The 72,089-nt window shown below is 46.9% G+C and overlaps 1 protein-coding gene and 1 pseudogene across 1 annotated transcript; one reads left to right on the forward strand and one right to left on the reverse strand.

Annotated features, from left to right (window-relative positions):
* Window positions 1–12,990: 12,990 nt before the first annotated feature.
* Window positions 12,991–52,433, reverse strand: SPOCD1 (SPOC domain containing 1). The gene is made up of 17 exons (XM_086323461.1): window positions 52,420–52,433; window positions 44,514–44,697; window positions 42,757–43,959; window positions 24,283–24,324; window positions 23,116–23,292; window positions 22,577–22,669; window positions 22,398–22,458; window positions 21,996–22,086; window positions 21,064–21,223; window positions 20,809–20,925; window positions 19,127–19,252; window positions 16,609–16,720; window positions 16,242–16,392; window positions 15,794–15,929; window positions 15,187–15,276; window positions 14,709–14,895; window positions 12,991–13,830 (listed from the first exon to the last, which is right to left on the reverse strand). The coding sequence occupies exons 1-17, from the start codon at window positions 52,431–52,433 to the stop codon at window positions 13,163–13,165; spliced, it is 3,612 nt and encodes a 1,203-aa protein (XP_086179587.1). The 3' UTR covers window positions 12,991–13,162.
* On the forward strand, window positions 24,976–28,801 carry LOC147377586 (large ribosomal subunit protein uL13 pseudogene; annotated as a pseudogene).
* Window positions 52,434–72,089: the final 19,656 nt, after the last annotated feature.

The raw sequence follows: 72,089 nt of genomic DNA on the forward strand, positions 1-72,089 counted from the left end.
CATATCACACGATGGTGTGAGTAACAGCTCACAACACAGAAACCCTGCCAGATGGGAACAGTGCCAACATTCCCCTCTGGGACTTAACAGAAGGACACAAATGCCCTAGCAACTGAACTGGAGCTTAGGCCTGACTGCTGCCACAGCCCTTCCCAGCCCACCTGGACCCTTGGCTCTTAGCTCCCTGTCTGCCTCTGGACCAAGAGGCATTGGGACCCCATCTCGTGTCTGGGAGGGGAGAGTTGGCCACTTCCGCACATTCCTTCGTCCCTCAGCTGCCTGAACGTGAACACGAGCAGAACTCGAACAACAGCTCATATGCCTCTTCACATGCTTCTTCACATTGAAGCCTCACTCAAACCCACTTATCATACACAGAAGCTGAGGCCCAGAGAGGCGAAGTAATTTGCCCAAGTTCAATCCTCTGAGTTAAGCTTGACTCCAGGTCTGCCCAATGTCAAAGCGTAGGCTGAAGACAGTCTTCAATTAAATCCATCCAGCCCTCCGGGAATACCTCCTCGGTCCCTGCTCCCGATACAGAGAATTGGACCCAAACAGGCTCTGCCCTCAGAAGCCAAGGTTGGTGAGGGAGAGGCAGGATGTAAAAATATAATTATAGCTCAGCATGATCTGTGCATGACACAAAAGAGGAGATACAAAAGCTTTATCCTCACCAGTAATCAAAGACATGCAAATTAAAACAATACAATGCAATTTTACCTATTGAAATTAATAGTTTTTTTTTTCCAAAGATAGCATCAGTGTTGATGAGAACTGAAATCTGGATCATTCTCAGACTCCCAATGGAAGGGTGAAGGCCATTGCACTGTGGTGTCAGGAGCTTTTAAAACAGACAGACCCCTTGGCCCTCTTAATCTACTCTTAGGAACTCAATCCAAGAAATAACCAAAGATGCTGAAAAAGAACCATGCAGAAGGATGCTTATTACCATTATTTGTAGCTATAAAAAATCACAACCACCATAAATGTCTAGCAATAGAGGGCTGGTTAAATAAAATACAATATATCCATATATATAAGAATATTAGGCAAACAATAAAAGTCATGTTCTTAAAGAACTTTTAATAACCTGGGGAAAGGTTCATTATATAATGATAAGTGAAACAAAGCAGGAAAAGAATCTATACATATAGGATATTCTTAACTTTATAACAAAAATATTTAATCAATTCACTTAAAGAAGTCTGGAAGAAATTAGTGAAGTCTGAGAGGATTATCAGTGACTTTTTGTTTCAATTAATACTTTTGTGTTTCTTCTAAATCTTTTACAAGATTTTTTGGGGAAAGTCATTAGAAACATATGTAGCGTGTGTGGTGGTGGAGTTCGGGGGCTAGGCAGCTCAGGATGTCATGAGAACACAGCCTGGCCAGTCCGGGAGGGCTTCCTGCTGGAGGTGATGCCTATGCTGAGTCTCATGTGCATATGTTTATCCAAAGGATTGGTCCTAGGCTAGGAAACATTATGTACAAGGCACAGAGGCAAGAGAGATCCTGACCTCTCCTGGAAACTCTTCGTAGTTTGCGGAGCTGAGTGAAGGGGCAACAGGTAAGCCCAGTCAGTGAGCGGAGACCTTGAGTAGCTTGAGGAGCTGGCACTTTGCCCTGAGAATAAAGTGGATGTTCCTCTGCGGGGAGGTGGTGGGGAGGGGACGCGGGTGTCGTGTAACATAACAGAATCCAAGTTGTGTTTTACAAAGATCACCATCATGGCCACAGCATGGGGCGTGGGAGATACGGGGAGGCAAGATATGGAAATCTAGGAGCCCGGGAGAGCCGTTAGGAGTCTGTTGCATCATCTGGGTGAGAGAGGGGGTTGGCCTGGGCTGGGCGGTAGTGACAGAGAAGAAGAGAGGAAGGGCGGGCTGGAGCAGTGATTATGAGGAGATTTGACAGGACTCGGTGATTAATTGGAGAGGGGAGGCGGGGTAGGGGAGGGGAGGTGCTGCCTCTGACAGCGGCTCTAGCACACACGTGCATGCACTCAGATTTAGATCGCATGGCTTCAGGAGTGGCTTTCCCCCCCATTCTCCCAAAGGAGCAGATTCGGCGCTCATTCATATCTGGCTGCAAACCCTGGGAGAAGCTGACCTTGGTCCACTCACCACCTGACCTCTGGTTCACGCTGGGGCCCCCTGCATGTGTGGGCTCCCGGTCTGCTGCACCAGAAAGCGGGGGTGGGCAGGGGTACGGGGAAATCCACGTGGAGGGGAGCCGTGGGCAGGGGCAGGCACAGAAAGGCCAAGGCTAGGCCTTCCCTCCGACAGGTACACACGGCCACACGTGGACCAGGATCCACAGACAGCGCAAGTCGTCCACAGGGACTCCGAGAGTCAAGGCACAGGCAGAAGAGACGCACAGAGGCACAGCCTGACGTAGGCTGTCAGACACGGGTCCTGTCGCACACAGCCGCACACCCACACTCAGCCAGCCTCCAACACAGTCAGCCCCAGACAGGTCGCACACTCAGGCTATTGTGCTCAGCCCAAGTCCCCAGGGGCTTCTGCCCCCAGCCCCACACCCCCTCCTTCCTCCCCAGAAGGACAGGACAGAGGGGCCAGCATAGGGGACTGGCAGAGAGACCAGCAGCCAAACGGGGCAGCTGGGAGGGAGGCCTCTAAGAAGGGGTTGCCAAGGCAACAGGCTCCTGCAGAACCAACCAGGGGCTTAGATTCTCGACTCTTATTTTTAGAAGTTGGGCCTGGACCGGTTGGGCCAGCCAGCGGGCCAGGCTTCCCCAGGCAGTGCCTGAGGGTATAGACACCAGCCTCAACCCTGTCCCCGGGGGTTCAGGTGGGCATTGCTCCTGCGGAGACTTTCACACACCCCCAGCCTCTTCCCCAGGGACAGGCCCTGGGCAGGATCTTCTACTCCCTTCTGTCTTCACACAGACCCCAGGTCCTTCCACCAGCCCAGCCTCTAACCTCAGGTCCCAGGATGGAGACACAGCCTGCCCTCCTATCTCAGCCTGTTGGCATCTATGGCTTAATTTATGGCGTGCTGGGGGAAGAAAGACAGACTTCCCTGGGGCAGTAAAGAATGCGCAGGTTTGATCCCTGGGTCAGGAAGATTCCCCTGGAGGAGGGCATGGCAACCCACTCCAGTATTCTTGTCAGGAAAATCCGATGGACAGAGGAGCCTGGTGGGCTACAGTCCATGGGGTCGAAAAGAGTCGGACATGACTGAAGTGACTGAGCACAGCACAGGAGGAAGAAAGGTGGGGAGCTTGGCCAGATTTGTGTGGTGCTGCATGTGGGGCTTGTGTGTGAATAGTGTACATGTGTGTACATCTTAGGGGTGATTCTCACCCTCAACTCCACGTGTCCATGGGTATGCATGTGTGCATGAGTTCTCTCTTCTGCAGGGGCAAAGCAGAGTTCTCCCTTTCTCCCAGCCCCACTCACCACCCCAACCCTAACCTCCATCCTTGTCTGGGTCTCTTAAAAATGGGGAGAAGGCAGAGACCTCAGCAGGAATGGTGGCGGAGGGCCCGGGCCTGGTTGTCCCCTCTTGTCCAGACCCTCCCCGGGTCTGGGCAGATAGTTTCCAGCGGGGAGGGGGCGCGAAAGTGGCAGCAAGGACTGGAGGGGCCAGACACACCCAGGTGGACAGGGACAGGCTGCGGGGAGCTTGGGGACGCTCCAGGAGCCGACGTGAGGGTGACCCCTCCAGCTGCTGGGGATTTCTCTGTTAATCTGGGACTGCTCCGTTTGCATCTCATTTGCCTATATTTGCATAACAAGGACCTGGCTGGCACCAGAAATTGAAATTCCTAGCCTGGGTAATTATGTGAAAAAGTCTCTGGAGACCAGCAGGAATCCTGGGGCCAGGGAAACAGAGGCAGGAAGCTGGATGTGTCGATGTACTGGTACCCATTCAATCCCAGAGCCTCCATTCCTTCCCTAATCCCTGCAGCAGGAGGGGCGGGGATGTCAATGAGAATGGGGTGGGAGGGATAACAAGGTTAAGAATCAAGTCACCCTTGAGAGCCCCAGCACCCAGACAGAGCTGGGCACAGCCTTCACATGGTGGGAAGGGCCTGGATTTGATCAGGGCAGGGTTGGGAGTCAGGGTGGGGAAGTAGAACTCAGCAACCTCTGCCCCTCCTGTCAGCCCCCTGCCCTCCTCGGCCCCCATCAGTCTGTAAAGAGCTGACTCCAGCCAGAGAGCCTGGGATCATAGCCTGGGACTGTCGTTTACCAGCTCCCATATTTTCAGACCTTGGCAAGCGGGGCCCTTGCTCTGAACCCCCGTTTTAGATGACCCCACTTAGGCCCTCTTCTGCACAGGGTGAAGAATTCAAATGTCCACAGGCTCAGGACTTCCCTGGTGCTCCAGTGGCTAAGACTCTGGGCTCCCAATGCAGAGGGCCCAGGTTCGATCCCTGGTCAGGGAACCAGATCCCACATATCACAATTAAAGATTCCACATACTGCAACTAAAAAAAAATTCCCGTATGTGCAACTAATAAAAGTACCTCCATGCTTAATGAAGACTGAAGATCCTGCACCCCACACTAAGACCCGTGTGTGCCTGCCTGCTCGGTTGCTTCAGCTGTGTCCGACTCTTTGGGACGCTATGGATGGTAAACCTGCCAGGCTCCTCTGTCCACAGAATTCTCCTGGCAAGAATACTTGAATGGATTGCCATGCCCTCCTCCAGAGGATCCTCCTGAGCCAGGGAGATTGAACCTGAATCTTCTGCCTTGAGCCACCAGGGAAGCCCACATTAAGACCCAGCACAGTCAAATAAATAAATTCAATAAAGAAATACTAAAAAAGAAAAAAGTAAAGGTCCACAGGCTCACACAGTTGTGCCCATCTGAAGCTCCAGCCCACTTTGAGACCATACCCCAACCTCAGTTCAGTTCAGTAGCTCAGTTGTATCCGACTCTTTGTGACCCCATGAATCGCAGCATGCCAGGCCTTCCTATCCATCACCAACTCTCAGAGTTCACTCAAACTCATGTCCATTGAGTTGGTGATGCCATCCAGCCATCTCATCCTCTGTCGTCCCCTTCTCCTCTTGCCCCCAATCCCTCCCAGCATCAGAGTCTTTTCCAATGAGTCAACTCTTCGCATGAGGTGGCGAAACTTCGTATTGGAGTTTCAGCTTTAGCATCAGTCCTTCCAAAGAACACCCAGGACTGATCTCCTTTAGAATGGACTGGTTGGATCTCCTTGCAGTCCAAGGGACTCTCAAGAGTCTTCTCCAACACCACAGTTCAAAAGCATCAATTCTTCAGTGCTCAGCTTTCTTCACAGTCCAACTCTTACATCCATACATGACCACTGGGAAAACCATAGCCTGGACTAGACAGACCTTTTTTGGCAAAGTAATGTCTCTGCTTTTGAATATGCTATCCAGGTTGGTCATAACTTTCCTTCCAAGGAGTAAGCATCTTTTAATTTCATGGCTACAATCACCATCTGCAGTGATTTTGGAGCCCCCAAAAATAAAGTCTGACACTGTTTCCACTGTTTCCCCATCTATTTCCCGTGAAGTGATGGGACCAGATGCTATGATCTTAGTTTTCTGAATGTTGCGCTTTAAGCCAACTTTTTCACTTTCCTCTTTCCCCAACCTAGGGTCCTGGAACTCCTTCCCCAAACAGCCCTAAGCCAGCTGCCAGGGTGTAGTGGTCTCTTCCCACGTCCTTTCTCCTCAAGGCTGAAGGGTTTCAGAAGGGTGGCTCTTTGCCAAGACCATGGCAAGCAGGAACTCAAGTGTTGGGGCATCAACAGGCATGCACATGAAGCCCCTCATGCTGCTGCAGGGAGCAGGGTGAGAGAGAAGCGGAACCATTGGATGGCTAGATGCCTCCTTTTATACTCTGCCCTGGGCTCTCTAAATGCTTGGGGGGGCTCTGACAAGCTGTTTGACCTTGAGGAATTTACTTAACCTCCCTGTGTGCCTAAGTGGGGTTAATAATAGTAACTGCCTCATAGAGTTGTTATGAGGATGAACTGAGTTAATTCATGGAAAGCACTCAGAACAGTGCCTGGCACAGAGTAAGAGCCTGAAAGTGTTAGCTATTATTATCTATTATCCTGGGACTTGGTTTTTTCCTTCCAGCTGCAGAAGCAGCACCTTTTCTTTCACTTTGAGGGTCTGAGGAAGAAGTAGGGGATGGGGTACCCTTTCCACTCCTCCCCTTTCTCCCTCAGAGCCCTGGGTCCCCGCTTTGCTCCCTTCCCAGCTACTGTGCCCCCAGGCCAGGAAGCCAGGATGCCAGAAGGGCTGCCAGGTCATTAGCCTGAAAGTAATGATTTGTTTAACATCCTTCTTGGTTGAAAATGAATGAGTGAACACACGAACAAATGAAAAACAGAGACTGAATGAATAAAAGCCCAACAGAAGGCTGGATTGACTGACAGAAGGAGAAACTGACATGTGGATGTTTTGGCTTCGGGGGCCCTCAGATCTGTTTCCTGTCTGCTTTCATTAGATGGTGGGTGGCTGCTGGGGAGTGAGGGGTCTAGCCAGACACTCTGCAAGGTTAACCCTGGCTTTGGCGCCTGGTGAGGGGGCGCCTCTGCCAGGGTGTGGGGGTGCCAGACACTGCCTGTGCCTGGGTCCTTTGGTGTCCTGTGGAGGTGTGAGTGTGTGTGGATGGTTCCCTGTGAATCCCTGTGTCTGTGTCTCTGCTCAGAAGCTCATCCCTGCCCAACAATGAGAGGCCCTGGGCAGGCTGTATCCAGGTCTCCGGTGGAGAGGTGGGGGATGTTGGTGAGCCTCATTACCTCCTTTTTTACACTGTGCCCCCTCTGGCAAAGCCAGGCCTCAGCATTCCCGCCTGTCAGCCGGTGGGTGAGTAGTGATGGAGAACTCTCCTGGGGCCATCTAACCAGGCTAACCTTAGGAGAAGCAGGGGGGAACCTGTCTCAGGACCACCCTCTGGGCCCATGGGCTTGGCACTGAACTCATCTCAGACGGTGACAGGAGTGGGGGCATGTGGGAGTGCAGGTGTGTGTACCGACGAGTGTGTGATTTTCTGTGTGTGCCAGGAGACGGTGAGTGGGCAGCTAGGTCTGGGTGTGAACATGAATAGGATTTATGTGTTTATATTCATGACCATCTAGGTTTGTGAATCTGCATGACCATATCCTTGTAGTCTGGGAGCTTTTGTGCATGATGGAGTATGTCCCAGACTGCAGGCTAAGTGTGTGAGTCTTAGGTCTGGGGGCTTTCCATGAGAAGCTCCAAGGTGGAGGCAGGAGTGGGAAGAGCCCCTTGGGGACTGGAGCTGTGGCCTTGAGAGAAACGTTTCAGGGAAACCCTGGCTCGACTTTCAACCAGGAGAAATTACCCTTCAAGTCTATTTCTTTAGGAACTGTTCTCATTCCTCTCCTCCTACCTGGGTGAGGCCCAACGGTGCTGAGTCCCACTCCAGGGGCTGGAAGTCCCTTGGAGGAAAACCAAGGAGTTCTAGAGGATGCTGGACTGTCCTTGAACCCAAACCCCTGGAGGTAGACCACGGGATCATCAGAATTCGCAGGCTCCAAGGGAAGCATCCTAGAGACAATTCCCTCATCCGCCCCAGCACAGAGACAGGACTTACATAAAGCCACTCAGAGGAACAGTCACACAGTTACCCAGACCTGGGCACTGGCACAGCATCACACAGGAACTGGAAGCCCACGTGTGTAGTCACAGATCCGCTGGACAAGCACATACACATGTACCTGTGCACACATCATGACAGGCCAACACCCATACAGGCACTTAGATGTACAGACACATGTACGTTTACACACAGAAACATACACTGGTAAAACACACTCTTGCAAGGATATACATGCTTAGAGGTACATGCACACAGACATGCTTACATATGTGTTCACGTATGTTCGGTCCCTTCCTACCCTCACTACGGTTCTCTCAGACCAATGCCTGGCCATAGCTCTCACTCACAATGCAAGACCCTTTGCAAGGTGGACATCAAAGGCAGGCAGATGCCATATGCATCTGGGATCCTGAGAGTACTGAGTTGCGTGTCTACATGCCCAAATTGTACATGTGAGTGTCACTGTGTGTTTGGTAGTCTGTGCCGCTCTGTGCTGCTCAAGTTGCTCAGTCGTGTCTGACTCTCTGCAACCCCATGGACTGTAGCCCGCCAGGCTCCTCTGTCCATGGGGATTCTCCAGGCAAGAATACTGGAGTGGGTTGCCATGCCCTCCTCCAGGGGATCTTCCCAACCCAGGGATTGAACCCAGGTCTCCTGCACTGCAGGCAGATTCTTTACTGTCTGAGCCACCAGGGAAGCCCCTGTGTGGCTCTAGCTCTGTCTAAAACAGGGAAGTGTCTGTTTGTAACACTGTGGGTATTTTCTTGTGTGTATATTTCTGGCAGGACCAACATGTAGTTCCGTGTACCCATTTATGTGAATGTGAGTGTGGGTGACAGTAAGGAATGTGTGTGTCTGTGCATTTTATGGACTGTCTCTGTGACCATACTTGTATATGTATGTCTATGTGCACATCTGCATATATGCACACTTTCCATGATTACGTATGACTATGTGGTTCAGAATCCACAAGCTGGCTGGGCTGGCTCCCCTTCCGGCAAAGGCTGCAGCCTGGGGTGGGGCCAGGAGAGACTGGACTGAATCCCTCAGCCATTGACAGTCGTATTTACAGAGCTCCGAGTAAGACGTAATTGCTTCTATTAATCTTTCTCCGGTTGTTAATTGCTCACTTATCGGGTTGTGTATTATGCCGACTGTTGCTCTTAATTCGCCTCCATAGCTGCAGGTGTTTGCCGCCTTATTAACTGTTCATCGGCGCAGCTAGGGATGAAGACTTAATTGGCCCCCAGAGCGGGACACAAGCAGGCCAACTGGGCACTGCCAGGCTCTCAGCCTGTCCCTAGAACCCTTACCTGTGGAGCACAGGTGGCTTCTAGGGAAGGAGTTGGCCCACTGCCATCCGCCGGCAGACAGCAGTCCTGCATACAGCAGACTGACAACTGCAGGGTATGGCCCCAACATAATTCCACCTCCTCCAGGAAGCCAACCAACCAAGCAGAATCCAGCTTCTACACTCCCTCTTTATCACCAACCACCATCCGCCACCTAGGATAGGAGCCAATCTCATTTGTTTTAATTATCTGAACTTAACTGAGAACTAAGAAATCAACACAGTAGAACTGACTCTTCTCCTTTAACACCTGCTTTGCCACCTCTCTGACCCTGGCTGTTAAGGTTACATAGAGAGAGAGGAGGACAAGAGGGAGCGTCTTCCAGAGCAGAAAGGTGACACTGGACTCAGGAGGACTTTCCAGTTTTTTAAGAGGCTCTCTGGAACAATTATAGATGGAACAAAAAATGGAAACAATGACAGACTTCCATTTTTTCTCCCATCTGCAATGATGCTTTTGAACTGTGGTGCTGGAGAAACCTCTTGAGAGTCCCTTGGACTGCAAGGAGATCAAACCAGTCAACCTAAAGGAAACCAACCCTGAATATTCATTGGAAGGACTGATGCTGAAGCTGAAGCTCCAATACTTTGGCCACCTGATGCAAAGAGCCGACTCATTAGAAAAGACGCTGATGCTGGGAAAGACTGAAGGCAGGAGGAGAAGGGGACGACAGAGGATGAGATGGTTGGATGGCATCATTGACTCAATGGACATGAGTTTGAGTAAACTCTGGGAGATTGTGAAAGGCAGGGAAGCTTGGTGTGCTGCAGTCCATGGGGTCACAAAGAGTCGGACACAACTGGACAAATGAACAACTAGAACAGAGTCCAAGTTAGAACAAGAACTTCCAGATCTGTTGCTCTATCCCAGCCATGCTCCAAGGATCCCTCTCAGCTTCTGCTTTCACAGCCCAACAGGGAACTCACTTCCTGCCTGGCACTGCTACACAGCTGCAGCAGTGAGAGGGTTCTCCATACTGAGCTGACTTCTGCCTCCCTTTGCCCCAAGTCACAGCAGAGGAGTCCCAGTTGTTCATAATTGTCCCCAAATGGGGACACTAAGGACATAAAAGGCAAAGAAGTGGCCCCAGGGTCCCCCAGTCCTCTCCGGAAAAGGCTCAGCTACGTGGCTCTTCAAGCAAAGTTTCTGGCCGCAGCCTCCTGCTAGATCCTGCTCCATCCCAGACGTCACAGTCCTGGAGAATACTCGCTTGGTCCCCTTAAAAGCTCATCTGGTTCTCAAAACTCTCAACTTCGCTGCTGCTGCTTTGAGACAGAAGTGTAAGGTTTCTTGAAACAGTTGGCCACTGAGATAGAGAAGGGTGTAAGGGTGTGTGTGGTAATGGTGGTGATGGGCAGGGTGTCCATGTTCTATCAATCTGGCCTCCAGCCTCCAAGAAAGACAAAAAGGCAAACGATACTCCTCACCCTGTGCCTCAAATCCAGGCTGCTTTGACGCCTGGAAGTTCTTCCTGGTGTTTTGTTTTCATGACATGAGCTGCAAAGAAGTCAGTTTGCTTTGGTTGGGGCCTGAGAGGAGCTGGGCTCCATGCAGGGTAGGAGAGAGCTATCACGGAGGGCCTACTGTATGCCAGAAGCAGCAAGGGGTGTACCTAAAAGTGATATCTCATTGAACCCTCACATAACTGTTGAGTAGGGATTAGTATTCCCATGCACAGAGAAGGACTCTGAGCCATACAGAGGGCAACTAAACTTGCCCAAAGCCACACAGACAGGAAATGGCAGGATTGGGATTCCAACCAGGCCTGGCATTGCCTGGTGGGACTGGGTCTTTGGTCAAGGGTACTTGGACAGATTCACTCAAATAGCTCCATGAGGTGACTGAGGGACCCAGGAAGCGGTGGTCACTGTTACAGTTCACCCACCTACCCCAAACCTGGGAACGTTAATAAGCAAAACACTCACGCATGCGCAGCCCACGTGCCCGTGCGGCGAGATGAGGGAAGAGCAAATGTAACTGTCCAGGGATTGTTGCCCAAACAAGTTCCGACTCCGCCTCTATGTTAATGACATGCAGATACATATAAATTTGCACAAGCAACCGCTCAAATCTTCGGGAGCAATGGGGTGACACTGGAGCGGTTGCTATAGAAACCCAAAAGCGACCCCTCCACCCCCACCCCCGTTCCCTCTACTGCACAAGCAAACGCATAGACACGTTCACAAAGACTCAGGGTTCCTCGCTCCAGGGACCAGAGGTTCGCGGAGTCTCAGAGGGTGTGACCGGAAGGACCCTCAGAAAAGGCGTTCTGCCTGGGGGAAACAAGCCCAGAGAAAATCTCGGGAGAGCACGGCCTTCGGCCGTCCTCTGCTAAAACCGAGGAGAGCTGGGGGGCTCTTCAGGTCCGCGGCGGAGACTCCTACTCCGGCCTAGCAACGTGAGCCCCGCCCAGCGTTGCTTGGCAACCCCGAGCCCAGCAACCTCCGGCCACGCCCCCTAGTAACTGCTCGCCTAATCCGCGCTTCTGGCCATCTCTGCCAAATAAAAAGCCAGGGGCTGTGGACTTCGGCCAAAAGGTGGGTGAAGGTTATGCTGTCCAGACCTCCAGGCAGCCTGAGGATTTACGGGATCACCTATAGTCCTCTCCGCGGCGCAAGGTGCCAGAGGGCCGCATTATCACTCCCATTTACAGAAGGGAAAACTGACGCTCCGAAAGGAAGTTTCAGTCCAGAGTACGGAGCTGCTTCTTCCTTGAGTGCTTGGAAAAGCAGCAAACGCTCTCCTACCTTCCTGGGAGGAAGCCCTGGGCCTTGAGAGGGGGCGCACAGCCGTCCCCTTACTGCCTTGTGTTAAAATAATAGCCCAAGTTGCTGCCGAGTCAGCATCCAGCCGCAGGTTGCATGGTAATTTGCGTAATTTGCATACAAGACGGAGGCCCAGACAAGGCCCTCGGAACCCTGCCCCCTCCCCCGTTCATCAATCCAGTTCCCACTCTGTCCCACCCCACCCCCGCACGTGCTTCCAATCCCTACCGCGAAATTCCCACACTTCGTCCCGCCCCCAGCTGGGCCTCCAGTCCTGCCAGGCCCGACCTCCATCCCAAGGTCTAGGGCCCCCTCTGCTGTCGATCGCGAGTAGGGCAGCAGCAGAGTTCGTGGGGCAGAGAAGTGGTACACCCCCAACTACTGTCCCAGTGTTCCCAGCCCAGGGCGACGTAGGTAGACTTCGAGAACCGGTGGGAAGTGGTACAACCCTTCAAGCCGAAGCAGCGGGTGGTGGGTAAGGCTGGGGTCCTGCCGCAAGTTCTCTCCTCCAATGCTAGCCCTGCTTCTGGGCCCTGAGTTAGGCAGCCAGGAGGCAGTTAGAGCCCATGCAGCTCTCTGGAGGTGCACACACACTCAGATACCTTACAATTGCAGCTGCTGTTAAGAGCTCACCCCAGCCCCCAAACAAAGCAGCACCATCCCACCCTAACAGCAGCCTCCAAACCCACCCTGAGAGTCCACCTCCCAAGCCAAGACCCTTGGCTTGTCTCCAGTATCAGTCCCTGGGGGCTGGCAAGAGGAACAAAGAAGAGACATCAGAGACCCACAGATAGACATAGAATCAGACGCACACACATGCCCACGGCACTAGACACACAGAGACCCTCAGATATGCACAGAAACAGAGACATGGGGATTATAGTGGAAACCTCCAACTATCAAAGGGAAAAACCTTGGTAACTGAAAAATTTAAAAACCCCTGCAACTTGCTCTCCTTCTCTCCCTAACAATCTTTAAGTGTCTATGCCCTTTCAAAAAACCTCATTTCTTTCTCTCCCCACAACCTAGAGCTGCCCTCTCTCTCATCACTACTTCTTCCATCCAGTTCAAAATACTCATTAAAATGTTTCCAGAGCCCACCATGGCAACAGGTGAACCCTGGGGCACAGTGATGGCCCAGGACCTCAGATACTCAAAGCTGCCCCGCCCCTCCATCCCTAGCACTTTAGCTCTGCCATACTTGGGCACAGAATCTTCCAGATACACCCACCCCAACCCACACAGGGCCAGTCCCAGGGTCCCTCCTGTCCAGCCAGCAGATGCAGTCTCAACTTTGCCAAATTCTTTATTAAACCAAAAATCAACACCAAGCAAATAGCAGAACAGCAAATGTAAACAGCTAACTCTCCCCTTCCTATGTCCCTGTTGCTCTCCCTGGAACACTTAAGAGTTCAACACTGGTGGGGGAATTCAAACCCCTCTTCTATGAGTAATGAGGGTCAGGTCTCTCCAGGAAGGGGACTATCAGTGCCAGCTCCATCTGTAGGGCCCAAAGAGGAGTCCAGGGCTGAGCCAGGGGGCTCTGGAGCTGCAGGGGGCTGGCAGAGAAGGCCCTGAGTCCCAGGGACTGTGGGAGGCTGAACAGGTGGCTGGGAAAGTTCCTCCTGTCCTGGGGACATCAGTGAGGCTTGGAGCTGCTGGGTCATGGCCACCAGGGATTTGAGATGCTGGAGCAGGGCTTGGTTGGGACAGGAAGCCCTGTGGCGGTGTTGGTCATGGCCAACTGGTGATGCTGAATAGGGATGCCAGGACTGGCACCAGCCTGGTTTTGGAGGCCACAGCCCTCGCCCAGGACCCTGCCGGGTCTTAGGCTCTCCCCACAGACTCCCCCTGCCTCTGGGTGGTCTCTGCCAAGCACAAATTCCCCTTGGAGCCAGGCTGTCTTTGCCCTGGCTCTGCTGCATGGCACCCCCTGGGGGAGGGGAGCCCTTCAGGGCCACATGTGGTCCCTTGTCCTCTGGCTGGTAGCATCTCATCTCCACTTTTCGGTTGAAGGAGACCATTTTGCGAACCTTCCCCCTCAAGGCACCAGATCCTGCCATGGCCGGAAGCCCTGATTGCGGGAGCAGCAGAGCCAGCAACAGGCTTGAGTGAGTGGCTTCCAGGCCTGGAGAAAGATGGGGGAAAGAGACCAAAGGCTTGGACAGAGAGAACTCACAGCCCCCAGAAACTGCATTCTGTCTGTGGCCAAGAGGTCTACAGCTTAGATCCCAAGAGAGCTTTCCAGCAGTAAGATGGGGCCCATGAGGGGCTGAGAAAAGTAAGTAGGCAGCTTTAAGATGCTCTCATGGTGTGAGAACGGGTTCACTGGCTGAGAATGATGCATGGATAGTTTGATCTCCAGACTGTGATTCTACCATAGAGTCCCCAGATCAGGCAGCCCAGAAACATCAAACCCTCTGCTCAGGAATAGGCACACCCCACTCCTTGATACCACCCCACCCCCGCCCCCAACCATGCTTTCCTGGAGCCACGCCCTGGAAGCTACCCATGCACAAAAGCCAAGCCTGGCCTAGGACAGCAGTGGTAAGAACATCCCTCCTTTCTCTTTTATTTAGGCCTGGCTTTCAGCCGATTATTTCTGGTTCCTGCCTCTGCTCTGCCATGTTTGAGTCAAACGTGACTGGCCAGTGAGTTTCTCACTGGCTAACTGGTGGCTAGGAGCCCAGTTTCTGCTACTGACTGTGACTCTAGACAAGTCACTTGCTTTCTCCCTACCTCAGTTTCCTCATCTGTGAAATGAAGAAACTAACTACCATTCTGATAGAGTAATGTTGAGGACTAACTTAATATTTAAGTACGGCTTTCAGAACGCTGTCTGGCACACACTAGGCGGTATACCAGTCTGTTCTCACACGTGCCTGTCTCGGGAATTCCCTGCTGAGGCGTGCCTGCCTCCACAGAAATGGGGTGACTATGTCAGCAATGCCCGTCTGGTCACCCAGTGAGGGGAGGCGGGGTGTGGGACAGGCCTCGGGCACTCACCTGGACCTCCAAGAGGGCGCAGCCTGGAGGGCAGGGGCTGGAAGGCAGGCAGGGGCAGCAGGACCACCCTCGCCTGTTCCATGGCTGCTAAGCCGTGGCACTGCTTGTTGTTGAGGTAGGAGTAGAGCAGGTGGCAGTTCTGGGTGTCCCGAGAGCTCTGTGGGCACAGTCTGACCACGCAGATGTCCTGTGGTTGCAGGAAGGAGAGCAGGTTTAGCAACAGTCATGCTTTGCTCCTGTGAACACCCCTGGTCTCATCTGAACTTCTGAGAGCCGTGTGAGCAAGAGTGTCCCCATTTTTCAGAGGTGGGAACAGAGGGACTTGCCCAGGGTCATACAGGAGGTCTTCAGTCACTGGGGGGGAACTGGACACGGATATCTTAAACCAGGTCTCTGCTCCAGAGTTGGAGCAAAAGAAAGCTCAGGGCTGGGGGGACAGTGCTAGGAGGAGAGGTGGTTCTTACAGATGGGTGGTTACCTTGGCCTCAGCTGGACAGATGCTGGCCAGAAAGTCCCAGACAGCGTCAGGGGCGATGCAGCTTGCCGAGCGGATCACCTGGGGCAGGGCCTGCAGGCAGGTAGGACGGCCAGTCAGCCTCCCAGCTTCCCACCCATTTAGGGCAGACTCAGGACCAGCTATCTGGAAGTCATGGCCTGTGGCCAAGAGGACGGGCAGGCAGTTGATCAGGGCCCCCCATGGTTGTTGGGGCCCTAATTACTCCTGGAGGCCTACAGCCTGTCCTGGCCAATTTGCAACTTCTCAGAAACCCCTCACTCCCTCCTCGAACCCCTCATCCAATGTTTTAGCTGATCACTCGCTCACTCCTGGTTTCCTCTGAACCAGGCAACACCAGACCTTGTCCTGGGTCCTTCCTGCTTTATGCTTTGGGTTACAAGGAGTCCTTTGCCCATGCGTGAAGTGAGGCTGGCATCTCATTTGCCCCTATGCCTAGCACGGGGCCAAGCACAGAGAGGGTGCCAATGATTTAAGAATGATGAGTGTGTCAATCAATGAACGGCGGTGTGTGTAGCTGAGGGGGCTGGTTAATGTGCGAAGGAGTCCCTGAAGAGCAGGGCAGGAGCACCTGGATGAGGCGACAGCTGTGTCCCGAGACCAGCTGGGCCCTGACCCGGAACCGCTTGATGCAGAACATGTCCAAAGACCCCTCCCAGGGCAGCTGGGTGGGCAGGGCCTTTGTGGGCCCAGCAGGCATCTGGAGCCTAGGAGGGAGAGAGAGACAGGGCCAGGCAGAACAGGTCATCAGGGCTTCCCCAGAAGCTCCTTAGTTTTCAGGGAAGGTCTTGTGACTCCAGTGGGTGCTGGAACACTGGTCCAAGTAAGGCCTTACAAGGCGGAGACCAGCAGGCGGGGGTGATTAGTTCCATTGCACAGATGGGCAAAGTGAGGCCCACACAAGAGGCAAGATTTGCCTAAGGCCATATGGAAAAGCCCAGGTTTTGTCTGCAGCCCCAGTGGGTGCCTCGCCTACCCACCCTGCTGGGTTGCCCACCTCCTTGCCCACTTCCCCACACCTGTCCTTGCACGTTGCTAGAGGCTTCTCCTTGTTTTGGGGCATATCTGGAAAGGACACAGGAACTTGGCTTGTGGCTCTCTGGAAAACATGGTCCCGCATCCTCCTTGCAGCTTTGAGTGAGCTTGGCCGCTCACACGAGGGCTTCCAGTCTGCAAAGAGCAGAGGCAAGAGCTGAAATGGAGGCCAGGAGCTAGGCTGAAGCCAGCCCAGGGCATTACAAACTGGGTTTGAACAAGGTCCTTTTCGAGGTGACCTGGGACACCCTGCCACCATCGCCCCAAGTCATGAATCCGTGTCGCTGCTGAAGCCCATGCCCAGTCCAGGCCTGCCCGCCGCCCCTGCGCCCCTCCCGTGTCTCCCCCGACCCGTGCAGATGCGGCAGCTGGGGTCTAGGAAGTGGTGCTGGTGCTGCTCCATGCTGTCCCTCGATGTGGCGGGCAGGGCCCGGGGGCCGCCGTCTATGGACACCATGGGTCCCTGGGAGGCACAAGAGGAGAGAGGAGGTGGGCTGGGGAGGCGGCTGGGGAGTCAGGAGGCCTCCTGTTATATGGAGGCCTCAGCGATGTGGTTTTGTGTTTCTAAATAAACACCCCTGGTCTCATCTGAATCTCTGAGAGCCAAGTAAGGAAGAGTGTCCCCATTTTCCAGAGGTAGAAACAGAGGGACTTGCCTAGGGTCACACAGTAGTTCTGCAGTCACAGGGGGAACTGGACCCAGATACTGTAAACCAGGCCTCTGCTCCAGAGCTGGAGCAAGACAGAGCTCAGGGCTGGGGGGGGCGGTGCTAGGAGGAGGGGTGGTTCTCACGGCTAGGTGGTTACCTTGGCCTCAGCTGGGCGGATGCTAGCCAGCAAGTCCCAGACAGCGTCAGCAGAATACATTCTTCAATTACAAAAGTACCGTGAACTTATTACAAAAAATTTAGAAAACACAGAGAATTTGAAAATAAAAAAAAACAAAAAATCATTCTTTGTCTCACCACTCAGAAGCAACTGCTGATATTTTGGGTATTCCTTTATAATAGCTTATCTATACCCAGAATTTCAGGAATCCTTTTGCTAAAAGAGCTGGGGGATTTCCCTGGTGGTCCAGTGGGTAACAATCTGCCTTCCACTGCAGGGGATGTAGGTCTGATCCCTAGGCGGGGAACTAAGATCCTACATGACACAGGGCAAGTAAGCCCGCACACCGCAACTAGAGAAGCCGGCAGGCCGTAATGAAGATCCCTAGGATCTTCTAAGGGATCCTCAGACCTGACACAGCTAAATACATAAATAAATAACTTAAAAAAAAAAAAAAAAGAGCTGGGATCATATATGCAAGCTTGTCTTTTCTGTCCATGAACCACAGCAGAGGCATCTACCATGTTACACGGTCCCTACAGACAGCACTCATGGGGTGGACTGGAGTGTGCGCATCACCACTGTTGCACTGCTGAGTGACAACTGGGTCATGCCCAGGCTTTCACTAGTACAAATAACACTGAGGACATCCTTGAGCAGAAAGTATTTTCCTAAACTTTCAATTTACCTCCTTAGGATGAGTTCATAAGCAGATGACAGAATCGGGGAGAATGAACATTTTTCAAGTCCTGATGCCCGTTGCTAAATCAGCCTTCTACCTTACAATAGAACCAGCTTTAAACACAGAGCAAACATTTCTTTAGGAAGATTTGAAAAGATCTTGAAACTTACTTTTGCCTTAAAACCACCTCTAGAGCAGTGGACAAGGCTCAAGCTTAGGAGTCAGACAGCCTAGGTGCCAGTCTCCCCCACTGCCAACTAAGCGACCTTGGGTGTGAGGTGCCTCACCCATCTCACTCATTGTGAGGTCTGAATGAGGCACTACTTGTAAAAGGGGCACATAGTAGGTGTTCAACCAGAGGGACTGCTATTCTGTGTCATCTTCCCCTCCTCTACTCTCCAACCACTCTCTCGACCCATCTGTCTCTGGCTCCTCCCCCTACATTTGCATTCAACTTTCTCAGGGAATGCAGATTGGTTTGGGTTAGGGAGCAGCCACACCCGCTTAGGGCTCTTCTTTGCAACACCAGCAATTCTGGTTGTTGGCTTGGATACTGGTGCAGAAGAGTAGGGATTTCTGTTGGTCATGGCCACTGCCGTTTCCCCAGGAAACATGGCTCAAGGGACCTGCCAGACACTCCCCTATCCTGGACACACAACTGATTAGACCAGGGTGAACATCCAATCCATGGAACACCCAACCAAAGCCAAAGCAGCCTTCTCCTGGGAGTGACTGAAGTGAGCCAAGGAGGCGCTCCGATTGGCTGCAGGAGGCTGACAATGGATTGGATGGATTCACTGATTGGAGGGCTGCTCCAGCCTGCTGGGCCAAGTGCAAGATGGAGGAGCCAAGGGGGTGAAGGAGCAGGATGTGCACGAGGATCGGGCAGACCCCAGGGGAAGCAAGGACACGCTGTACAGACGGCCGGGACTCCACGCCGCTCCCTGCTGGAGCATCCTCAGTCCTTCTGCAGAACAGAGTAAGCCTCTGCTCCTTAACATTCCCTAAAGTCACTGCCTCAAACAGCGTGGCCCGCCTGCTTCCCAACCTGGGATGCGGTCGGAGTGCCTGAGGTTGGGGGAACTACAGAGATGGGACTCACTACTCCACACGTGGGGTTCAGCCAAAAGGCGGGGGAGCAGCACTGAGAAGGTGTTGGCAGGCCCCGTGCCGGCAGCTGTCTTGCCCCATGCTCTCCCAGACCGTGTGCAGCAACCGACGTTCCCTGGTTTACAGTGACAACCCTGGGCCTCAGCGTAGTCAGGTGCCTTGCCCACAGCCACACGGCTGGGGAGGTGAGGGCTGGGGCCCGTGGGCACAGGCCCTGCCTGGCGACCACCAGGTCAGGCTCCCACTTACCACCAGGTCCTCCAGGGTCAGCGTCTGGTCCTCGTCCCGCAGGATCTCGACTTCCCCTTTGTGGGTCAGCTTGGAGGCCGGGAGGCTACGCGGCTCCCTCTGCAGCTGCTCAATGATCTCCAGGCCCTGGTAGAGGGGGCAGCCCCTGCTCAGCTGGGGTTGTGGGGGACTGGCCACCAGGAGCCCACGTGCTCCCTTTCCTCCCCTGCCATGCCAGCCGGTTGCCTTCCTCCACACCTCTACTTCTGCAGCTCCCTGCTCCCTAACCCAGAAAGACCCACCAGCTGCCCTACCTTTCCATAGTCCACTCATTCACCCTCCAACTCAAACCCTGCCTCCCCCAGGAAGCCTTCTTGAGCTTTGCTCCTCCCACAAGTCAAATCTGCCCTAGACTGTATCCCACCCACTCTCTGTTCTTCAAAGAGTGTGTCGTCGAGAAAGCACAGCCACTGGCCACCAGCTGCCACTAATAAAAACCCACAACGTGGTGTGGCCTTGGGCAAGCCCTTTGTGGCTCTAAGCTTCAGCTGACCTGTTCTTTAGAAATGAAATTAAGATTGTCATATTAAACAGCTTATATAGAGTGCTTAGCCTGGAGTCTAGTTCATAGTATTTGCTCCTTGTGATCCTTATTGTTGATCAATGTCATCGTATCTGAAATGTTTCTGGAAAGCTTATCTGTCCCTTTCTAACAACCCCTGGAGAACAGAAGCCCAGTCTTCCCTGCAGGGCTGGCTTTGTGGGCATGGGCTCCATGCAGTAGCCCAGGGCCCTGTTCTAGAAGGGCCCCATGCTTCATGCTGCTGTCGTCTTGAAATTCTTCATCATTCAACAAAGTGCTCGCGTTTTCATTCTGCATGGGCCCCACAGTTTACACAGATGACCCTACTCCCTGACCCACAATGCCCCAACAGAAGCTCAGACTGCAGTGGGCAGATGCACCTAATGGATTACACTATTAATTCTAACCAGCCTCGTGTCTGTCAGAACAAGGTCTTACTGCCCCCAGTCCATCCATGGGCCCCACTCCCTCGGTCAGTCCCCCTCTCTCTCACTGGGCCACCAACAACCATTACACAAACATCTCCCAAAGCTGGCTCAGTGCCCACACTTCCCCCATCTCAGAGCCATTCCCAGGGAGGGAGAGACCCACAGACACAGAGTATGTGGGGGTGCAACTGTGAAGTGTGGGGGGCTGTGGGCTTCCTCACCAGGCCCGGGGCACCAGGAAAACATTCAGCCTTTTCTGGAATTTCTGGGGCTGGAACTGGAGCAGAGGCGTCACACTGGGTCTACCCACCATGGATGGCAGATGATATTCCTGGACTCCAGAGTCCGGGCCAGCATCCCCAGTCCCCCCGCCCCCGACCCTGACACACACATACCCCGAGTCCAGCTCCACAGAAAAGCCAGGGGACGACCACACCTCAGGGACGTCACCTCTACCAGGCTCTCCATCCTCAACCCCCTTCACTTCTGCCTCTTTTCCTGTTTTATCCGCCCCAGTGACAACAGTCTCTCTGACCCTCTCCCCGTCTGCCTGCTCTGTTTCCTCATTTCTGTTTCTGTCTATCCTGTACTCCCGTCTCACCACCTTCTTCCTCACTCTCTGTCTCTCCAGCTCCATCCTCGAGCCTCCCCCAACTCCCTCTGCCAGGTCCTGACCTGATCTGACAACTCACCCTCTTCTCCTCCTGGTCCCGCCAGCGGGCCAGTTCTTGGGGGGCCAGTTGGACTGAACTCATCCGCACCAGGCCGTGGGGGGTGATGTCTCCATGAACCACTTTGAGAAACAGCTCCTGCAGGGGTAGGGGCTACATCACGCCGCTTGGAGAACCCCCACCCCAACCCTGCGGGCACTCCCAGGTCAGGCTCCCAGATACTCCAGGGCTTCCCACCTCGGAACAGGCCCCAGCCCAGCCCGGAGGCCCGCTCACCGGGTTCCTGGGGTCCCGCAGGTTGAACAGCAGGCTGCGGTACTTGGTCTTGTAGCGGCCATTGGTGGCTTGTGTCAGGTTGAAGAGAGCTGCCTCGATGCCAGCAGCGATGCCCTCCACGACCTTCTCACTAAGCACCAGGTCTGGGTGCTTCCGACGGCTGTGGGGTGGGGAGGGGAACAAGGGTAGGGCCAGGGCACTGAGCCTGAGAGCGAGCAGGGGTGCGGAGCAGGGTTTGGGCCAACTCTGGTTTCTACTCTGAACATTTTCCTAAGTGAACCCATCTCACTCTGTGAGAAACAGGTACTATCATTCTCCACTTACAGACGGGTGACTGCTGCTCAGAGAAGATAAGGAGCTTGCCAAGGCCACATAATGAGTGGAAAAGCAAGGTCCGATTGCTCGGCCCCTGCTCTCCCTGACCAGTGAACCAGGGTATGGATGGATGGGCAGAAGCCGGGGGGTGGGAGGATAAGGCACTGGTCAGGGCAGAGGATGGAGACCTGGTCCTGGGTATAACCCTGAATCAGCCACTGACTTGCTGTGTGGCCTTTGCAAAATCCTGCCCTCTCTGGGCCTTAGTCTCACCATTAGTAAAATGAGCGCTCTGAGCTCAGATCTCTGAGATGGTCCCAGCACAGAGTCGCCCTGTGTCTGAAAGCATTTTCTGTGGGTGATATCCACAAGGACAGAGCAGACACTGAGAGCTGCAGTGGCTTAAAGGAAAAGCGCTACCTTGAAGCCAGAGAGACCCAGGCTCAAATCCGGCTCTCCACTGGCTTGCCGTGTGGGCAAATGACCTCACAGGACAAAATGCGGTTAGTGATAGACACACAAGCCCTCAGAACACAGCACAGCCCCGGGAGGTGGGACATGCGAGGGCAGCCCTTCAGGGTGTGCCAGGTGTCAGAGGAGGGGGAGTAAGGCCTTACCGACTCCACAACGCCTCCTGCATGGTGCGGACCACGGTGCCCCGTATCCCAATATCCAGGGGTGGCTTCTCCTGTTGGGGCTGAAGCTGAGCTGTGGGGAGAGAGTGTCATGGGCTCCCAGGGGATGCTCAGGGGCAAGGGTGTGGGGCAACTCAAGGCTGAGGGGCTTCAGGAGGTAAGGAAGGGGTCCCACCTCAGGGACCCAAGGTGTCTAGGATGTCTGTCTGCTGAGCCCAGGCAGCCAGCAGCCCCACCCCTTTGGGGAAGGACTGCAGGCAGATGGTGGGGGGAGGAGAGGAGTCCCAGCAGGGGTCAGGCCAGGAGCTGGGCATGAGCCCGTGTGTCCCCAGAAATTCCTGGAAGACAGGCGGCTGCTGAGGGGCACCCTCCACAGCCCCTCACCTAAGTCCTCGCCCCCTGCTTGTTCACCAGGTTCCTCCTCTTCAGCCTCCACTGGGCTGCGCTGTGGGGGAGGGGTGAGGAACTGAGGCCTTGTCCCTGGGTACAGCCTCCCAGCCCCAGGGTCGGGGCCGGGGGCACCGTCTCCCCAGCCACCTGTGCACCCCCACATTTGCCCTGACCTGTGTGAGCTCCAGGGAGGGAGACTGCGTGGCCAGAGCAGAAGCACTCACCCCTAGACCCTCAGCACTGGGCTCCTGAATGCGAACCCTCACCTGCAACAGAACGAGGAGGCAGAGAAGAAGGGGGAGTCCCTGGGGTGCAGGGAGTGACTCCTGGGGATGGTGAAAGGGGTCAGAGAGGCCACCAGGACCCCCTTCCCCAAGGGAGGTGGCTAGAGGATCTTGGAATGGTGGGACATGCCAGCTGGCCAGGAAGGAAGGTCCATGACCACTCTCTCCCCAGATGCATGGAGGCCACGGGCCCTCCCGCCCTCCCTTGCTGCATGCAGTCAAGCTCCTGAACTCAACAGTGCAGGGGAAGGAGCACACAGACACCAGGTTAGATGACGGTCTAACGCACCCCTGGCTGTCACATTCTGTGTGACTGTGGGCAAGTCAGAGCATCGCTCTGGGCTGCAGCAACGTCTCTGTGAACCACATGCCCATGTGTCTCTCCCAGCAGGATTAAATGATGTCAGTGTAAAGACCCTGTTCTGTACCTGGCGCCTCACGCGGCCCCGGGCCCTGCGCCTTTTCTTCTTTCTGGGCCTCTGGGCAGGTGAGGCTGAGCTGGCCTCCATCATGTCCTCCAGAACCTCCAGCTTTGGAGGTAGCTGCCCCCCTGCCTGGCTGTAGCTCACGGCCCCCAGGAGGCAGATCACTGGTTCGGAACCAACCTGCCAGGGGAGAAGTGCCTTTCAGACTGCTAACCTCACCTGCAATTTACAGTCCTTTCTCTTCCCCGCTGAATGGTAAGCTCCATGAGGACAGAGAACACGTGTGTCTTGGCCCCCACTGTACTCCCAATGCCTAGAAAAGGCCCAGCACACAGTAGGGTTCAGTAAATGTTTGCTGACTGCCTGGCCTCCATCCCAGGAAAGAAGCCTGGCATCATTCTCATTCTCTCGGCTTCGCCCTTCCTCCCAGCCATGTTCACAGTTACTTGGACCCTATACCAAGACCTTTCTCACCCTTATGACCAGAGATGCATCTTACCAGGGGCTCATATCCTGTTCTGAGTCCACCCTCTCTTTCTCAAAATCTCTGTCAGGCCCGTTTTTGGGGATCAGTGACTTGCCTTTTCCCCCTGAAGCAGCCACATGGTGAACATATCCATACCCCTCTGAAAGCCTACTGATCATCCCTCTATTACCCAGAGAGGAAGCCCTTCATGACCCATTCAAGGTGCAGAGTAGTTCTGGGTCTTCTGATGACCTATAGAACCTATTCTGCTCCCCTTTCTGCTTTGGCCGCCAGGAAGCTCAGTTTTAACTTTAAACCTAGCAGTTGTACCTTTCCAGGATTGGTAGAGTGAGGGGTTGTTAGTAACAAGATTTCCCCTTCTCCTTGCCCTTTTCTTGCTTTCTTTAGACTTTTATCCCATTTAAGTGTATTTTGATTCTTCCAATTTATTACAAGTCACCAGAAGTTGTTTTAAAAGTAGGTGGATCTGAAAACTAATCCTTGAGTGAATGATCATGAATGGTCAGGTTCCAAGGTTTGGGGGAAGATGGAAGTCTGAGAGTCACATCATAGGGAGTGGGGATGCTCTGGAAGAGGGCAGGCAGGGGCAAGGGCCTGGGATTGTCTCTGGGGAGGACCCCTCCCACCCCACCAGACCTCAGAAGAGGAAGAAAGAAGAGCAGTAATAAAAAGCAAAAACCTACATAACACACAAGCTTCACTCCATGGGCCATTCTCATCGTCTCCTTGGAGAGAAAGAGGATAGAAAGATTAGAATTCAGAGGACCCAGTGACCCCCCCTCCCTGCAGTGAATTCATAAGAAGACACCCTTACAAAGGTGAAAGATGTATATTCAGTGTTCACCGGGTTGGCATTTGTAACTAAAAAACGGGGTACAATCCAATGTCCATCAAAAGGAGAATGGTTAGTAAACAGTGACACAGTATACTATGGATTCTAAAAGTGAAAGCTGCTCAGTTGTGTCTGACTCTTTGCGACTCCATGGACTATAAAGACCATGAAATTCTCCAGGCCATAATACTAAGTGGCCATTAAAAAGAGTGAGTCACTAAAAGCCACCATTTGTTGAGGGCTTATAAAGCAGCTGGCTGTGGAGGGAGCATGTCATACATGATCCTACTAAGATCTCTGAACACCACCATGGACTATGTACTATTTCTATCCCCATTTTATAGATGATGAAACTGAGGCTCAGAGAGGCTCTGAAAAGTCCTGTAGCTACTAAGCGACAGAGCTAGAATTAGAATCTAGTCCTGTCTGACTCCAAAGTCCAGGCATTTAACTACTGGGCTATGTGGAGAGCACTGACAGATGTGGTAAGATTCATGGAAAGACATCAAGCTGCATAGTTGGGAGAAAAAGAAAAAAATAGGTTATGGAGCAGTACATGTTGCATAAGCCGATTTATGTAAATATATATTTATAGATGCACAATACAGGTTATCTCTAGGGAATGAAATTCCAGGGGGACTTTCACTTTCTACTCGCAGACACCTGGGTATTTATGTTATTCAAAATGAGCATGTGTTTCTTTTACAATTACATACTATTTTTAAAATTAGAAAGTTCAGAACAATGTGTGTAGTGTGCTACCATTTGCTTTAAAAAGAGACAGAATTTTTAATTTGTATTTGCTTGCATCTGCATAAAATACCTCTGGAAGTATCCACAAGAACCTGGTAACACAGGCTTCCAGTAGGAAAGGAACTGAGAGCTGGGAAGAAGGTTTTTCACTTTTTTTTTAAACCATGGGAGTGAATCAGCCTTTCAAAAAAGTAAATTGAGAAAAAAAAAAGGGGGGGGGCGGAGACAAGAAAACAGGATATCTGGGAAGGAAAGCAGGTAAGAGATTAAGAATGGTCTTTACAAGTTTAAAACCTTTAGGCTGGCCCCTGTTCTCAGGGGTCCACATACCAGTGTTATGAGGCTCCAAACAACAGGCAGCAGAATCAGACCGGCAAAGACTTCAGATACTGGACTTATCAGACAAGAATACAATGTATGTACGTATAATATGCTTAAATAAATAAAAGGTGAGGGGACTTTCCTGGTCGTCCAGTGGTTAAGAATCTGCCTTCCAATGCAGGGGCATGGGTTTGATCCCTGGTCAGGGAAGTAAGATCCCACATGCCTCAGGGCAACCTATACCTGCACACTGCAACTAGAGAAAGCTTGCATGCCACAATGAAGACCCAGTGCAGCCAAAAAAGAAAGAAAAAAAAAAAGAAAAGGCGAGGTCAAACACATCAGTCAGTTCAGTGGCTCAGTCGTGTCCGACTCTTTGCAACCCGACGGGCTGCAGCACGCCAGGCTTCCCTGTCCGTCACCAACTCCCAGAGCTTGCTCAAACTCCTGTCCATCGAGTCGGTGATGCCATCCAACCATCTGATCCTCTGTCATCCCCTTCTCCTTCTGCCTTTAATCTTTCCCAGCATCTGGGTCTTTTCAAATGAGTCAGTTTTTGGCATCAGGTGGCCAAAGTATTGGAGCTTCAGCTTCAGCATCAGTCCTTCCAATGAATATTCAGGACTGATTTCCTTTAGGATGGACTGGTTTAATCTCCTTGCAGTCCAACGGACTCTCAAGAGTCTTCTCCAAAACCACAGTTCAAAAGCATGAATTCTTTGGTGCTCAGCTTTCTTTCTAGTCCAAACATATGATGAAGGGCAAAAATACACATAAAAGACCAAGCGTATTTGGTTGGGAACCAAACACAACTTCTGGAAATGAAAAATATGATAATAAGTGTGAAAACTTAAAAAGTCAATATATAGGCCTAACAGTATTAGACAGCTGAAATAAGCTAGTGAACTAGAAGATAGGTTTAAAGAAATTATCCAAATTATTCACAGCACAGAGACCGTGAAACACAATCAAAGACACACAAAAGACAGAGAGAAAAGCACTGATTTCACTCAAACCAAAGTCCCAGAAAGAGAGAACTGAGCAGAGGGAGTATTTGAAGACAGACGACTAAGAATTTTCCAGAATTGATAAAAGACAACAATTTACAGATTCCAAAAGCTTAGTGAATTTCAAAAAGTTTAAGTAAAAGTAGATTCACACCTAGACACATCATAGTGAAACTGCTCCACAACAACGATAAGGACATCCTAAAAGCACCAAGAGAAAAAATAACCATCTAACACTTTGCTAACCATCTAGCACTGACAATGTGCTATCACTGTTATGAATACTCCCCATGTTAGTTCACTGAATCCTCACCATAACCCTGTGAGTTAGATATCGGTACTGTTATTGCCCTTATTTTACAGAAGAGGAAACTGAGGCACATAGAGGTGCAGAAAGGCTAGTCAGTTTCCTCAGCGTCATACAATTAGTAAACCAGAGACCTAAGATTTAAATCCTGGCAGTCTGATCCCAGGGGTTTCCCTGGTAGCTCAGCTGGTAAAGAATCTGCCTGCAATGCAGAAGACCCCGGTTTGATTCCTCGGTCAGGAAGATCCGGGGGAGAAGGGTTAGGCTACCCACTCCAATATTCTTGGGCTTCTGTGGTGATTCAGATGGTAGAGAATTTGCCTGCAATGCAGGAGAGCTGGGTTAGATCCCTGGGTTGGGAAGATCCCCTGGAGGTGGGCATAGCAACCCACTCCAGCATTCTTGCCTGGAGAATCCCATGGACAGAGAAGCCTGGTGGGCTACAGGCCATGGGGTCGCAAAGAGTCAACTGAGGTATAGAGCAAAGTGATTGGACTCACTGAATCTGTTCTTTTTCAGATTCTTTTCATTATAGCACAGGGAACTATATTTAATACCTTGGAATATATTGAATATAGTTCCCTGTGCTATAATGAAAAGAATCTGAAAAAGAACAGATTCAGTGAGTCAAATCACTTTGCTCTATACTTGAACCTAACACAACACTGTGAATTAATTATACTTCAATTAAAAAAAAGTTTAAAAAATTTTGATATTTGGCAAAACTAATACAATATTGTAAAGTTTAAAAATAAAATTAAAAAATTAAAAAAAATTATCTTAAAAAATTTTTAAATAAAGATATCATAGAGAAAAACCGAGAGTTTTTTTTAATGATTTTATCTTTCTTAATAAACGTTAAAGGATGAACTTAAGGCAAAAGGAAAAAAACATGATCCAGACAGAAAAGCTGAGATGCAAAGAGGAATTCTGACCAAAGAAAATGATAAATATGTGGTTAAACCTAAACAAACACAGATTCTATGAAACTATAATATTTGGGTCATTTGTGGGATTGGGAAAATAACTGAGGACTAACTTCCTAGATAACAACATCACATAAATTGGGAAGGTGCATGCCTAGAATTAAAGTATTCCAAGATCCTGTTATTTCAGAGGAAGATAGTAACTACCTTTATACTTTGATAGCCTAGGTATTTCTGTTGACATTTCTAACAGACATTAAAAAAATGTAAATAGGACACCAAAGACTTCCAAACTACTAGAGAGATAAAAAGGAATAAGAAAAGGCTGTCAATCTAAAAGGAGGCGATAAACCCCACTTGGCTGCCAAAAATGGCGGAAGGGTAGGTCATCGTGCTCAACGCCCAGAGCCATCATGGCCAAGCAGGTGCTTCTGGGCCTGAAGGTTGTGGTCGTGTGCTGTGAGGGCATCAGCATCTCCGGCAAGTTCTACAGAAATAAACTGAATTACCCGGCCTTCCTCCACAAACGGATAAACACCAACCCCCTTCTGTGGCCCCTACCACTGCCGAACCCCCGAAGGACTGAGGCACACTGCTCCATCAGAGCAAGCGAGGCCCGGCCGGGCCGCTCTGGGCCACCAAAGGTGTCTGAAGGGACCCCCCACCCTACGGCCAGAAAAAGCAGATGGTGGTTCCTGCCACCCTCAAGCTTGTGCGTCTGAAGCCCAGGCAGAAGTCTGCCTACCTAGGGCCCCTGGCTCATGAGGTTGGCTGGACGAACCAGGCAGTAAAAGCCACCCGGAAGAAGAGAAGAGAGAAGGCCAGGTACCATTCTCGGAGACGTAGTAGTTAATGAGGCGATGGAAGCAGGCCGAAAAGAACACAGAAGAAAACTGACAAACTCACAGACGTCCTCAGGACCCATGGGTTTCTAGTCTGAGCCCAATAAAATGGTTTACTCGTCATGCTTGGCCTGGCCTGGCCTTCCTCCATCACCACACCAGGCTGCGGGGGGCCCCCAGGGGCTGCCATCCAGGTGCCACAGGCAGCCTGGGGCTTAGAAGACCGGGTACAGCGGAGGGGCCTTTGTCGTGGCTGTTTAAGAAGGGCCTTTTTAAAAGTGTAGACAGGGCTGTGTTGTCTATGTGGTCTAAGGGCTGTGCAGGCACAACTTGCCTGAGACCTATTCCTTCATGAGAGTTTTAGGACATAGGCGGTTGGAACAATCAGTGCTATTGCAATACTGGCAAAAGTGAGCTGGAAGACTTAGTTGGAAGGGACACCACATTGAGTACAGGAGTCTGCTTAAGCTTCCCACATGGTTGGATATACACGCAGCTGCTAGGCTGTGAGACAATGGCTAGGCAGCACAAATCTGAGGTTCTAAAAGGTATTTATGGCAGGGAAGTGCAGCCAAGGGGTCACAGGCATTCCCCCTGTGTCTTCCCTATATTTTGTGATCCAAAATTAATCAATTAATAAATAAATAAAAGGAGGCAATAAAAGGGAGAAAGTGTATAGGAAATGCATGGTATATTCAAAGTAAGGCAGTAGGAATAGGTTCAAATGAATCGATAAATACAACAAATGTAAATGGATTAACACTTCAAATGAATACAAAAATTACCAGATCTTTAAAAAAGAAAATCCAATTATAAGATATTTATAAAGGAATTTGAAAGACAGTAGATATGTGTATAACAGAATCACTTTGCTGTACACGTGAAACATATGTGTTAATCAACTGTATTCCAATATAAAATTAAATTAAAAAAATAAAATTTTTTAAAGGGAAAAAAAGTATTTGTAAAACCTATTTCTAAAACACAGTGATGCAAAAAGGTTAAGAGAAAAAAATGGAGTAATATGTGAATGGGTAAATACTAACCAAAATAAAGTTTTATAGCTACACTAATATCAGATAAAACAGATTTTAAGGCAAAAAATAATGAGGTAAAGACCTTATTACATAATGACTAGCAGTTTCATCAAGAAGCTGCAACAATTCTAAATGCATAGGCATCTAATAACATAACCTCCAAAACAGAAAGCAAAAATTGGCAAAGCATGAAGAAAATGTCAAATCCACATTGTAGCAAGAAATTTTTATGTATTTCTCTTAATTATTGTTAAATTTAGCTGAAACAAATCAGTCAGGAGAAAAAAGATTCAATGAAAACAATGAAGAAGTTTAATCTGTGTACATATATACAACACTGTTCTTAACAACTAGAGTACACATCTTTTCAAGTATACGTGCGACATATACGAAAATTAAACACAGCCTAAACCATAAAGCAAATCTCAGCAAGTTTCAAAAAATGAGTATTTTTTAGACCAACACTGCCCAATTAAATAAGAATGTGAGCCATAGGTGCATTTTTAAGTTTTCCAGTAGCCACATTAAAGAAGAGTAAAAAGAAACAAGTGAAATTCATTTTATATTTTAATTAACACATCCAAAACATTATCATTTCAATACGTATTGAGTTGGCCAAAAAGTTCCCTCGGTTTTAAAGTTAAAAACAAAAGACGCATTTTTCATTTTCACCGAGAACTTCATTGGGCAATCTATTCACTGGTTGTTCCACTACCTTCTGCCATTTTCCAAGCAACTTTATAATTCCATCTCCCTAAAACATTTTATCTTTTTGAGCAAAGAATTGTTCCAGGTGCCTTTTATAGTCTTCCAGGAAATTGAATTTTTTTCCACTAAGAGAATTTTATAAGGACGAACTAAATAGACATCTGAAGGTGCAGTGTCTGGTGAACATGCAGATGAATCAGAATTTTCCAGCCAAGCTGTAACAGTTTTTGCCTGGTCATCAAAGAAACATGTGATCTTGTGTTATCCTGATATACGTAGTCTGTTGACTAATTCTGGATGCTTTTCATCAAGTGCTGCCTTCAGTTGGTCTAATTGCGAGCAATACTTGTTGGAATTAATTGTCTGGTTTTCCAGAAGGAGCTCTTAATAGAGGACTCCCTTCCAATCCTACCATATATACAACATCACCTTTTCTGGCTGAAGACTGGCCTTTGGTATGGTTGGTGCTGGTTCATTTCACTTGCCCCAAGATCTCTTCCATTCTACATTACTGTACAGTGTTCACTTTTCATCGTCTGTCACAGTTTGTTTTAAAAACGGAACATTTTCATTATATTTAGGTAGAGAATCGCATGCAGAGATACAGTCAAGAAGGGTTTTTTCGCTTAACTTATGTGGAATCCAAACATCGAAGCAATTAACATGACCAAGCTGGTGCAAATGATTTTCAGTGCTTGACTTGGATATTCTGAGTGTGTCGGCCCCTCTCATGTGGTGTAACACTGCATGTGTGCTCAGTCACTCAGTGGTGTCCAACTCTTTGAGCCCCCATGGACTGCAGCATGCCAGGCTCCTGTGTCCACAGGATTCTCCAGGCAAGAATACTGCAGTGGGTTGCCATTTCCTCCTCCACGGGATCTTCCCGATCCAGGGATCAAACCCACATGTCATGTATCTCTTGCACTGGCAGGCGGATTCTTTACAACTGAGCCACCTGGGAAGCTGGGTATAACATTAATTTTAATTGTTCTCAATTAATTCCACGATTTGATCCCTATCAACTTCAATGGAAAGATCTCCCAGAGGATATGGCAACCCACTCCAGTATTCTTGCCTGGGAAATCCCATGGACAGGGGCTACATTCATGGGGTTGCAAGAGTCGGACACAACCTAGCGACTAAACCACCATCAGCACCACTTTCAACTCGTCTACCCAACCGCAGAGCATCATCCAGCAAGCAATCTCCAGCATGAAACTTCGAAAACCACTTCTGACATGTTTAATCACTCACAGCACCTTCTCCACACACTGCACAAATCTTTTTTTGCATTTCAGTTGTGTTTTTACCTTTCTTGAAATAATAAAGCATGGTATTCTGAAAATGTTTCTTTTTATCTTTCATCTTCAATATTAAAATATCTACCCAAAAATTCAAGATTGCGGGGAGAAATACCAATAATCTCAGATACACAGATGACACCACCCTTATGACAGAAAGTGAAGACAAACTAAAGAGCCTTTGATGAAAGTGAATGAGGAAAGTGAAAAAGCTGACTTAAAACTCAATATTCAGAAAACTAAGATCATGGCATCCAGTCCCATCACTTCACGCCAAACAGATGGAGAAACAATGGAAACAGTGACAGAATTTATTTTCTTGGGCTCCAAAATCACTGCAGATGGTGATGGTAGCCATGAAATTAAAAGACGCTTCCTCCTTGGAAGGAAAGCTATGACCAACCTAGGCAGAATATTAAAAAGCAGAGACATTACTTTGCCGACAAAAGTCCGTCTAGTTAAAGCTATGGTTTTTCCAGTAGTTGTGTATGGATGTGAGAGTTGGACTATTAAAAAAACTGAGTACCAAAGAATTGATGCTTTTGAACTGTAGTGTTGGAGAAGACTCTTGAGAGTCCCTTGGACTGCAAGGAGATCCAACCAGTCCATCCTAAAGGAGATCAGTCCTGAATATTCATTGAAAGGACTGATGCTGAAGCTGAAACTCCAATACTTTGGCCACCTGATGTGAAGAACTGACTCATTGGAAAAGACTGATGCTGAGAAAGACTTAAGGTGGGAGGCGAAGGGGACGACAGAGGATGAGATGGTTGGATGGCATCACTGACTCCATGGACATGAATTTGAGCAAGCTCCAGGAGTTGGTGATGGACATGGAAGCCTGGCTGCTGCAGTCTATGGGGTCGCAGAGTCGGACACGACTGAGCAGCTGAACTGAACTTAACTGAACACAAGAATTCACCAATTTTGATGTTTTTTAAAATGCATGCTCATATGACAAGCCTAATAATCCATATAAAACATTATTAATGAAATTTTAATTTCTTTTTTTCAGTGACTAAGTCACTGAAATCCAGTACTGTATTTACAGTTATAGTACATCCCAACAAAGGTCCGTCTAGTCAAGGCTATGGTTTTTCTAGTGGTCATGTATGGATGTGAGAGTTGGACTATAAAGAAAGGTGAGTGCCAAAGAATTGATGCTTTTGAAGTGTGGTGTTGGAAAAGACTCTTGAGAGTCCCTTGGACTGCAAGGAGATCCAACCAGTCCATCCTAAAGGAGATCAGTCCTGGGTGTTCATTGGAAGGACTGATGTTGAAGCTGAAACTCCAATGCTCTGGACACCTGATGCAAAGAGCTGACTCATTTGCAAAGACCCTGATGCTGGGAAAGATTGAGGGCAGGAGAAGAAGGGGACAACAGAGGATGAGATGGTTGGATGGCATCACCAACTCAATGGACATGGGGTTGGGCGGACTCTGGGAGTTGGTGATGGACAGGGAGGCCTGGCATGCTGCGGTGCATGGTGCTGCAAAGAGTCGGACACGACTGAGCGACTGAACTGAACTGAACATCTCAATTTGGACTGGCCAACTTTCAAGTGCTCAGCACAGACAAGTGGCTAGTAGCTACCACATCAGACGACTCAGATAAAGATCACTTTCTCAGGCTACAATATGTATTAGTTGAAAAGCAATAATAAAGGTTTCTCTGGTGGCTCAGCGGTAAGGAATCCACCTCCCAATGTAGGAGACACAGGTTCGATCCCTGGTCCAAGAAGATCCTACATTCACAGACCAACTAAGCCCGCGCCCCACAGCTGTTGAGCCTGTGCGCTCGAGCCTGGGAACTTCAACTGCTGAGCCCACGTGCCACAACTACTGAAGCTCTTGCATCCTAGAGCCTGTGCTCTGAAACAAGGGAAACCACTGCAATGAGGAGCCCGAGCACGGCCACTACACAGTAGTCCCCGCTTGTTCCAACTAGAGAGAAGTCCACACAGCAATGAAGACCCAGCACAGTCAAAATTAAAGTAATTAACTAATTTTAAAAAGGATAACAAAAAAAATAGAGAAGGAAAGTAAAGAAAGAATGGAAATTAAGAAATATGCTTATAAATAGTACACAGGCCAAATAAAATGAGTAGTAAAAATTATGAAATTCTGAGAACTGAATTATAATAAGAAAGGTTATATAAGAGAGTATGTGGATGCAGCTAATATGATCATCAGAGGTTCCTTTGTAACTTTAAATGACTTTATTAGAAACAAAATATAGAAAATTAATGAACCAAGCATTATTCTCAAAGTATTATAAAAATAAGAGAATAAACGGAAAGAAGTGTGACACTGAAAACAAATATACAACAGACAGGGTCAACAAAACCAAAAATTGGGTCTTTGAAAAGACTCAAAAAGCAGACAACTCTTTGGCAACAATAAGGAAAACAGGGAAGGCACAACAAGACAAAATTTGCAATGAGTAATCATGATATTAAAAAAAAATTAGAGGATTTGTAAAATACTTTATGCCAACATGCAAGTAAATTTGAAAACTCAGATTAAGTGGATGCATTTCTAGATAGATATAACTTACCAAAATTGACTCAATGAAAAATTTTTAAAAAACTGAATAAACACATAAGCGTAGAATTAATTGACTCAGTAGGGGAGGATTATCTTCCCTAAGAAAACACCCGTCCAGATCTTTCTTTAACCAGTGATTCTACTGAAATGTTCAAAGAACAAATAACTCCAATTTTATACAAACTGCTGCAGCAAATGGAAAAAGAGAACACAGTCTACAATTCATTCTTTGAAGCTGCAAAACTGAATACCAAAACCTCACAAGGACAGTATGGGAACAAATCATTTCAGGCCAGTTAACTAACTCATCAATAGAAACACAAAATTTCCAAACCAAATACTATCAACATGAAGACATAAACAAGAAACATAAAACACATCATTATGTTCTGGAAACAAACACAAAACATGTTTATGTTTTCAGAAAACATAAGATATAACATGATCAATTGGGGTTTATTCTGGAAATGAAAGACTGACTTAACACTTAAAAAATCCAATTCTTTAAATTTACTAATATTAGTAAGAGAATAAAAAATCATATTATTTCAAAATCTGTAGAAAATTATTTCTTAAAATGTACTTTCCATTCATAACAAGCAAATCAGGAATAGAAGGGAGTTCCCTTACAAATATATACTATATATAATATAGTATATAATACAATTATATAATACTATATTATATATTATATATTATATAATATATAATATATTATAATGATATATATAAATACAAATATAGCAAATATACTGGTGAAATGGTGACCACATTCCCCTTAAAATCCAGAACAAGACAAGGCTCCATGCTATCACCACTTAAATTCAGTGTTATGCAGGTCTACACAATACTATAAAGGTCTCAGCTAGCACAATAAGGGAAGGGAGTAGGGGAGATGTAAGAATTGGAAAGGAAATAACAAGATTGTCATTATTTGCATGTTTCATGACTGTCTACATAGAAAACAAACAAAATCCTAATAGATAAATTATATAAATAAAAGATTTCTGCAAAATCTATTGCATTTTATATACCATCAATAGCTAAAAACTGCAGTTTTAAAAACTACCATTTTATAGTACATCAAAAATACAAAGAAATAAAATGAGACATTATATGCTTTCAAATTAGTCTGCTTCCCAAAAAGTAAAAATAAAAAAACTAATAAAAAAGAAAGATAATTTTAAAAAGACCAAAAAAAAAAACAAACCCACTAAAAACAAATTAGTCAGCCCAGAACTCTGAATCTATACCTAATCAAAGCTCCAGATTCAACCACCACTTCACAGAAAATATAGAAAACAGAGGATCAGGTCTCACTATTCCACAGAGATGCAATAAGGTACAACTTAGCAAATAAACAAACAACTTAGTTTCTTCAAAAACAGACTTCAAGAGACTTAGAGAACAAACTTGCAGTTGCCAAGGGGGGAAGAACGAGGGGAAGGGATAGTTAGGGAGTTTGGGATTAACATGTACACACTGCCATATTTAAAATGGATAACCAACAAGGTCCTACTATATACCACGGGGAATTCTGCTCAATGTTACGTGGCAGCCTGGATGGGAGGGGAGTTTGAGGGATATATATATGTATATACATATATGTGTGCTATAAATGTATGTATACTATACATATGTGTATAGTGGAGTTGCTCTGCTATACACCTGAAACTATCACAACACTGTTACTCAGCTACACTTCAATATAAAATAAAAAGATGTTTTTTAATTTAAAAAACTTTTAAAAGTTCAGAAAAAACAAGATTGGAAAGAGACCTGTGGGTTACATGTGCATGTTCAATTGTCTCTGACTCTGTGACTCCATGGACAGTAACCCCCCAGGATCCTCTGTCCGTGGGATTTCCCAGCCAAGAAAACCCGAGTGAGTTGCCATTTCCTCCTCCAGTGGATCTTCCTGACCCAGGGATTGAACCTGCATCTTCTGCGTGTCCTGAACTGGCAGGCAGATTCTTTACTACTGAGCCACCTGGGACTCCCATCTATAGGTTAAGAGAGGCTTAAAAAGCGTATCAACCAATTCTAACATACAGATCCTATTTAGACCCTAACTTAAAAAAACAAAGTATAAAAATAAATGATCATCTTTATGAGACTACTGGAAATTTGGATATGGCTACAGTCCATGGGGTCGCAAAGAGTTGGACACGACTGAAGCAACTTAGCCTGCGTGCACATTCACAGCAGCATACTTACAATGGCTATTAGGTGAAAATAACCTAAATTTCCATCAACAGATGAGTGGATAAACAAACTGTGGTAAATACATACCATGAAAGGTTAATTCACCCTTAAAATGGGAATGAAATTCTGACACATGTTACAAGATGAACCTTGAAGACATCATGGTAAGTGAAATAAGCCAGACACGTAAGGACCACTATTGTACAACTTCAGTTATGTGAGGTACCAAAATAGTCAAATTCAAAAAGACAGAAAGTAGAATAGAGGTTATGAAGGGCTGGGGGAAGAGGAGACTGGGGGGTTATTTAATGGGTACAGAATTTCAGCCTGCAAAGATGAGAAAGTTCTGGAGGTGGATAGTGGTGATGGCTGTACGACAATGTGAATGCACTCCATGCTGAACTGTGCACTGAAACGTGGTTTTAAAAGGGAGATTTTATGTTACGTATGTTTCATCACAATAAACAATTTTTAATAATTAAAAATTTCTGGGACTTCTCTAGCAGTCCAGTGGTTAAGGCTTCGAGTTTCCACTGCAGGAGGTACAGTTTTGATCACTGGTTGGGGAATTAAGATCCCACATGCTGTGTGGTGTGGCCAAACAACAACAAAAAAAGAATTTCTAGCTATCAACAGACACCATAAAGAAATCAAAATATGAACTTTGGGAAAATATATTTGCAAAACATATAACAGGCAATGGAATAGTATCTAAAATACATATTTAAAAAATACATTAAATACATGTATTAAAAATACATACTTTATTTATTTATTTAAAAAACTCCTACAGATCAATAAGAAAAAGTTAAAACAACCAAAATTTTTTGGCAAAAGACTTAACAGAAAATACCAGAATTTATGCCAAGAGTCTCCTCAGTAATAGGGAAATGAAAATTAAAACAACAGTGAGGCACCATAGCATATCCTCACTCCGGCAAAAATTGAAGTTTGATAATATCAGGTATTGGTAAAGATATGGGGCTACTAGAATTTGGCACTGCTGATGGGAGTACAGACTATTTTCAACCATTTTAGACACATCTGGCACTAAGTTGAAGACATGTACACTCTATAACCTAGCAATTCCACTCCCAGGAATATTCCATGGAGGCATTCTTGCCCATATGTACCAAGAAACATACAAAACTGTTCATCACAGCAGCACCAGATGTAATAGCAAAAAACTGCCAACAACCCAAATGCCCACATGGAGTCAAGGAATAAATAAATCATGCCATATTCATGCAATAGGATACTTGCTGCCAATACCTAGGATCTGTGTGATCTTGGGAAAGTTACTTAACCTCCCTGTGCCTCAGTTTTCTCGTTAGTAAAATGAGGATCATACCAGTTATCAACTTCCTAGTGTCAATGCAAGGATTATTACCATTATTCAAGGCTCTTAGAACAGTGCCTGGAAGACAGAAAGCTCTCTCTGTAAACTCTGATGTTGTTAAAGATTCCTTGGTTCCTGTCGTTGAGAGAGTCCCTCCTGGCACCTGACCACACTTCAGTCTCTCCAATTCCCTTTAAACAATGTTCAGTTCAGTTCAGTTGGTCAGTGGGGTCCGACTCTTTGCGACCCCATGGAATGCAGCAGCCAGGCTTCCCTGTCTATCGCCAACTCCCGGAGTTTACTCAAACTCATGTCCATTGAGTCGGTGATGCCATCCAACCATCTCATCCTCTGTCGTCCTCTTTGCCTCCCGCCTTCAATCTTTCCCAGCCTCAGGGTCTTTTCCAATGAGTCAGCTCTTTGCATCAGGTGGCCAAAGTATTGGAGTTTCAGCTTCAGCATCAGTCTGTCCAATGAATATTCAGGACTGATCTCCTTTAGGATGGACTGGTTGGATCTCCTTGCAGTCCAAGGGACTCTCAAGAGTCTTCTCCAACACCACACTTCAAAAGCATCAATTCTTTGGTGCTCAGCTTTCTTTATAGTCCAACTCTCACATCCATACATGACTACTGGAAAAACCATAGCTTTGACTAGACAGACCTTTGTTGGTCAAGTAATGTCTCTGCTTTTTAATATGCTGTCTACGTTGGTCATAACTTTCCTGCCAAGGAGCAAGCGTCTTTTAATTTCATGGCTACAGTCACCATCTGCAATGATTTTGGAGCCCCCCCAAAATAGAGCAATGTTATGATCACTGATCTTTCCCACCTCCTTCCTCCCCTCGGACCCTATCCCACCTACTGCTCCTCTCCTGCAATGCTCCAGACTGCCTCTTGCCTCTGAGCTTCTGCATGTGCTCTGTCCTCTTCCTGAGATGTTCTTCCTATGTCTCAGCCTGCTGCACACCCACTTTCTTTGCCCAAACCCAGCTCCGACAGCACCCCTTTCTGCTCCACCCTACCTCCAAGCCTTCCCTCTCACCCCTCCCCAGGGAAGACTCAACTGTCCTCTGGGGATCTGGAACATGCCAGGCATGGCATGTTCTATCTGCATTTCAATTCTGGTTACTTTGTCTCCTCTCCCCTGAACTTTGAGATCCTGGAGGAGCACCCCTGTGTGCTGAACATAAAGTCCCATAAAAACCTAAATCCTGGACAGACCTAGAGATTGTCACACAGAGTGAAGTAAGTCAGAAACAGAAAAACACGTATCATATAATATATGGAATCCAGAAAAATGATACAGATGAACTTATTTGTAAAGCAGAAATAGAGACACAAAAGTAGAGATTAAAGTTATGGATACCAAGAGGGAAAGCACTGATGGGATGAACTGGGAGACTGGGTCTGACATACATACACTACTGTGAAAAAAAGAAATAACTGAGAACCTACTGCATAGCACAGGAAGCTCTGCTCAGTGCTTGGTGGTGACCTAAGTGGGAAGGAAATCTAAGAGAGGATGTACATATACGTATACCTGATTCACTCTGTACAGTAGAAACACAACATTGAAAAGAATTACACTCCAATAAAAATTAATTTAAAAGAATAAACAAACTGCATTCTCCCCCGGGAGGGAAAAACGTCTAAATCCTGTAGCTAGGCCTTTGGCAGCTGGGCTCAGGGCACAGAGTGGAACTGAACAGGCCGGGATTCAAACCCTGACTCCACCACTTACTTGCTGTGTGACCATGAGTGAGTCACTTAACTTTCCTGAATCCCAGTTTTCTTAATCAGCAAAATAAGCATATTAACACTGAATTTTCATGCTACTATGAGGATTAAACGTGAGGTGATGACCTATGTGAAGCTCCTAGTATATAGTAAGCACTTATAAGAGCTATTCTTCGGCTGTCCATCTGCTGGAGACATGTGCCTCCCTCACACACCTCCTGATACTCTGTAGCTGCAGACAGGGTACCTGAGTGTGAGAGCCTAAGGTGGGGCCAGAGGAGCTGTGTACCTCCTGAACTGTGACGGGTAGAGCAGGGGGCCCTGGCAGAGCTGCCTGTCCCACGCCTCCTGGTATCCCAGCCACAGAGTGGCTCCAGATCTCACTAACCACCCTGGGGGTCAAACCAACTTCTCCACCCTCCTCCAAGAATCTCAATCTCAAACCAAAAGAACACAACACAGCCAGCCTCTCACACCAGATTCCCAGTAGTTCTGGGGCCCAGCTGATCCCTGACATTTCATAGAGGAGGCAACTAAGATTCAGAGAAGAGATGTCTCTAAAGTCACTCAGTTGTAAGAAGCAGAGCCTGACCTTGAACCTGTCTATCTGCTCCTGATATGAGCCGAGCTGTCTCCAGGAGAAGGTGCCAGAGCCCTGAGAGGGGACCCAGACCAGCTGGGCACTACACCCACACCTGCCCACACCCTACTCAGCCTTGGCCTCAACCACCTGCCCATCCCTGTCGCAGCACAGCCTCCATTCTTCTCCTGCAGCTGGCACCAGTTGCCATGGCAACCGGTTGGTTGGGATGCTGTGGGATGAGGGACCATGTCGCAGAGTCAAGGATGGGACTCAAGCAGAGAGCAGCCGTGGGTTGCTTCCTGTCAAGACGGGCAGGCACCTGCCTCCACCACCAAACTCAAACACCCCCTCAAAACACTGCAGACCCAGGAATCCCAATTGTGGGCATCTGGCCCACATAGATAATCTGAAATGGGGAGAAGCCAGATGCACAGGGGTTCACCCTGGCAGTCCTTGGAGAAGGACAATGTATAGTCAACAACAGGTAACATTTCTGAGTATTTTTCTTGTACCAGGCACTGTGCTAAATGCCGAACACAGGACATGTCATCTCACCTGCCCCTTACCACTGCCCAATGAGTAAGTAATTTATTACCTCTATTTTACAGATGAGGAAATTATGCTTGGAAAGGTGAGGCCGCTTGCCTAGGTCACATTCAGACAGCAGCAAAGCCAGGCCTGAATGCCAATCTGTCAGCTTCTGAGCTTCATGCTCTTAACTACACGACAGTGACCAGAAATGAGAAAAGCAAGTCCCAGCCCACCCTCTGGTCCCAGCAGTGCCTGTAGACAGACATGATGCAGAGTTCAGGGAAAGCACAGATTTGCCAACTTGGAAACGTCTTCAAACTCTAAAGCATCTGAAAATCAAAGTAGAAGTCCCAGAACAATGAGGCACGGCATGAGCCTACTTATATATAAAAAGGTTCGATCAATATAAGATGTTCATATACGTATGCTGCTGCTGCTGCGTCGCTTTAGTCGTGTCCGACTCTGTGCGACCCCATAGACAGCAGCCAACCAGGCTCCTCCGTCCATGGGATTTTCAGGCAAAAGTACTGGAGTGGGGTGCCATTGCCTTCTCCATCACATATGTACAGAAGTTCATAAAAAAGAAGACTGGAAGAATGCTAACCATTAATATCAAACAAAGGGCAACTGGGTCAGGAGACACTAAAAGGGATTTCCTCATTCTATGTCAACAAATTCACTGTAGAAACAATTTTTAATACCTAAAAAATCAAGTTATAAATTTTGATCTGCATGATCCCATTTCTAGGCAAAGAAAAGATATATATGTACATGAAAAAGATGGAAGAAAGGCTATATACACCAAAATGTCAACAGGAGATAGCTCTGAATGTTGTTGGCATTATGGGGATTTTTATTTCTTCTTTAATTTCTATGATAAACATGTATTCATTTTTTAATTAAAAATGAACATTTTGAGTGATATTTACACAGATAATGTAATAGCATCTCTAATGTAATTATAGTATCAAATAGTGATAAATCACCACAGGCATTTATCACCACAGCTCATTGGTTCCTATCCTAGTTCAACTAATTTGCTTGTTTGACCTTGACATACTCACTTTACCTGTCCGAGCCTCAGTGTCTGCATCATTAAAATGGGTATATAGCAACAGCATCTTCTCTGTAAGGGTGTTAGGAGACTGAAGGTAAGTGCTTGGGAACAGTGCCCAGCATGTAGTAAGCATGCCAGGGGCCTTTACTACTGCAATGGTGGTGGGAATGCGCATAGCAGGAGTGCAGTAAGCGTTCTGGACAGCCTGCCTGGGTCTGCATACTGGCTCTGTCCTTTACCAGCTGTGAGACCCTGGGCCTGTAACCTCACCTCTCTGGGCTTCATGTGAAGACTAAATCAAAAGCACTCAGCACACAACACATATTCTATAGAGGTGATAAAAATTCAACTATGTGACTATGACATATAAAATAGATAACCAACAAGGAGCTACTATATAAAACAGGAAACTATACTCAATATTTTGTAATAACCTATAAGGGAAAAGAATCTGAAAAGAACATATATATACATATATATTCAGTTCAGTTCAGTCGTTCGGTCGTGTCCGACTCTTATATAATTGAATCACTATGCTGTACGTCTGAAACTAACATGATGCTTCAATTTTAAAAAAATTCAACTATGTCAGAAATATACATCAAACACAGCAATGCCATCTTCTGCCCTTGGTATATAAACATATTGACCATGATTATTTATATTAATAAAATGACAATTATTAGCATCAATAAAAGAACAATGGAAAAAGGGAAGCAGTGAATACAGGGAACATGGCTAGGGACTGACTCCCTTGCTGTGTGAGCTTGGAGAACTTTGTTAACTTCTCTTAGCCTCAGCTTCCCCTGGGAATACAGGGCTAATGCCTATCTCACAGGACTATTGTTACACTCAAGGAAAAGCACATTTAACATAAATAGGTTTACCTTGTGCCTTATGCTGTGCTAAGTACATTATTTCACATCATCATCTCATTTTTCCTCAAAACAATCCCATTAAAGTGGAACTAGAATTCCCTTTTCACACATGAGGAAACAGTTTAAAAAATATTCCAGGGCCACTCAACTAGGAAGTGGGCAGAGATAGGATTTGAACACAAGACTCACTGACACCAAAAGATAATGATGCCCTTCCCATCCCAACCTCTCAGAGTCAACTTACCAGTCTGGGGCCGCTTCCTGGGCTGGATTCTTCTGTTTGGTCCTGGTTGGAGCTGTCTGGCCATCTGTTAGTGCCCTGATCCTGGGCACCAGGCACTGGGTCCATTTTCAACTGTTTAGCACACTTGGAATTTCTCTGCCTCATGGATGGGCCTGAGCTAGCCTTGCTGGCTACAGGCTCCAGGAAGCTGGAGGGGGTGTCACCAAGTCCCTGCCCTGGCCTCCCCCCAGACACTGGTCGAGCCACGACCTCCAGCTCCTCCTGGTTGTGTGAAGCACCATGGCCATCACCATCACCAGGCCTCATGATGTGCTCAGCTTCTTGCTGTGCTGTGGAAGCCTTTCCAGACCCTCCCAGGCACAGCTCAGGGCTCTGGAGAGGATCCTGGGCAGCTAGCTGAAGTAACGGTCCTCCAGTGGGCACAGGGAAGCTCACAGGGTCACAGGGGCTGCCTGGTGGGGTCCCACCCCTTACAGTGGGCAAATATTCAAACTTCTCAATCCCTGAGTCACAGTCCACCCAACCTCCACCTGGGTGTCCAGGCCCAGACCCAGTGTCCTTGCAAGAGAGAGGACTGCACGGGCCTCCCAAGGACGCCATGTCAGCACCTTGCAGGGAGTCTCCCACAGCCTTGGGCTTGTCCCCACTCTGACCAAGCCATAAGAAGCTACCTTCCTGACCCTCCGAGGGGGTCTCAGACTTCCTACTTTTCTTTCTTGCCCCCACACACCCATTACAAAGATTCCTGGGACAACTTCCAGCTAAGACATCGTGCAGAATAATCTGGACCCTCTTGAGGCCCTGAGCCCTCCCCTGGGCAGGCTCTGTGGGCAGCTGACGGCGGAGCCTGGAGCTGGGCACTGAATTCCGGTTCTGTCCCACAGTTTGCAGCCCCAGGACCACTGGATGGGCCGTGGCCTCTGGGCTAGCCCCAGGAGCACCCACTGCCTGGGAGCTGGCACCTTGACAAGACTCTTCCCTGAGGACCCTCTTCCCACTGCCAGCACAAACGGGGTCCCCCGAGCTCTCTCCTGACAGGTCTGGTGCCAGGCCTGACATGGAGCTGGTTTCTTCCATGTCCTCCTGGAAAAGCCCAAGGCTGTTGAGGGGACTGAGAACGGGGTCCTCTGTTCTGGGACCCGCTGGAGCTGCCTCCTGAGACACGTCTCTTCGCCTCCAGGGGCCCAATACAGAAGGCAGGCCCTGTGAGGAGATAAGAGGGGGGTCTGACCTGCTGGCCCACTCAGGACACCAGGCCAATGGGAACCTCAGAGGCAGCCTCCCTTATAGGTGGCACCTCCAGGGCACCCAGGAACCACTGACATAAGCACCCCAGCGGGACACACTGCCCCAGGTGAGGGAGGGGAGGCCTGTCTTCAAACAGGGTTGAGCTACAGCCACCTTTTATAAAGTCTTCCCCTCTTCTGAGAGTTCACACATTTGCTTGTATGAGCTTTAAAGGCAACAGTTATCATTTATGAATTATGTACTTCTGTGCATTATTTCATTTCATGCTGGCAGCCACAGGCGAGGAAACTGATATCCAGTGGCTCGCCCAAGGCCACGCGCAGATAAAAAGTGGAAGACCCGGGATTCGGTCCCCGAAAAAAAGCCCAGCTCTAAATCACTCATGTTAATTGTCCATCACCCTCACATCGGGCCGCGCCTGACAGACATTCCCAATTACGTTCCCAGCCTGACCAGGCAGTCTCCCACCGCTCAGGGAACCCAGAACCCACCGACCCACTCGCTCTCACCTGGGGTCTGGGGTCTCTGGGCTCCCCTTCTCGGGGTTCGACACCCAGGTGTAAATGGGCTGAGATCACATGATGCCAAGAGCCCCCGAGGGCTGGGGGCGGAGTCTGTTGATACGCAAAGGGCGGGACCTCGGGCGTGCTGGCGTCGCTGCTCCGGCAGAGGGCGCCCTCTTCCACCCAAGGGCTTCCGGGAGGAAGTGCCTGACGAGAAAGGGCCTTGAATGCCTGCGTGAGAGTTTCATGTTGATCCTATTTCTGAAAGTACCTGAACCTCTAGAGGAATATCAGAATCAAATCTAGATTTTTTCCTCAATTACTTATTTTAATTATTGTTGTCTCAAATATAATTCATGTAGATGAACATGCAACACCCAACCCCAACAGAAAGTTTAGGAATTAAAACCTAAAAATGTCTTCTCACTTGCCCAGCTCTTGGGAACAACTTTCTTTCTTTTTTTATTCATGTGACTATGAATAATATACTCATACTTCCATTCCTTGGTTTATTAATGTCTTTGTTGTTCAGTCGCTCAGTTGTGTTCCTCTCTTTGCCACCCCATGGACTGCAGCTCGCCAGGCTAACAGTATCTATTGACTAACTGCTGTGTGATTTCATTACCAATCCTTCCTCTTTGCTCCTCCCAGTTTTTGTCTTTTATATTTATATGTTTTTTTGTTTTTCGACTAGTTGCTATTACAGTCGTCCCTTTGCCTGGGGAATTTGGTTCTCCAACTCTCAGGCACACCAGAATTCTGGAATCCTCAAGTCCCTTATACCAAATGGCATAGCCATTGTATGTAACCTATGTACATCCTCCCAAATACTTTGTCATCTCTAGACTGCTTATGATTCCTTGTACAGTGTAAATGCTGTATGAATATCTTGCATGTGCTTAAGAAATCCAAATTTTGCTTTTGGAGTCTTTCTTGAAATTTTTAAAAAAATATTTTCCATCTGGGACTTCCCTGGTGGTCCAGTGGCTAAGACTCCACACTCCCAATGCAGGGGGCCTGGGTTTGATCCCTAGTCAGGGAACTAGATCCCACATGCGATAATTAAGAGTTCCCAGGCTGCAACTAAAGATGGTGGATGCCGCAACTAAGACTCAGTGCAGCCAAATACATTTATGTATCTTTTTTAAAAGAAATGTTGCTGACTTTTTAAAATAATTAATTTATTCCTGGCTGCTCTGGGTCTTGATTGCACAGGTTCTCTCTAGTTGTCGTGTGTTAGTTGCTCACTCATGTCCAACTCTGCAAAACCATTGACTGTAACCTGCCAGTCAATCAATCATAATCCTCTGTCCATGGGATTCTCCAGGCAAGAACACTGAAGTGGGTTACCATTCCCTCCTCCAGGGGATCTTCCCCACCTAGGGATAGAACCCATGTCTCCTGCATTGGCAGGTGGATTCTTTACCACTGAGCCACCAGGGAAGCCCCATTTATAACATTATGACCATGTAAATACTTTCACTGCAGAACTAGAGATTTGACTGAGAGGTAGATGAAATTCCCCAGCATGAAACTTGTGCCATGTGAGACCATAAGAAGCTTCCACTCAATGGGATTACTACATTGTTAGAATTAATACATTTAAATATTGGGTTGACCAAAAAGTTCATATGATGTTATGAAAAAACCCAAACAAACTTTTTAGCCAATCCAATAAAGATGTTGGATGTTAAAAACATTATGTTGAATTTAGAAAGCAAGAAAATGTTAATGAAGGAAATTGAGTGCTGGGTATATGGAAACTCTCTGTACCAATCTTCATTTTTTCCCCCTCCAAATCTAAAACTCTTCTAGAAAATAAAATCTACTTTAAGAAAAAAAAAAAAGGAAGCTGTAGTGTGATCCATATTGAAAACTCTCATTATATGGCTGTCAAGGTCACAAATGAGGTTAAGAGGTGAGATTGGATGTTACCAATGACCACAATTACTGCTCTAAAGAAAAATTTTTGAAGATGACTTCCCACCGTGGAATGTCCTGGTCCTGATGGCAGAGACATGGACCAGGGCCATTAAGACCAAGTAGACTATTTTTCTGGCCCATTTAGATAATGAAAGTCTCCCACAATTGGACAAGGAAAGGAGAAGCAGAGGTATCACATGGCATAGAGGATAAAAGGGCAATGGTGACTGATACAAACAGTGCTATTTCAAGCCAAGGTTTCCATACTCTGTTACGGAAAAACCCGAACAAACTTTTTAGCCTATCCAATGTCTCAAAGACATGATGTTGAATTTAAAAAGCAAAAATATGTTAATGAGGGAAACCGAGTGCTGGGTATATGGTCTAAATCCTTAACCTATATTAATCCTATGTTTACCTCTTTTAATTTACCTTTAGTAAATTGGTTTAAAAACCCAGCAGGTCTCACTGTCTCCTGATATTCTAAATGTCTTGTCATACAAAATGATCAAGGTACAGTTTTGCCAGGTTTTGGCCCAATGCCCAATGAACTGTTTGCTGATTCCTCCACTGATTCATGACATCTCTGATGTATACCTTGTTCCCAATAATGCCTGGGTTTATTTCTGGATTCTTTCTTCTGTTCTAGTGATCAGGTTGTCTATTCCTAACTAATATGCCATTATTTTAATACTATGGTCTTATGATAACATCTTAATACCTCAGGGGCAAGTCCTATCCCCAGCTTGGTTCCTATTTTTCATAATTGTCTTAGCTGTCTGCATACCTTTATTCTTCCATATGAATGGTAGAACCATTTTTTCAAGTTCCCTGAAGAATTCTGTTTGGATTTATACTAAAATTTCATTGAATGTACAGATTGGGGGTATAACTGAGTATGTATAATACTGAGTCTTCTAACCTATAAATTTGATTTATTTCTCTCCATACTTTCAATTCAATTTTGTGATTTTTCTCCACCAAAATATTGTGCATTTTTATTAAGTTATTTTGTGCTCTGTAATCTTTGTTGCTCTTTTTTCATCTTACTTTTCCACTTGTTTATTACCAATGAAAAGGAAGACAGTTATATTTTGTGGACTGTGTATCCAGAAATTTTGCTGAACTCTCTCATTAATTGTAATATTTTTTCTATTGGTTTCTTATAATTATATGTAACTGTGTGATCATTAAGTCTGAAAATAATGACAATTTCATCTTGTATTGCATTAGAGTTATAGTTCCCTTTTTTATTTGATATCTTTTATTTAGACTGCATTTTCATTATATGTCATATTTCTTTTTCTAATCTTCCTGCATTGTGTAGCATTTGTAGTGCCATTTTGAATAGATGCATGGGAATTTTTTTTCTTTACTTAAATGGTAAATTTCTAAAGTTTCACAATTTTTGCTGTAGACTTTTGGTAGGTAATATATATTACATTAAGGAAATTCCCTTCTGTTATTATTACTAAATACTGTTTTCACTAATGAGGCAAATTTTATTGTATGTTTGCTCCACATCTTTTGATACCTTTCTACCTAAAACAATGCAATAAAATGCATTGATAACATTTTCTAATGTTGAACCATCTTTGCATTACTAATACAGTCCTTAGCTAAGTATGATTTAAAAAAAAAAAAAACACCACCACATTTGATTTAATACAGTTCAGCAGGGTTTTTGCATCTATGTTTATAAGAAAAATAGGTTAAAGATTTATTTTCTTATTCTGCCTTCTCTAGTTTTAGGGTCAAGTTTGTACTAGTCTTATAATATGAATCAGGTAGATTTCCTTTTTTATATAGTATCTGTAACATTGTATGAAGATTTTCTACTCCTTATAACATTTGGTGAAATTCACTGGAAAATTATATGGTGCCACTGGCCAATGAGACATTTTACTACTAGCTTGATTTATTAAATGACTATTGATCTATTCAGTTCTTTTTCTTTTTGAACCAATTTTAGTAGTTTATGTTTTATGTCTATCTTATCTAGATTTTCAAATTTATTTATTTTTACATGTGCTCCCCATCCAGAACCCCCCTCCCACCTCCCTCCCCATCCCATCCCTCTGGGTCATCCCAGTGCACCATCCCTGAGCACCCTGTCTCATGCATCAAACCTGGACCAGCAATTTGCTTCACATATGATAATATACACATTTCAACACTACCCTCTGAAATCATCCCACCCTCGCCTTCTCCCACAGAGTCCAAAAGACTGTTCTTTACATCTGTGTCTCTTTTGCTGTCTCACATATAGGGTCATCATTCCCATATTTCTAAATTCCATATATATGCATTAATATACTGTATTGGTGTTTTTCTTTCTGGCTTACTTCACTCTGTATAATAGGCTCCAGTTTCATCCACCTCATTAGAACTGATTCAAATGTATTCTTTTTAATGGCTGAGTAATACTCCATTGTGTTTATGTACCACAGCTTTCTTATCCATTCGTCTGCCAATGGACATCTAGGTTGCTTCCATGTCCTGGCTGTTGTAAACAGTGCTGTGATGAATATTGGGGTACATGTGTCTCTTTCAATTCTGGTTTCCTCGGTGTGTATGCCCAGTAGTGGGATTGCTGAGTCGTATGGCAGTTCTATTTCCAGTTTTTTAAGGAATCTCCACACTGTTCTGCATAGTGGCTGTACTAGTTTGCATTCCCACCAATAGTGTAAGAGGGTTCCTTTTTCTTTGCACCCTCTCCAGCATTTATTGTTTGTAGACTTTTTGATAGCAGCCTAGGTCTTCAAAGTTGTTCATAGTACGGCACAAAGTTGTTCATAGTATTCCCATGAGTCAAAAAAAATCTCTGTTGTATCAGAGTTATCATCCACTTTTCATTCCTAATACTGTTTATTTGTGCTTTTTCTCTTTCTCTCTCTCCTGATCAGTCTTTCTATGTTTTGTTTTGTTTAATAATTAGATTTTTGTTTATTTTCTCTGGGCTTTTGTTTTGTTTTTGCCATTGTATTTTCTATTTCATTACCTTCTGCTCTTTCTCTCATTATGTAATTTCTTCTGCTTCCTTTGGCTTACTATTGTTCTTTTAATTCCTTCTCTTTTTATGACTTAAAAAAAAATATTTGTGTATTTGGCTGCACCAGGTCGTAGTTTCGGCACGTAGGATCTTTTGTTTGCAGTGTGTGAGATCTTGTTCCCTGACCAAGGATTAAACCCAGGCCTTCTACACTGGGAGCATGGAGTCTTAGTCACTGGACCAACAGCGAAGTCTCCTTTTAATTCCTTCTTAACCTGAAACTTCAGTCATTTTTTTTTCTTGTTTTTTAAAAAATTATTTATTTTTAATTGGAAGATAATTGCTTTAAAACGTTATGTGAGTTTCTGTCATTACATCAACATGAATCAGCCATAGGTATACACATGTCCCCTCCCTCCTGAACCTCTCCCTAAACCCCATTCCATCCCGACCCTCTAGGTTGCCACACAGCACCAGGTTGAGCTCCCTGCGTCACAGGACAAATTCCCACCGGCTATCTATTTTACATAAGGTAATATGTTTCAATGCTACTCTCTCAATCCATTCCACTCTCTCCTTCCCTCACTGAGTCCACAAGTTTGTTCTCTGTGTCTGTGTCTCTATTGCTGCTCTGCAAATAGTTTCATCAGCACCATTTTTCTAGATTCCATATATATTCGTTAGTATATGATGTTTGTTTTTCTCTTTCTGTGTAACTTCACTCTGTGTATCAGACTCTAGGTTCATCCGCCTTAGTAGAACTGACTCAAATTCGTACCTTTTATGGCAGGGTGATATTCCATTGTATATGTGTACCACAACTTCTTTATCCATTCATCTGTCGATGGACGTCTAAGTTGCTTCTATGTCCTGGCTCTTATCCATGTTAGGGATCTAGGTTGCCCGTTCCTGTATCAAAACCTAATGCCCAATGATCAGAAGTAAAGTTGAGGTGGTCATGCTGACTGTGTATTTTAATTGTACGTCTGCATCTGGCAGCAGGCTTTAAGTCAGAATCTTCAGAACAGGTAAATGTTGATGTTTATCACTAAAGCCCATCTTTGCTCCCAAGTGTTTGTGCCAACTTACACTCCCACCAGTCATTAGGAGAAACCCCCTAATGACTCTGCATCCTAATAGGTGCTATTTTTTCACTTCTTAATGACCACTTTCTTTTTAATTTAATTTTATTTTATTGAAGTGTAGTTGATTTGCATTGTTGTGTTTATTTCTGCTGTATAGCAAAGTGACTCAGTTATACATATATATAATACATTGTTTTTTAATATTCTTTTCCATTATAGCTTATCAAAGGACATTGAGTATAGTTCCCTGTGCTATACAGTAGCACCTTGCTTTTTATTCATTCTGTATGTAACAGTTTGCTTCTGCTAAGCCAAGCTCCCAGTGCATCCGCCCTCCACTCTCCTCTCGGCAACCACAAGTCTGCTCTCTATGTCTATGAGGCTATTTCTGTCTCATAGATAGGTTCATTTCCATTTTTGACCACTTTCTAATTCTTAGTACCCTGCCTCTCACTCACTTTCTCTCTCTCCTTCTTCTTCTTTCTTTCCTGCAATACATATGTGTTTGGGGCATATATTTCTTTTCCATTTTAAAAGAAAAACAAATCTTTTGTTTTTTCAAGGAGTAGTTTGTTGAGAGTGTCATTTGCTACAGAAGGGCCTGGAAATATATATATATATTTTTTTTTTTTTCTTTTTTTGACCAACCTACATGTAGGATCTTAGTCCCAACTAGTAATTAAACCCATGCCCCCTCCATTGGGATCACAGAGTCTTAACCACTGGACCACCAGGGAAGTCCAAACCTGGAAATATAAAGACTAAATAAGAAAGGGCCCATCATATTACACATGTGGAATCTGAAGTATGATACAAATGAACTTATTTATGAAACAGACTCACACACAGAGAAAACAAACATGGTTATCAAAGGGAAAGAGGGTGGCGGGGGGTAAATCAGGAGTTTGGGATTAGCAGATACAAACTACTATACATAAAATAAAGAGACAACAAGGCAGTACTGTATAGCACAGGGGAATACATTCAATTTCCTGTAAAAAGCCATAATGAAAAAGAACAAGAAAGAGCCTAACATGGAGCCCAGGGGCATTGGTGGCTCTAGCATGGGAATGACTCTGTCATAGAAGGGAATGAAGCAGGAGGTTTGCTAGCAAAAGGAAGGGGAGGACTGCAAGGTCAAGGGGAGAGGACTTCCAGGAAAATGAGCATTGAGTTTATGGCCGAAGGAGCCAGGGAAGAGGGGATGATGGAGACACAGGAGCAAGGAGCTAGCTCAGTGTTGAGAGCATATGGGCATTACAGCTCTCTCCTTTTGTGCAAAGAGCACTCACTTTAGAGCTGGACAGACATAGGTTCAAATCCCAGGGCTGCCATTTGAAAGGGTGGCAACACGCTTAGCAGAGTGGTGTGAGAATCACGGAGCACCTAAACCAGTAGCCACTCAGTGCTCGGTGCTTCTTTCCCTCCCTTCCTTCTCCCCAAATGTCTGAGGCCCAGACTAGATTTGGAAGCTGGGGGGTGACCCTCGGCTGAGTGGGCTGCAGGGCCAGAAATTTCCTGCATCCGAGGAAGGAAGCGGGATGGGGAGAGCTAGGGCCTAGAGCCTAGCGGGGGAGAAGCAAAGGGGTTCCTGAGAACCAGGGAGAGGCAGCGTGCTGATGGGGGAGACCTTGGTGCTGTATGTATGGCAGGGAAACTGCCACTGATTGAGGGCTTGGGGGCTGGGCCTTCCTGGCTGGGCACCAGCCAAGTGAGTGGATGTGGAACCCCAGCACAAAGGGCTTTGTCTTCCTGGCCCAAGAGGTGCCATCTCCGCTCCCAGCCTGCAGCCAGCCGGCGTGGCCCAAGCTGGCTTCCTGCCCCACCTGCCCCTCCTCCTGCATCTCCAACTCCGTGTCCTGAGGTCCATCCACCAAGTCCTCCCAGCCAGAAACCTAGAAGTCAACCCTACCTCTCATCAGCCATAAGGTCTGCCAGCCCCACCTCTCCCTTTGCTTCTCCTAGCAGTTCCAGGGCTGGGGACCTTCCCCAGGCACCAGGCAGCTCTCCCCTGGCAGGATTCCCTTCAGTCAATTACTTGACAGGCTGGGCTTTGACTGTCCCATACACCTCTGGCCACCACACCAGAGGCCACTACAGATTCAACTAGGGGGAAGGTCTCAGTCTTGACTCCCTGAGATGGACTGATTTTTGTCAATTGGCTTCTCCAGCTGCTGGGGAGGGGCAGAGAGGACAAAGTTTCTTTTCCATGGATACCTTTGTGCATTTTCTTCAATTCTGGCTTCTCAATCTGAAGGACCCAGGGAAAGAGGGGAGGCAAACCCGTGATGGGAGAACAGACGTCCCTGGGAACTAAGCTTCCCCAGAGGCACACCCTGCATGGCTTCCACCAGCCGGCAGCAGCAGAAGTCAGTGGGGCGGCTCACTCAGAGGTCACCGTGCCGTCCCCTCCAATGAACCTGGCCTGCACGGGCCTCTGGGTCACCATCACTCCACCTCCTCCCAGCTTCCTCGATTTGCTGAAGGACGAGTTGTGGACTCAAGAACTGGAAAACCAGAAGCAAACCCTTTGGGCCCCAGGCAAAAGACTCTGGAACACAAGGCATCAGTTCTGTGTCCTGAGGCGCGGAGTCATCTGAGGACAGGCACCACGGGACTTTGCTGAGGCTGCCAGCTGCTGGGACCCCAGCCCCTGGGACCTCCTCTCTGACTCAAGGTCATGCCCTGGACACTGTGAACTCTGCAATCCTGGTCAAGGTTGCTGGGCACTGCCGGACCTCTGACTGAGCCCTCCTAAGATGCTCCTGAACCTGGCTGCCCCTGTAAGTTCCAGGCCGAGGCCGAAGGTTCTGGATTTCCTGTGCCTCTGAGCTCCTAGCAGCGGAGGCAATCGCTGGTCAGACGCTCCAAGGCTCCTGATCCCCAGCCTGCAGGGTCGTGGACAGACGCAGCCAATGATAAACCAGAGCCATGGCCGCTCAGGTGGACATGCTTGTGTTTATGCAAAGCTACTGGCACCTTGCCCAAGGCTGCTGATGCACACACATCGTATCAACGTGACTGCTTATCACTGTCGACCTTCGTCACCTGGCTGAGGTCGCATTTGTCAAGTTTCTCCACTGGCAAGGTTTCTCTGCGCCTCCCCCGCCCCCCCGCCCCACCCCCTGTACTCTTAGGAAGGCAGCCACCGTGTGCAACCCACACGTAAATAGTGGGGAATTATGCTCCATTCCTTGAGGGCAGAATGTCTACGTAAATTGTTTGGAATTCTGCATGGGAGGTTTTTCTCTCCTTAATCATTTATTTATATCATTTATTCAATCATGTATTTGTAATCAGTAAGAACTCATGGGTATTTATTGTGTGCTCTGGGTTGTAATCCAATGCTACTTTATTTTCTTTTGTTGCTCAAACTGTTCCCGTTTTGGTCACTGGGAGCTCTTTCAATTGGCTCCCGTGTCCCTTTGACATTTGACACACCCCCATTATTGTGTGTGTGTCAGGGGGCAGGTATATTTTCTACCTCCTTGGAGACTTTTGATGTCAGTTATCAGATGCAGCTGAAACTCAGAATGATCCCGCCCCCCTTTTTCACTGGCCCCAGCCACTTGCTACTGCGCCTCTGACTGTAGGAGACCTCAGAGTTGCTGGACAAACTGAACTTGGGACCCTGCCCTTTCCTGCCTCCCCAGTCACTGCCCTGCAGAAACAATGCCCTTTCCCCTGGCTGAGTCTGTCTGCCAGTTTCGGCCCCAGAAAAGCTTGGTGACCATAGTGACATAATTGCTTTCCTCAGTGTGTGTTAATAAACATATTTAAAGAACAAAACAAAATAAAAATTCTGCTTCCCTATGATCTTTGCAACCTACCTTATCATCTTCATTCCTGAATGTCAGATAAATGTTCTTTTGCTGGAAACTGTTTTTATGACCTGCCCTCCCATCTGGTCACAGTAGCCATCAAGGTCTTTGGAATCAACCAGACTCAGATTTCAATCCAAGTGGCCCTGAGCAGTCACTTGACCTCTCAATGCATCAGTTTTCTCATTTGTAAAAGAGAGATAATAATAGCCTCCAAATAGCTACCACCGAATGAGCCCCTGATCCATGAATTAGGTGGTAACTCACGAAATGCATTTAATACTCCTAATATACATAGAAAGTGCTCAGTAAATGGAAGCTATTCCCACTGTTACTAGTGGGAATCTTCCTTTGTCTCCCTCTCCCCGTCTCTCCCTCAAATCCGTCGTCTACTCTACAGCTCAGACATGGCCGTATCAGTCTTCCACTCACAATCTTTCCAGAAACCAGAATTCCAGAACCACTCACTATCCCGGGATTGACAATCTTCCGGAATCTTGTGCTGCTCAAGGACCTGGCCTCATCTTCCTTGTCAACCTAAATCCCACCAGACTCTTAACTGTTCCCCAAACAGGCCTTGCACTTCAAACGTCCTTGCCTTTGCCTGTGTTGTTCCCTCTGCCCATAATGCTCTTCCAGGCTGTCTTATCTGGAGGCTGCCAGGTTGGAAAGAGTGTGGACTTAGAGTCCCACAAAACTACGTGTGATCTTCATTTGGACCCTGGCTCTGTAGCTTATCAGCCATGTAGCCTCGAGCAAATTCTCTAACCTCCCTGAGTCTCATTTCCCTTACTCATAAAATGATGATAAAAATATAGTCATTTCATAGGAATGTTATAAAGATTTCCGTAGATAATCTACATGAAGCATTTTGCATAATGGCCAGCACACACAAAATGCTTAATAAATGGTCCCTGTCTCTCTTCTAACTAAAATCAGGCAGCCAGGAGTTGCCTGCTCTGCTGTTCTCTGTTTATTGATGGATTCAAAACTAAAAATAGAACTGCAGCCTTGGGGAGTAGGTCCTTCCAGAGCTGGGAATTGATGCTCTTGGTACCACGGATGGAGAAGGAGCCTGCCTTTCCCTCTGGGGGCTACTCAGAGAAACACAAATCTTAGTGCCTCCGGCCTTTCTCCATTATTTCCAGGGCAGGCCTGTGGAGGCTGGACGAGCCCAGGCTGACAAGCTCTCCTAGCAGAGGGCTCTGCGGTCCCACAAGCTGGCTTCTAATTCCAGCCTTGCCATTCACGGGCTCTGTAACCTTGGGATGACAACTTGCTGTCTCTAAGAATCATTGTTACTGTTAGCCCGGGAAACTGACAATGGTAATAACCTAGTTTGTAAAAACAAATGGGCTTCCCTGGGGGCTCACATGGTAAAGAATCTGCCTGCAGTGTGGGAGACCTGGGTTCGATCCCTGGTTTGGGAAGATCCGCGGAGAAGGGCATGGCAACCCACTCTAGTATTCTTGCCTGGAGAATCCCCATAGACAGAGGAGCCTGGCGGGCTACAGTCCATGGGGTCTGTAAAAACAAACAGCTTACCACACACAGAGGCCTTGAAGCCAATGACTGCCAGCTCTAGGACTTTGTGTAATGACTCCCCTGTCTGAGACTCAGTTTCCGTATCTCTGAGATAGGCACAGTAGTTTTGACCCTCCAAGGCTTGTCATGTGGGTCTAGAGAAGCCAGGGACAGCAGCTGCTGACAGCAGTGGCACCTGATGGGAACCTGAGTTATCCAGTGGTGCGTTTTCCCCCCTGAGAGTTGTAAGGAGCTGAGACAGAAATTTATTTGAGCTGTTTGTAGCTATTGATCCACCAGCCTTGGAAAATGCAAAGAAATGGATCCAACAGAAAAACACCTGTCTTTTGCTGCTAACAGGCAAGCCCTGCCAGTGAAGGGACCACTTGTGTGTGATCGACTTCCCCTGCTGTCAGTTCATGCTCCAGGCGAGTTGTCTTGTCTCCCAGAACAACATGCTGACTTAACGAAAGCAGATCCTGAATTGCAGACAGGAGCCCCCATTTTCCCTTCTGTAGTAGTAGTCTTGTTTTGGTATTGTTTTGTTTATTCATTTATTTTTTATTTTGGCTGCGCCAAGTCTTCGTTGAGGCACACAGGATCTTCAGTCTTCATTTTGGCATACAGGATCTTTAGTTGTGACACGTGGGATCTAGTGCCCTGACCAAGGTTCGAACCTGGGGCCCCTGCATTGGGAGAGCAGAATCTTAGCCTCTGGACCACCAGGGAAGTCCCTGCAGTGGTCCTCCTAATAGTGAGGTCAAGGACATGCCTCCGGCTTCCAGGGGCACTGAGCCTGCGTTCTTTGATTGATTGATTGATTATTTTTGGCTGTGCTAGGTCTTTGTTTTTGCTCACAGGCTTTCTCTAGTTGCGGTGCACGTGAGCCCTCCTTCTTCACAAAGACACAGACGTACGGGACTTGGATGGCCCACAACCTCCAGGCCATTCATACATACTGGGTTGTTTCTGCCCTTCTTCCCTTTCTGGGACGGTCCAGTCAGGCTGTAGCCCCTCCCTTATTTCTGACCATGGGATAGATACAGAATCTCACGACGATAACATTAACGAAAATACACAATCCCATCACCTAGCAGTCCTCGGGGCAGGAGGATAGTGCAGAGATTGCTGCAAGAGATCAAGAGCCCAGGGCCAGGGCACCACATGCAAAGGTTTTCCTCCCAGCCACCTGCAATCTTTGCACCTGAAAGGAAAGGAAATTGTGTTCTTCTTCACAAATGAGGAGACTAGATGGTCTTCTCAGGCCAGCAACCCAGGAGGACTGGTCCCACAAGGCAGGGGCACTGACCCTGCAGCTTCTAGGATGAGATGCTGCCTCTGGATCCTCACTCTCCTGCGTTCAGATCTCAGCTCCACCACTGGGGAACTCTGGGCAAACCCCTTGGTTTTCCTGGTGTGTGTATTTATTTGTTTGTCTGCATATTCACAGTACTCTTGCCTGAAGACGATGGGGTCCACTCTGGCCAATTTAAGTGGAAAGAGAATTTAATTAGGGATGTTAGGCTCATTGGACGATGGAGAACTCAGCTCTAGATCCAGCTCAGGAGCATCTCCAAGAAGCACACAGCAGAACTGAACTGATGGGGGAACTGCTGTTGCCATCACAAACCCAGAGATCAGTCCTGCCTTGGCCACCATCCAGGCCAGCAAAAGGTGTGCTCCACACATAGCTGCTCCCACACAGCCTATCTTCTGGTTGATATCTCAGGAGGATGAGTGTGATTGGAGGAAAGTAGATCACATGCCTATACCCTACAAGGAGAGATGACTTCTGCTTTGGGAAGGAGAAACTTAAGATATAAAGGCTAGTCAATATGCAGAAAAGAATTGTTTTTAACTGTTAGCCAGTAATGAATGATAAACATTCAGTACACCCTTCTTGTCTGTTTCCCCCTACCTTGAACAAAAGCTCTGTGAAGCAGGTATTATCTTGAACGTCTTGCTTTTTTTCTTAAATTTAATGTATTTATTTTTAATTGAAGGATAATTGCTTTGCAGTATTGCATTGATTTCTAGCAAACATCAACATGAATCAGCCATACGTTTACCCACGTCCCCTCTCACTCGAACATCCCTCCCACCTCCCCCCGATCCCACCCCTCTAGGTGGTTACCGAGGCCCAGTTTGAGTTCCCTGAATGTCTTGTTCACCTCTGTATCTCTAACACCTAACATGGAGCCTGTGAGGAATACACAGACTAAAGAAAGTGTGGGCAATGAAAGAACACCTGTGCTTTGAGGCTACTGGCCAGATTACAGTCTCTGGTTGGGGGAGGGGTACAGCTTCATGCTTTTGGAAAGCTACTCCTTTTCTTTTTAAAAAATAATGTCACTTATTTATTTTTGCCTGTGCCATGTCTTCGTCGCTGCACAGGTTTTTCTCTAGTTACAGTGCAAATGTTTCTTGTTGCTATGGCTTCTCTTGTTGTAAAGCATGGGCTCTAGGTGCTCAGGCTTCAGTAGTTGCGGCCTCCAGACAGATTCTTCACGGGTGAGCCACCAGGGAAGCCCCAAAGCTGCTCCTTCTTTGTGGAATACCCATTCCTCCCATCCATGGGATTTCCCAGGCAAGAGTACTGGAGTGGGTTGCCATTGCCTTCTCCGTAGCAGCTTAGCAGCATTCCTCCCCAGCCCCTGACCTGATGGTGAAGGTGTCTTCATCTCTCATTTCCCAGTTTTGTCTCACCTCCTTCTGGAGGCCTTCCTTGATTTACAGCCCCATCCCTTACCACTGCCATTATCACCACTGCCACCACCCTGGGGATGCCCTGGGGTAGTGGTCAAGAAGGCAAGCTTTACAGCCTGGCTGGCTGATTTCAAATACTGGCTTCAGCTCTTACTAGCTGCTGGAACTCGTTCTGAGGATCATTTTCCTCATCTATAAAAAGGGGTAATAATAGTTTTTAAGTCTCAGAGTTGTTGTGCTGCTTCAATGAGACAGTGAAAGCAAATTCTCAGAACAGGGCCTGTTGCAGAGAAACGACTCAGACCACTGCTGATGCTGGAGCTGGCGCAACCCTTTCTGTTCATGATGAGGTAGCATCTTGATTGTGTTCATGTCTGTAACATCAACTTAACTGAGACCTTATGGAGATCAAGAACTGGGAGGACTTTTCCTCCCTTGCCCCATACCTTTCCATGTGGTTCATCTACCATGTGGTGTTTGTTAGGTAACTGATGAACTCAACCAAAGAAATGACAAACGCAAAGGAGGCTTTCCTGGTGATCCAGTGGTTAAGAATCCACCTTGCAGTGCAGGGGATGCCAGTTTGATCCCTGGTCCCAGAAGATTCCACATGCCACAGGGCAGCTAAGTCTGTGTGCCACAACTACTGAGCCCATGTGCCACCGTTTCTGCAGCCAGTGCGCCCAGAGCCCGTGCTCTGCAAGAGAAGCCGCCGAATGAGAACCCAAGTGCCGCAATCAGAGAGTAGCCTCCCATTCTCCACAACTAGAGAAAGCCTGTGAGCGGCAGTAAGACCCAGTGCAGCCAAAAATAACATAAATAAAGATCTTTTAAAAAACACAAAAACTGATAGATGAAACACTAAGTTTTTCTATTAGAAAACAACTGAAATGAAACTGAACCCAGGGAGCGGGGAAAACGGCAAATGGTTAGTGCCTTCATTATGTAAAGATTTCGTACACGGCGATAAAAAATATCGGAGTAGCTAAGAGAGATCTGTACAAAGGTCATGAGCAGGCAATTCAGGTGAGGGAATAGAAGAGTAAGTAAACATGGAAGAATATTCAACCTTCTGCAGGAGAAATAAAAATGAGATGCCAATGAAAGCAACAATAATACAGAATACAGAATTCTATGTGGAATTATTTAAACATTGAAAAATGTCCAAATAGTGGGAAAATGGTTACATAAATAATGACACATTGATTCAATGGCACATTCACCATGAAATAATCATGAAAACGTTGAAACAAGTGCTTAGGATACAGTAAGTTTACAAGCAGAGTGCAAAATTAAATTTCAAGCATGATCACAAGTGCAAAATGTTCATATGGACTTGATGAAAGCTTGGCAGAAGCTTTCTGAAAATTTAAAGAAAATGAAAACCGTTGCCTTCATAGAAAAAAAAAAAAAAAGAGACTTTACTGAGTATCCACCAGGCCCCAGACACTATGCCTAAGGAATCCCACAAACCTGATCTCACTTACTTCCCCATCTGTCCTCAAATAATCCCCATAAGGAAGGTGTTCTTCCCCTTTAGTTTAGGCAGCTAAGGCAGAGAGAGGGCCAATAGCCTGCCCAAGGTGGCACAGCCAGGAATCTGCAGGCTGCCAAGCCTGGTGTGCTGGACTCCAAGCCCAGGCCTCTTTCCAGCACATCAGATGTGTAAGATGGATGGGGTCCAGTGGCTTCTCTTTCTTTTTAAACATTGCCTTTAGTGCTGTTTAAATGTCATGTGTGCAATCAAAACACAATTAAAAGAACAACCGAAGCTGTCTCAGGCAGCTTAGCCCTGGTCCCTCCGAGAGTTCTGTGGACCAGTGCCCCACCCTGCTACTGGCTGATGCCCATGGTTTTGCCCAAACAATATCAGGAAAAAAACCTTGCTGAATCTTCTGTCCCTCTTCATTGGATTAAAAACCCCTGGGAGGCACCTGGCCTTTCCTCACTAAGACCTTCCTTCCCACCCAAGGTATCCCAGGAACTCTGGCTACCCCTGCAATGGGGATCCCATTATTAATGTCAGAATTTCAAAAGGCCAAATGGGAATTGTGCTTTCACCATGAACAAAGCCTCATGGGCTACTGAAATGTCCGTGTCACTGCTTGAACGGTATTAGGGCAACATGGGGGAAGATAACGGAGTGTCCTGACTCCGAGCACCAGGAGGACAGGTGCTGAGCACTGGAGACTTGACAGGGTTGTGGAACACCAGCTGGGGAAGTCAGGGAGAGCTCCCTGGGGAGGTGACTTTTTCAGTTGAGAATTGGAAGATACGTAAGAGTCATCCAGGTAAAGAGCAGAGGAAAGGCAAAGAAGGATGATTCAAAGTCTTGAAGAAGGAAAGATGCTGGGCTTTCAAGGAAATGAAACCAAAGAGTTCACTGTGGACAGAGTGAAGAACAATGAAAATGAAGCCAGAGAGGTTAACAAAGGCTGATCCTGTGAATCCTGTAGGCTCAGCAGCCAATCACTGTAGAGGAGAGAAGTGAGGTTATCCATGATGCAGTTGGAATGTCCTATTTGAAAAAGTTGGTCCTTCCCCACTTCTCCTGCCAAAAAACAACAAGAAGGGGAAAAATGAGGCAAAGGCCATCGTTGAGGAAACCAGGAGAAATCAGAAATGGAAGCAGGTAAAAGCAAAGAAGCTCAGAACGGAGCTTCAGGGGGAAGTAGCGAATTCAGTTTTCAGAGTGAGATGGTAACAGAAGGAAATAAGCTGTCAGGGTTTAGGGAAACTATTGGATTGCCCCCAAAGTTCATCTGAGTTTTTTCATATCTTGTGAATGAACTTTTTGGCCAACCCCATACAGTGTCACAGAAATGAAAGTCAAGGGGAAAGTAGCACAAAAGAGAACAGGCTTTGCTGAAACATGGTAAGGGACAGAGGGAAAAGAAATTAGCAAAGTGAGGAAACGGAAATGAAAAGGCTTTTTTTTTTTAAGTTTAACTGATGAAATAAAATGACAAAGAAAAGCCATGTGTACATAACAGAAGTAAACCAAAATAATGGCATCAAACAATATTATTACAAGATACAGTTCAAGAACATATTTTAGGGGGAAAAGAGACATTGAAAAATTAATGAGACCCATGAAAACTGACTCAAAATGATCCATACTAAATATATTCTGAGAAAGTGGTGGGATTTCCAAAGTTCAGAAAGAACCCTTTGGGCAACTCTGTGAAAGGGAACGAATCACTTACAAGGTGGGGAAATAAGGCTGGCCTCTGACTCGGTGGCAGAATCCAGTGTTGGAATTCAATAGAGCACCTCCTACAACGCCAGCAAGGAGAGAAAGTGTGACTCAGGAATTTTCTTTTCAGCTCAAGTGTTGAGCCAGTATAAAGGCAGAAGACAACATTTTTGAACACATGTGGGAGTTTGGAGGCTGAAGCAAAGCCGTCTAGATTTGTTGGAAGAATGGGACTTTTTTTTCCTTTTGGTGATCCAGAATCTTGGGGGTCCTTTATGTGTTTGTACAGGCTTCCCGGGTGGCGCTAGTGGTAAAGAACCTGCCTGCCAATGTAGGAGACCTAAGAGACGCTGGTTCGATCCCTGGGTTGGGAAGATCCTCTGGAGGCAGCCCACTCCAGTACTCTTGCTTGGAGAATCTTCCATGGGCAGAGGAGCCTGGCGGGCTACAGTCCATAGGGTCAGGTCACAAAGAGTTGGACGCAACTGAGGTGACTCAGCACACGTGTGTTTGTGCAACAGATACTTAAAGATTCTTGTATGTGTTGGGGCCTGTGCCTCAGAGTCTTATGCATGTAAGACTTATGCATAAAAGAGTCTGATGTTAAGTGCTAGAGAGGGTGGGAGGAGAGCCTCCTTGGAGAAGTGAGCTGGCCTTGGAAAGATGAGTGGGAGTACATAAAAGGGAAGGTGTCCCAGACAGAGGGAAGATCATTATGCAAAGGCAGGCAGGCATAAAGGCACAGAAAAAACATTCTAAATTATAATTCAAGATGCCATCAAGGGTGTGTTCTAGGATGTTCAGGCATTTGGAATGAGTGTGTGAACTCTGAAGATTTAAGATTGGGAAAGGGTAAGAGGCCTTTAACACTGGGCTTTAAAAAAAAAAAAAACTTTACTGCCGTAGGCAATGTGGAGTCCTGGGGTGGTTGAAACATGAAAACCATTGTTTAGTTGCAAGAAGAAAGATCAGAAGTTCTGTGAGGACTCAGATTTCACCATTCCCACAGTTTCTTAAGCTAGTGTTCATACTGGATGGAGCACATTCTATCTCTTCTAAAGTCAGGAACAAGGCAACATTGCCCACTATTACTGCTTTTGTTCCGTGTTTCATTGGAAGTTCTGCCCAGTACAGAAAGAAGAAAAATAAAAACTTAAGGATTACTGTAAACATCTGAATACTGTTCAAGCACAAGGAATGTGCTTGCATATTTCCTTATTTTGCATCTTTATCTTTTTCCTGGAGTTTTAAAATATCTCTCCTTTGTTCTTGCCCTTATTATTAAGAATTTCCCAACAACTAGGTAAGATTGGTCTTCTTATCCCCATTTTTGAGATGGAGAAGGAGGGGTTGGCAAAGTCCACAGTCGATATGCAGTGGAGCTAGGGTTCTTCTCTATCTTAGTGGGATGACTCTATCAACTCCCAGGCTGGCTGTACTCAGAGATAAAAGACGTGCTGGGGAGACAGTGATGTAGTCAGGGTATGACTCAGTTATTTGAACTTCACAGAGTTCACAAAGAGGAGGATGGTTGCAGGACATTCCAAAAGGCACCTGATTAGTGAAGATTCTATGAAAAGACGGATGGAAAGCTTCCCTGGTGGCTCAGTGGTAAAGAATGCTCCTGCCGATGCAGGGGACACAGGTTCAATCCCTGATCCGGGAAGATCCCACATATAAGCCTGTGTGCCACAACTACCGAGCCAGCGCTCTGCAACTACGGAAGCCCACACACCTAGAGCCCTTACTCCGCAACAAGAGAGACCACTGCAACGAGAAGCCTGCTCACCGCAACTAGAGAAAGCCTGCTCACAGCAAGGAAGACCCAGCACAGCCATAAATAAATTAAAATTTTTAAAAAAGAAAAGACAGATGGAGGGCCAGCCACCTTGGCCAACATTCAATTCCCCAAAGGGGCCAAGCAACCTCTCCCCAGCCTCAAAACTTTTGCACACACTGTCCTTGTGTCTAGAATGCTTTCCCCTGCTCTTCATGTGTCTGGCTCCTCCTCAGCCTTCAGGGCACCACTTTGTTCCCCTCCGCAGAGAGCTTTCCCACTTACTTTTCATCTCTATTTCCCTGGGTTGCTCAAGGTTTTGTTACCAAGTCAGGCTCCCTCCTCCCTGGGGACGCTGCCTCTTGAAGGCTCCCTAGGCCTCACGCAAAGAAGCCCTGGGTGGTCTCTCTCACCTGGTCATCAGATTGGCCCATTCCTGTAGGGGTCCCAGGCTGGGTGCTGGAAGATGCCATCCTGAGCCCCTGCAACAGGAAATAAAGCACTTCGCCAATTCCATGCTATTGGGCACCTGCAAGTAGAGAACTTCTTTTGAACACAAACAAGAACCCCTGAGGGGCTTCCTCATCTCCTTCTCTAAACCCCACATCTAATCATCAACTTATTCAATCAATTTCTTGAGAGCCTCCTACGTTCCAGACCTGTGACACACAGGGAGGGTCACTCACTGCACAAGAGCACCCAGGACAGGGACAAGTCAGGACCAAGATGCAACACGCACCCAGCCACGAAGAAGGGGCTCACGGAGGTGTGAGCTCACAGGCATCAAAAGGATGCCTTTTTCAAATTCCCTGGAGAGGACTGGACGGGCTAGCAGCAACCCTGCACATTTATGAATGTGCAGTTCAAGATGGAGCCTACCCATGTGGAATTACAGTCCAGTGGGAGACAGACAAATAATTAAACAGCTGAATATATAATCTGTGAAGTGAAAGTGCTAGTCGCTCAGTCGTGTCCGACTTTCTGTGACCCCGTGGACTGTAGCCTGCCAGGCTTCTCTGTCCATGGGATTCTCCAGTTAAGAATACTGGAGTGGATAGCCATTCCTTTCTCCAGGGGATCTTCCCGACCCGGGGATCAAACCTGGGTGTCCTGCGTTGCAAGTGGACTTTTTACCACCTGAGCCATCAGGAAAGCATTCACACTTATTTTGCTCGTGAGGACACTAGACTTCTGAGAAGCTAAGCGACTGGCCCAAGGCCACTCAGTTAGTGAGTGACAGTCAGGGTTTCAAACTCGGGTCTCCTGGTTTCAAAGTCACAGTCTGCTCTGCAAAGTGAAAGAGGCATTTTAGCTATCTCAGCATTAATGATGAGCATCAGTGCCGACCTCCAGCATCTGCGTTTCTCCCTCTTCCTGGCCTTTTGATGACAAACTTGGGCTTCTCGGATCCTGAAGGTCAACCATCCTCTTGCCCTTGCTGTCTCTTCAGCTCAGCTAGCTTGAATTCGCCTGTTGCCTATTGCAGAGGCTTTTGGTGAAATGAATCGTGTAATTTTTACTTCCTGCCTCATGTGTCTTTTGGACCCCGTCATTCATCTGAGGGGCTAGGCTGGGGATAGACCTGAGTGACAGCCCTGTGCTGCACTCATGATTCCATTCACAATGGGAGCTAAAGCCACTATATATCTAGGACTAAGCTGATGTGAATAAAATTATAAAACTTTACTGAAGGACATAAAAGGAGATCTGAATAAGTGGAGAGACACATCATGTCCCTGGATGGAAAGACTCGGTATTATAAAGATGTCACTTCTCCCCTAAGTCACCTATAAATTTCATGTAATTTCAATCAAAATATCGAAGTTTTTTTTAATGGAATTTGACAAGCTGATTCTCAGGTTAAACTGGAAGAAAAGATATATAGAAAATACACACAAATAAAAAACAATTTTAGAATTTTTACTGTGGTAAATACACATAACATAAAACATCATTTTAATCGTTTTAAAGTGTATAGTTTAGTGGCATTAAGTACAGTCACACTGCTACACAGCCATCACCACCATCCATCTCTGGAATTATTTTATCATCCCAAATTGAGACTCTGTGCCTATTAAACAATAATCCCCATTTCTTCCCTTCTCCCACAAGAAAAAAATTTAATGAATAAAACTAAGGGACAACTGCCAATCCAGAAATAAAAATACTTATAAAACAAGAGAAATTCTATCTATCACAAGTGTAACATTTCAAATCTATGGGGAAAATTCAGACTATTTAATCAATGGCAGGAGGACAAATGACTGTCCAATTTGAAAAACAAAATTTGAACTCCACCTCACGCCAGACACATGTACAAAGTACCTTTGATTTGAAGAACTAAATGTAAAACACAAACCTCATAAACCACTGGAAGACAAGTGGAAAAGGTGGATAGATTTGACTACACAGAGACATTTCACTTCTGAATGACAGAGGACTATGGGAGCAAAGTTAAAAGACATGTAACAGCCTGGAAAACAAACCTGTCATTGACATGCAGGAAGGCAACACAAGCACATCTCGAAATAACTATTCTTTTATTTTCCCGACTTCCTCACGTCAATCAGAGGTCCCACTTTACCTCCAGGAGAATGAGTGCTTTCATAGCAGGAATATAAAGAGAAGGAAACAGCCAACGTTCAGATGTCATTGTTTTTTAACTTCCCAGATAGTCTGCTGAAGCTCACATCAGAAACCACACGTTTGAAAGGCAGAGCCTTTGATTTGCAAGAGACTGCTTTTGCCGAGAGAAGAAAATGTTCTTGAAAATCGAAAGGGAAGGTCCTGAAGGAAGCTGGAGGCAGAGTTTAATGCGTTAACTATAGATGGAAAAGAGAACAGAGACAACCCAGATCACGTGCCACCTGGGGAAGTAAATGGGGTCACTGAGCTGGGAGAGGGGTAAGGAGTGGGAGGAGGCATGACCTTGGAAAAGGTCGGTGGGTAGGGGCCTGGGATGAGGGAACTTGACCTGTGGGACCACAAGGAGTGGAAGGGAGTCAGTGCCCAGAGACTGCTAAGCCCTCTCCATCACCACTACCAGGGGTTTTCTGGGCACAGGACCATCACCAGCAGATCTTCTGCCTTAAGTGGGCACCAGAGGCCACCTTGGCTGAAGAGCCACATTAGCCATTGGCTCTTCACTGACCAACCTGGGCCTTCATTGGCCGCTCTGTGGAGTGCTCAGTGGGAGTGATGGCTACCCTTGTCCTGAGCAGCACCCTTGTCCTGCTCAACTTTGCTGAGCAGCCCCGTCTACACTTACCCTTATTAATGCATTCCTTTTTCAAACAGTTCAAGACATTCACCAGGCTCCCAAACCAGGGGATGGGATCTTCAGCTCCCATAGCAAAGGTCAGTCAGTTCAGTTCAGTCGCTCAGTCGTGTCTGACTCTTTGTGATCCCATGGACTGCAGCCTGCCAGGCCTCCCTGTCCATCACCAACTCCTGAAGTTTACTCAAACTCATGTCCATCGAGTCGGTGATGCCATCCAACCATCTCATCTGCTGTCATCCCCTTCTCCTCCCGCCTTCAATCTTTCCCAGCATCAGGGTCTTTTCAGATGAGTCAGTTCTTCACATCAGGTGGCCAAAGTATTGCATTTCAGCTTCAACATCAGTCCTTTCAATGAACATTCAGGATTGATTTCCTTTAGGATGGACTAGTTGGATCCCCTTGCAGTCCATGGGACTCTCAAGAGTCTTCTCCAACACCGCAGTTCAAAAGCATCAATTCTTCAGCACTCAGCCTTTTTATGGTCCAACTCTCACATCCATACATGACCGCTGGAAAAACCATAACTTTGACTAGACGGACTTTTGTTGGCAAAATAATGTCTCTCTTTTTTTAATATGCTATCTAGGTTGGTCATAGCTTTTCTTCCAAGGAGCAAGCATCTTTTGATTTCATGGCTGCAGTCACCATCTGCAGTGAGTTTGGAGCTCAAAGATAAAGTCTGTCATTGTTTCCACCGTTTCCCCATCTATTTCCCATGAAGTGATGGGACCAGATGCCATGATCTTAGCTTTCTGAATGTTGAGTTTTAAGCCAACTTTTTCATGCTCCTCTTTCACTTTCATCAAGAGGCTCTTTAGTTCTTCACTTTCTGCCATAAGGGTGGTGTCATCTGCATATCTGAGGTTATTATTAAGATAAAAAAGCAACATATTAAATTAAAAGTATAGGATGATATGGGGCTTCCATGGTGGTTCAGTGGTTAAAGAATCCACCTGCCAATGCAGGAGATGCGTGTTGATTCCTGGACCAGGAAGATCCTCTGGAGAAGGAAATGGCAAACCACTCTGATATTCTTGCCTGGAAAATCGCATGGGCAGAGGAGCCTGGTGGGCTATCGTCTGTGGGGTAGCAAGGGAGTCAGACACAACTAGGAGACTAAACGACAACAACAAAATAGGGTAATATGCTTAAAAACTCATTTTTTAAAGACTGAAAGGAAATCAACAAAACTGACCACAGCTGTTGAGTCAGAATGAAGGGATTGTTCATTTTTTCCTCTCTCTAACTTTTAATGTCTTTATGGTATGTTTACAATTTAAAATTTTTATAAGAGGTTTTTTCTTTTTTTTTAAACTGGCTCCTGTTTGAAAAGCAGAAAACTATCCTGAAGGAGGAGGAAGAACACAGAGCCATGGAGAGTTCCAGGTGGAGGCCCAAGGCCTGACAGAGGCAGAAATGCGGCCTGGGGTCGGGAACCAGGTGTCGGGGTGGGAAAGCAAGGAAGAGAGAGCGACAGATGGAGAGCTGGGGAAGAGTGAGGCTGAGAGTGCCTGAGAGATGAGAGGTGGCGACCAGAACAGGGGCAGGGTCTTAACAGGGTCCAGGCCAGGGACCAGAGACGAAGCAGCTGCCTGGACCTACGGAGGGGCCCAGCCCCACTATAACCCACCAAGCCCTCAATACCCTGTCAACCCCACAGTTCCATGTGCCCGACCCAGGCAGCTGAGCAGCAGCCCATCCCCCAGCCTCTTTCCACCATCTCAGGAGGCGCCGCAGGGCTGCTGGGCTGATCTTAAACAGGGAAGTGACATGTTTGAACTTGAACGTTCACAGAACCCATGTCTGTGAGCAGGAAATGAGCTGCACCCAGTACAGAAACTCTGAGCACCACCTGGTATTACAAGTGCCTTCACACTCCCCCCTCCACACACACACACACGCACACACATCACACATCACAGCCTGCTTTCACAGGGGAAATTCTGGTACCTGGTGAGGACCAGAGGTATCTGCAGGAGGTACCCAGTAGCAGGGGTAGCAAAAGGCCTTTGTTTTTGAGAACCATGAGAATTTGCCAAGATGCTTCCAGACAATGATGGTGTCCCTCCCCACAACCCTTTGGCCCACTGACTCCTGGCAGCTGGGGAGCCAGTTTTGTGCACCTTGCCCTGCCACCCCTGGGCTCTGTGGCTTCCCTGGGCTTTCTCCTTTGCTGGGGAAAGCCACTCAGCCTTCCAGCAGGCATAGTTTGGAAATGCAGAAAGCTGATGCCCTGAGAGTAATCTTCCGCCGTGGAGGGCAGGATAAATGCCTCAGCTCTCTGGTCTTAAGAGGCACAACTCCAAGGCCTGCTCCTTGTGGGTCCTCAGAGGGGCCCCAGTGGGATTGGGCCCATTGCTCACCAGGGTAACTAGCTCAGAGAACAGCATGTTGAAGAAGTCATTTGTCCTGCAGAGTATCCTCCATTCTGGATTTGTCTGCCTTCATCTATGTGTATCATTCATCTCATTCCTCCTAGCGGAGTTCCTGTCACTAGAAGTCAACTCTTCCAGCAAGACACAAAGCAGCTGGGGCTGATGCCTGGCTAGATCCTCTTGGTCAATCCTAGACTCCACTTGCAGATGTGCGGTACCAATGCCCTGCTGAGTCTTGCACACTGAGGGCATTCTCTGGGGTATTAATACAACAGAGGAGACCTTTAAAAAATTTTTTTATGTATGTATGTATTATTTATTTATGGCTGCACTGGGTCTTCATCGCTGCACACAGGCTTTGTCTAGCTGTGGCAAGCGAGAGCTACCCTAGTTGCAGTGCTCGGGCTTCTCATTGGAGGCGGGGGGTCTCTTGGAGCGCAGCACAAGCTCTAGGATGCTCAGGCTTCAGTAGTTTAGTCCACGGGCTTAGTTGCCCCATGATATGTGGAAACTTCCCGGACTAGGGATTGAACCTGTGTCCCCAGCATTGGCAGGCAGATTCTTTTTTTTTTTTTTTTGGCAGGCAGATTCTTAACCAGGGAGGTTCCCAGGAGTAATCTTTGACCAAGCAGGATGGGAGCGGGTGGCTCAATACTCCAGCTTGCTTGCCTCTCAGAGAAGGTTTCTAACACTGCCTGCATAGCATTTCAGAGGGTCCCCAGAGAAACTGGGGCCCAGTTGTCTAAGTGATAGGCCACTCATTAATTCACTTTGTATTGGATTTCTACCTTCCTGGCCTCACCTCCCCAAACTCCCATAAAGGTACTTCCTGTGATCATCTCCCAAATAAGCTACTTGTGCCCAGATCCTTTTCCTATGGTCTGCTTTTCTGAGGGAATCCAAGCAAAGGCAGACACTTGATAGGCAGGGCTATGCGTGCCACGTGACATTGCAGCAGGAAACACACACAGTAATACTAAGATTAAGCAGTGGGCTCAGGGGGTGACAATCTGATCCCTCCATCATAAAACTCCCTGTCAACTTTTAGTATAATAATTTCATCCATTGGTGATTATTGCCTGAACCCATTATTTTATTAAGGGCTGTAAAAAAGATGATTTTCTTAATCCTATCAATCCTTCCACATTTATTAGCTGGAATTTTTTATAGGGAACTTTCTCTCATAAACTAGGGCTTTTAAGTTGAGATGAAATAGTAGAAAAATGACAGGATAAAGGCCTAATTCTTTCCTTTTCATGGCTAATCCTCAGGATGAGGAATTATGCCCTGGTTACCTCCAATGGTATTTAATGATACTTGGTTGATTTGAAGCCTTCTTTCTCTGAGCATCAATAGGGCCATATAAATGTTTATATAGTCAATGTGTTTCAATCGATACCTTGCTTTTCTTTTTGGCTCCTGTACATCCTTTGGACATGATCCCCTTATTCCTTGACAATGTCCTTGCTTTCTGGCCCAACAAGATTTCCCAGACTCATCTTGTCTATTTCCTGCCACAGATCTGGGATTAGCCAGTCTCCAAGGAGCTGAGATTTTTGGTAGTTGGAGAACACAATCTGGGCTCTAGATATGCTCATTGATAAAGGGTTATCATTGCTGCCAACATTTTCAGTGGACAGAACTGGAAAATATACACTTTAGAACAGAAAAATAAAAGGATTGCAAGTTTCTGCTATTATTTCCAATTCAAATGTAACATTTTAAGGTTCTTACTTAACTTCTTTGGTCTTATCCTCATATCTCTTTTCTCGAATCCACTGAAGATCTTAGATTCCAGTCCATCATCATTGCTATGCTATGCTAAGTCGCTTCAGTCGTGTCCGACTCTGTGCGACCCCAGAGACGGCAGCCCACCAGGCTCCGCCGTCCCTGGGATTCTCCAGGCAAGAACACTGGAGTGGGTTGCCATTTCCTTCTCCAATGCATGAAAGAGAAAAGTGAAAGTGAAGTCGCTCAGTCGTGTCTGACTCTCAGCGACCCCATGGACTGCAGCCTACCAGGCTCCTCCGTCCACGGGATTTTCCAGGCAAGAGTACTGGAGTGGGGTGCCATTTGCATTATCCTGTGATTTATATAAACTAGGTTCAAAAATAATGCCAGTATTTTTACTAACAGAAAGACTTCCAAATGAAATGTTAAGATTTCTTTGCAGTTCTTTTTGACCTTCAAAAATGTTTCTTTATGAACTTCCTAGTGGTCTAGAGGCTAAGACTCTGAGCCCCAGCGAAGAGGGCCTGGGTTCAGTTCCCTGGTCAGGGAACTAGATCCAGAATGCTGCAACAGAGACCCAGAACAGCTAAGTAAATAATTAAAATAGCAACTAAAAAAGATTAATTTTTTTTAAAGATATAGTAGCTATGTTGTGTCGTAAAGCCCATTGGAACATTGGAACAATCATTTTTACTGACTTGGTTATATCACTAACTTGATATACATTCAGGGTCCTTCGTTTCATGTTGCTTTCAAATTCTAGAGATGCTTTTTTTCTCCCTTCCTTTTTATTTAATGTTATTTTTGAATGTGTAAAATATTTATCTGATTCTGAAGTCAAAACCATACAACAGTCTATGTGTAAGAAAATATCCCTTCCATCACTGTCCCTCTGCTCTATTCTTTCCCACAAAAGTCATCATTTTCAGGGGTTTTTATATGTTTGTTTATTCTTTTACTATTTTTTTGCAAATATAAACAATTTGTATACATATTTATAACTCTTTCTGCCCCATTGTTACACAGAAAATAGCATCCTAGATATTCAGTTCTACGAAGTTGTGCTTTTTCACTTAGCAATACATCTGGAGATCATGCCATTGCAGTGACCTTCCACATTTCTTTTTACAGCCAGAGAATATTCCACTGTGTGAATGGACCACAGCTGATTC

Source organism: Bos grunniens, chromosome 2 (assembly GCF_055505025.1).
Source record: "Bos grunniens cultivar Pamir isolate PY7600 chromosome 2, Bosgru_T2T1.0, whole genome shotgun sequence".
Classification (NCBI taxonomy): Eukaryota; Metazoa; Chordata; class Mammalia; order Artiodactyla; family Bovidae; genus Bos; species Bos grunniens.

Excerpts from the sequence above, each read along its gene's own strand:
- SPOCD1 (XM_086323461.1), bottom strand. Across the intron at positions 24,325-42,756 it reads CAGGAAGCGGCCCCAGACTG|GAGACGATGAGAATGGCCCA; the intron begins GTAAGTTGACTC and ends TTTCTCTCCAAG. Across the intron at positions 22,459-22,576 it reads CCTCCCTGGAGCTCACACAG|CGCAGCCCAGTGGAGGCTGA; the intron begins GTCAGGGCAAAT and ends CCTCCCCCACAG.